This window comes from Taudactylus pleione, unplaced genomic scaffold, assembly GCF_031769625.1.
Source record: "Taudactylus pleione unplaced genomic scaffold, aTauple2 ptg001237l, whole genome shotgun sequence".
Taxonomy (NCBI): Eukaryota; Metazoa; Chordata; class Amphibia; order Anura; family Myobatrachidae; genus Taudactylus; species Taudactylus pleione.
The window spans coordinates 265,981-337,075 of record NW_028285637.1 but is presented as its reverse complement, the minus strand read 5'-3'; positions in this window follow the sequence as shown (position 1 = coordinate 337,075).

Below are 71,095 nucleotides of genomic sequence, written 5' to 3'. Positions count from 1 at the left end.
GTGCGCCTGTGTCATAAGTAAAAGGCCAGCTGGCTTTACCGTTAAAGGGTGCTGTAACCCCCAAAGTACACTCCAAACCAAATAAAACATTTTTTTTCTGTGTTTGTGAATTGTGTGCGCAGTTGCCACACGTGCATCAACAAAGGAGCAGTGCCAAGCATGCGCCTGTGTCCCATAAGTAAAGAGCCGGCTGGCTCATTTCTTAAAGGGTGGTGTAACCCACAAAGTGCACTACTCTCCAGCAAAAATAAAAAATTATTTTCTGTGTTTGTGAGCGCCTTAGCCGCACATATATATCAATATAACATAAATGGAGGACCAAACTTTCTCCGATAAAAATAAAATAGGGAAAGATCAAGAACCACTTCCTCCTAGTGCTGTTGCTGCTGCTGGGAGTTGTTCATCATCCCAGAGAGGAAGTAGGAACACCACTACTTTTACTAAACAATTGACCCTCCAACAGTCCCTAGCGATGAGGTTGAAGTACGACAGCAGTCATCCTGAAGCAAAATGTATAACTGAGGCCTTGACTGCTATGTTGGTGTTAGACGTGCATCCTGTATCCGCCATTAGTGCAGTGGGATTTAGACAATAGATGGAGGTAGTGTTTCCCCGGTTCCAAATCCCGTCTAGATTCCACCTGCATCCTCAAAGCAGCAGCGACAAGCGTGCGTCTGTCTGTTAAAGGGTGGTGTAACCCTCAAAGTGTGCTCCACAAACAATAAAAAAATTCTTATTTTTTTTTCTGTCTTTGTGAAATGTGTGGGCTGTAGTCGCACCTGCATCCTTAAAGCAGCAGCGACAAGCATGCGTCTGTCTGTTAAAGGGTGGTGTAACCCTCAAAGTGCGCACCACAAACAATAAAAATATTCTTATTTTTTTTTCTGTCTTTGTGAAATGTGTGGGCTGTAGCCGCACTTGCATCCTCAAAGCAGCAGCGACAAGCGTGCGTCTGTCTGTTAAAGGGTGGTGTAACCCTCAAAGTGCGCTCCACAAGCAATAAAAATATTCTTATTTTTTTTTCTGTCTTTGTGAATTGTGTGGGCTGTAGCCACACTTGCATCTTCAAAGCAGCAGCGACAAGCGTGCATCTGTCTGTTAAAGGGTGGTGTAACCCCCAAAGTACACTCCAGTCCAAACCAAAAAAATAATAATTTTCTGTGTTTGTGAATTGTGTGCGCAGTAGCCGCACGTGCATCAACAAAGTAGTGCCAAGCGTGCGCCTGTGTCATAAGTAAAGGGCCAGCTGGCTTGAATGTTAAAGGGTGCTGTAACCCCCAAAGTACACTCCAGTCCAAAACAAAAAAAAAATTATTTTCTGTGTTTGTGAATTGTGTGCGCAGTAGCCGCACGTGCATCAACAAAGTAGTGCCAAGCGTGCGCCTGTGTCATAAGTAAAGGGCCGGCTGGCTTGACCGTTAAAGGGCGCTGTAACCCCCAAAGTACACTCCAGTCCAAACCAAAAAAAAAATTATTTTCTGTGCTTGTGAATTGTGTGCGCAGTAGCCGCACGTGCATCAACAAAGTAGTGCCAAGCATGCGCCTGTGTCATAAGTAAAGGGCCGGCTTGCTTGACCATTAAAGGGTGCTGTAACCCCCAAAGTACACTCCAGTCCAAACCAAAAAAAAATAATATTTTCTGTGTTTGTGAATTGTGTGCGCAGTAGCCGCACGTGCATCAACAAAGTAGTGCCAAGCGTGCGCCTGTGTCATAAGTAAAGGGCCGGCTGGCTTGACCGCAAAAGGGTGCTGTAACCCCCAAAGTACTCTAAAGTCCAAACCAAAAAAAAAATATTTTCTGTGCTTGTGAATTGTGTGCGCAGTAGCCGCACGTGCATCAACAAAGTAGTGCCAAGCGTGCGCCTGTGTCATAAGTAAAGGGCCGGCTGGCTTGACCATTAAAGGGTGCTGTAACCCCCAAAGTACACTCCAGTCCAAACCAAAAAAAAATTATTTTCTGTGTTTGTGAATTGTGTGCGCAGTAGCCGCACGTGCACCAACAAAGTAGTGCCAAGCGTGCGCCTGTGTCATAAGTAAAGGGCCGGCTGGCTTGACCGTTAAAGGGTGCTGTAACCCCCAAAGTACACTCCAGTCCAAACCAAAAAAAAAATTATTTTCTGTGTTTGTGAATTGTGTGCGCAGTAGCCGCACGTGCATCAACAAAGTAGTGCCAAGCGTGCGCCTGTGTCATAAGTAAAGTGCCGGCTGGCTTGACCATTAAAGAGTGCTGTAACCCCCAAAGTACACTCCAGTCCAAACCAAAAAAAAAATAATTTTCTATGTTTGTGAATTGTGGGCGCAGTAGCTGCACGTGCATCAACAAAGTAGTGCCAAGCGTGCGCCTGTGTCATAAGTAAAGGGCCGGCTGGCTTGACCGTTAAAGGGTGCTGTAACCCCCAAAGTATACTCCAGTCCAAACCAAAAAAAATAATATTTTCTGTGTTTGTGAATTGTGTGCGCAGTAGCCGCACGTGCGCCTGTGTCATAAGTAAAGGGCCGGCTGGCTTGACCGTTAAAGGGTGCTGTAACCCCCAAAGTACACTCCAGTCCAAACCAAAAAAATTTTTATTTTCTGTGTTTGTGAATTGTGTGTGCAGTAGCCGCACGTGCATCAACAATGTAGTGCCAAGCGTGCGCCTGTGTCATAAGTAAAGGGCCGGCTGGCTTGACCGTTAAAGGGTGCTGTAACTCCCAAAGTACACTCCAGTCCAAACCAAAAAAAAAATAATTTTCTGTGTTTGTGAATTGTGTGCACAGTAGCCGCACGTGCATCAACAAAGTAGTGCCAAGCGTGCGCCTGTGTCAAAAGTAAACGGCCAGCTGGCTTGACCATTAAAGGGTGCTGTAACCCCCAAAGTACACTCCAGTCCAAACCAAAAAAATAATTATTTTCTATGTTTGTGAATTGTGTGCGCAGTAGCCGCACGTGCATCAACAAAGTAGTGCCAAGCGTGCGCCTGTGTCATAAGTAAAGGGCCGGCTGGCATGACCATTAAAGGGTGCTGTAACCCCCAAAGTACACTCCAGTCCAAACCAAAAAAATAATTATTTTCTGTGTTTGTGAATTGTGTGCGCAGTAGCCGCTCGTGCATCAACAAAGTAGTGCCAAGCGTGCGCCTGTGTCATAAGTAAAGGGCCGGCTGGCTTGACCGTTAAAGGGTGCTGTAACCCCCAAAGTACACTCCAGTCCAAACCAAAAAAAAAATATTTTCTGTGTTTGTGCATTGTGTGCGCAGTAGCTGTACGTGCATCAACAAAGTAGTGCCAAGCGTGCGCCTGTGTCATAAGTAAAAGGCCGGCTGGCTTGACCGTTAAAGGGTGCTGTAATCCCCAAAGTACACTCCAGTCCAAACCAAAAAAAAAATTATTTTCTGTGTTTGTGAATTGTGTGCGCAGTAGCCGCACGTGCATCAACAAAGTAGTGCCAAGCGTGCGCCTGTGTCATAAGTAAAGGGCCAGCTGGCTTGACCGTTAAAGGGTGCTGTAACCCCCGAAAGTACACTCCAGTCCAAACCAAAAAAAAAATAATTTTCTGTGTTTGTGAATTGTGTGCGCAGTAGCCGCACGTGCATCAACAAAGTAGTGCCAAGCGTGCGCCTGTGTCATAAGTAAAGGGCCGGCTGGCTTGACCATTAAAGGGTGCTGTAACCCCCAAAGTACACTCCAGTCCAAACCAAAAAAATAATTATTTTCTATGTTTGTGAATTGTGTGCGCAGTAGCCGCACGTGCATCAACAAAGTAGTGCCAAGCGTGCGCCTGTGTCATAAGTAAAAGGCCAGCTGGCTTTACCGTTAAAGGGTGCTGTAACCCCCAAAGTACACTCCAAACCAAATAAAACATTTTTTTTCTGTGTTTGTGAATTGTGTGCGCAGTTGCCACACGTGCATCAACAAAGGAGCAGTGCCAAGCATGCGCCTGTGTCCCATAAGTAAAGAGCCGGCTGGCTCATTTCTTAAAGGGTGGTGTAACCCACAAAGTGCACTACTCTCCAGCAAAAATAAAAAATTATTTTCTGTGTTTGTGAGCGCCTTAGCCGCACATATATATCAATATAACATAAATGGAGGACCAAACTTTCTCCGATAAAAATAAAATAGGGAAAGATCAAGAACCACTTCCTCCTAGTGCTGTTGCTGCTGCTGGGAGTTGTTCATCATCCCAGAGAGGAAGTAGGAACACCACTACTTTTACTAAACAATTGACCCTCCAACAGTCCCTAGCGATGAGGTTGAAGTACGACAGCAGTCATCCTGAAGCAAAATGTATAACTGAGGCCTTGACTGCTATGTTGGTGTTAGACGTGCATCCTGTATCCGCCATTAGTGCAGTGGGATTTAGACAATAGATGGAGGTAGTGTTTCCCCGGTTCCAAATCCCGTCTAGATTCCACCTGCATCCTCAAAGCAGCAGCGACAAGCGTGCGTCTGTCTGTTAAAGGGTGGTGTAACCCTCAAAGTGTGCTCCACAAACAATAAAAAAATTCTTATTTTTTTTTCTGTCTTTGTGAAATGTGTGGGCTGTAGTCGCACCTGCATCCTTAAAGCAGCAGCGACAAGCATGCGTCTGTCTGTTAAAGGGTGGTGTAACCCTCAAAGTGCGCACCACAAACAATAAAAATATTCTTATTTTTTTTTCTGTCTTTGTGAAATGTGTGGGCTGTAGCCGCACTTGCATCCTCAAAGCAGCAGCGACAAGCGTGCGTCTGTCTGTTAAAGGGTGGTGTAACCCTCAAAGTGCGCTCCACAAGCAATAAAAATATTCTTATTTTTTTTTCTGTCTTTGTGAATTGTGTGGGCTGTAGCCACACTTGCATCTTCAAAGCAGCAGCGACAAGCGTGCATCTGTCTGTTAAAGGGTGGTGTAACCCCCAAAGTACACTCCAGTCCAAACCAAAAAAATAATAATTTTCTGTGTTTGTGAATTGTGTGCGCAGTAGCCGCACGTGCATCAACAAAGTAGTGCCAAGCGTGCGCCTGTGTCATAAGTAAAGGGCCGGCTGGCTTGACCGTTAAAGGGCGCTGTAACCCCCAAAGTACACTCCAGTCCAAACCAAAAAAAAAATTATTTTCTGTGCTTGTGAATTGTGTGCGCAGTAGCCGCACGTGCATCAACAAAGTAGTGCCAAGCATGCGCCTGTGTCATAAGTAAAGGGCCGGCTTGCTTGACCATTAAAGGGTGCTGTAACCCCCAAAGTACACTCCAGTCCAAACCAAAAAAAAATAATATTTTCTGTGTTTGTGAATTGTGTGCGCAGTAGCCGCACGTGCATCAACAAAGTAGTGCCAAGCGTGCGCCTGTGTCATAAGTAAAGGGCCGGCTGGCTTGACCGCTAAAGGGTGCTGTAACCCCCAAAGTACTCTAAAGTCCAAACCAAAAAAAAAATATTTTCTGTGCTTGTGAATTGTGTGCGCAGTAGCCGCACGTGCATCAACAAAGTAGTGCCAAGCGTGTGCCTGTGTCATAAGTAAAGGGCCGGCTGGCTTGACCATTAAAGGGTGCTGTAACCCCCAAAGTACACTCCAGTCCAAACCAAAAAAAAATTATTTTCTGTGTTTGTGAATTGTGTGCGCAGTAGCCGCACGTGCACCAACAAAGTAGTGCCAAGCGTGCGCCTGTGTCATAAGTAAAGGGCCGGCTGGCTTGACCGTTAAAGGGTGCTGTAACCCCCAAAGTACACTCCAGTCCAAACCAAAAAAAAAATTATTTTCTGTGTTTGTGAATTGTGTGCGCAGTAGCCGCACGTGCATCAACAAAGTAGTGCCAAGCGTGCGCCTGTGTCATAAGTAAAGTGCCGGCTGGCTTGACCATTAAAGAGTGCTGTAACCCCCAAAGTACACTCCAGTCCAAACCAAAAAAAAAATAATTTTCTATGTTTGTGAATTGTGGGCGCAGTAGCTGCACGTGCATCAACAAAGTAGTGCCAAGCGTGCGCCTGTGTCATAAGTAAAGGGCCGGCTGGCTTGACCATTAAAGGGTGCTGTAACCCCCAAAGTATACTCCAGTCCAAACCAAAAAAAATAATATTTTCTGTGTTTGTGAATTGTGTGCGCAGTAGCCGCACGTGCGCCTGTGTCATAAGTAAAGGGCCGGCTGGCTTGACCGTTAAAGGGTGCTGTAACCCCCAAAGTACACTCCAGTCCAAACCCAAAAAATTTTTATTTTCTGTGTTTGTGAATTGTGTGTGCAGTAGCCGCACGTGCATCAACAATGTAGTGCCAAGCGTGCGCCTGTGTCATAAGTAAAGGGCCGGCTGGCTTGACCGTTAAAGGGTGCTGTAACTCCCAAAGTACACTCCAGTCCAAACCAAAAAAAAAATAATTTTCTGTGTTTGTGAATTGTGTGCACAGTAGCCGCACGTGCATCAACAAAGTAGTGCCAAGCGTGCGCCTGTGTCAAAAGTAAACGGCCAGCTGGCTTGACCGTTAAAGGGTGCTGTAACCCCCAAAGTACACTCCAGTCCAAACCAAAAAAAAAATAATTTTCTGTGTTTGTGAATTGTGTGCGCAGTAGCCGCACGTGCATCAACAAAGTAGTGCCAAGCGTGCGCCTGTGTCATAAGTAAAGGGCCGACTGGCTTGACCGTTAAAGGGTGCTGTAACCCCCAAAGTACACTCCAGTCCAAACCAAAAAAAAAATTATTTTCTGTGTTTGTGAATTGTGTGCGCAGTAGCCGCACGTGCATCAACAAAGTAGTGCCAAGCGTGCGCCTGTGTCATAAGTAAAGGGCCGGCTGGCTTGACCGTTAAAGGGTGCTGTAACCCCAAAAGTACACTCCAGTCCAAACCAAAAAAAAAATATTTTCTGTGTTTGTGAATTGTGTGCGCAGTAGCCGCACGTGCATCAACAAAGTAGTGCCAAGCGTGCGCCTGTGTCATAAGTAAAGGGCCGGCTGGCTTGACCATTAAAGGGTGCTGTAACCCCCAAAGTACACTCCAGTCCAAACCAAAAAAAAAATATTTTCTGTGTTTGTGAATTGTGTGCGCAGTAGCTGCACGTGCATCAACAAAGTAGTGCCAAGCGTGCGCCTGTGTCATAAGTAAAGGGCCGGCTGGCTTGACCGTTAAAGGGTGCTGTAACCCCCAAAGTACACTCCAAACCAAATAAAAAGTTTTTTTCTGTGTTTGTGAATTGTGTGCGCAGTTGCCACACGTGCATCAACAAAGGAGCAGCGCCAAGCGTGCGCCTGTGTCCCATAAGTAAAGAGCCGACTGGCTCATTTCTTAAAGGGTGGTGTAACCCACAAAGTGCACTACTCTCCAGCAAAAATAAAAAAATATTTTCTGTGTTTGTGTGCGCCTTAGCCGCACATATATATCAATATAACATAAATGGAGGACCAAACTTTCTCCGATAAAAATAAAATCGGGAAAGATCAAGAACCACTTCCTCCTAGTGCTGTTGCTGCTGCTGGGAGTTGTTCATCATCCCAGAGAGGAAGTAGGAACACCACTACTTTTACTAAACAATTGACCCTCCAACAGTCCCTAGCGATGAGGATGAAGTACGACAGCAGTCATCCAGAAGCAAAATGTATAACTGAGGCCTTGACTGCTATGTTGGTGTTAGACGTGCATCCGGTATCCACCATTAGTGCAGTGGGATTTAGACAATAGATGGAGGTAGTGTTTCCCCGGTTCCAAATTCCGTCTAGATTCCACCTGCATCCTCAAAGCAGCAGTGACAAGCGTGCGTCTGTCTGTTAAAGGGTGGTGTAACCCTCAAAGTGTGCTCCACAAACAATAAAAAAATTCTTATTTTTTTTTCTGTCTTTGTGAAATGTGTGGGCTGTAGCCGCACCTGCATCCTTAAAGCAGCAGTGACAAGCGTGCGTCTGTCTGTTAAAGGGTGGTGTAACCCTCAAAGTGCGCTCCACAAACAATAAAAATATTCTTATTTTTTTCTGTCTTTGTGAATTGTGTGGGCTGTAGCCGCACTTGCATCCTCAAAGCAGCAGCGACAAGCGTACGTCTGTCTGTTAAAGGGTGGTGTAACCCTCAAAGTGCACTCCACAAACAATAAAAAAATTCTTATTTTTTTTTTCTGTCTTTGTGAATTGTGTGGGCTGTAGCCACACCTGCATCCTCAAAGCAGCAGCGACAAGCGTGCGTCTGTCTGTTAAAGGGTGGTGTAACCCTCAAAGTGTGCTCCACAAACAATAAAAAAATTCTTATTTTTTTTTCTGTCTTTGTGAAATGTGTGGGCTGTAGCCGCACTTGCATCCTCAAAGCAGCAGCGACAAGCGTGCATCTGTCTGTTAAAGGGTGGTGTAACCCCCAAAGTACATTCCAGTCCAAACCAAAAAAAAAATTATTTTCTGTCTTTGTGAATTGTGTGCGCAGTAGCCGCATGTGCATCAACAAAGTAGTGCCAAGCGTGCGCCTGTGTCATAAGTAAAGGGCCGGCTGGCTTGACCGTTAAAGGGTGCAGTAACCCCCAAAGTACACTCCAGTTCAAACCAAAAAAAAAATTATTTTCTGTGTTTGTGAATTTTGTGCGCAGTAGCCACACGTGCATCAACAAAGTAGTGCCAAGCGTGCGCCTGTGTCATAAGTAAAGGGCCGGCTGGCTTGACCATTAAAGGGTGCAGTAACCCCCAAAGTACACTCCAGTCCAAACCAAAAAAAATAATATTTTCTGTGTTTGTGAATTGTGTGCGCAGTAGCCGCACGTGCATCAACAAAGTAGTGCCAAGCGTGCGCCTGTGTCATAAGTAAAGGGCCAGCTGGCTTGACCGCTAAAGGGTGCTGTAACCCCCAAAGTACACTCCAGTCCAAACGAAAAAAAAAATTATTTTCTGTGTTTGTGAATTGTGTGCGCAGTAGCCACACGTGCATCAACAAAGTAGTGCCAAGCGTGCGCCTGTGTCATAAGTAAAGGGCCGGCTGGCTTGACTGTTAAAGGGTGCTGTAACCCCCAAAGTACACTCCTGTCCAAACCAAAAAAAAATTATTTTCTGTGTTTGTGCATTGTGTGCGCAGTAGCCACACGTGCATCAACAAAGTAGTGCCAAGCGTGCGCCTGTGTCATAAGTAAAAGGCCGGCTGGCTTGACAGTTAAAGGGTGCTGTAATCCCCAAAGTACACTCCAGTCCAAACCAAAAAAAAAATTATTTTCTGTGTTTGTGAATTGTGTGCGCAGTAGCCGCACGTGCATCAACAAAGTAGTGCCAAGCGTGCGCCTGTGTCATAAGTAAAAGGGCCGGCTGGCTTGACCATTAAAGGGTGCTGTAACCCCCGAAAGTACACTCCAGTCCAAACCAAAAAAAAAATAATTTTCTGTGTTTGTGAATTGTGTGCGCAGTAGCCACACGTACATCAACGAAGTAGTGCCAAGCGTGCGCCTGTGTCATAAGTAAAGGGCCAGCTGGCTTGACCATTAAAGGGTGCTGTAACCCCCAAAGTACACTCCAGTCCAAACCAAAAAAATAATTATTTTCTATGTTTGTGAATTGTGTGCGCAGTAGCCGCACGTGCATCAACAAAGTAGTGCCAAGCGTGCGCCTGTGTCATAAGTAAAGGGCCGGCTGGCATGACCGTTAAAGGGTGCTGTAACCCCCAAAGTACACTCCAGTGCAAACCAAAAAAATAATTATTTTCTGTGTTTGTGAATTGTGTGCGCAGTAGCCGCTCGTGCATCAACAAAGTAGTGCCAAGCGTGCGCCTGTGTCATAAGTAAAGGGCCGGCTGGCTTGACCGTTAAAGGGTGCTGTAACCCCCAAAGTACACTCCAGTCCAAACCAAAAAAAAAATTATTTTCTGTGTTTGTGAATTGTTTGCGCAGTAGCCGCACGTGCATCAACAAAGTAGTGCCAAGCGTGCGCCTGTGTCATAAGTAAAAGGCCAGCTGGCTTTACCGTTAAAGGGTGCTGTAACCCCCAAAGTACACTCCAAACCAAATAAAACATTTTTTTTCTGTGTTTGTGAATTGTGTGAGCAGTTGCCACACGTGCATCAACAAAGGAGCAGTGCCAAGCATGCGCCTGTGTCCCATAAGTAAAGAGCCGGCTGGCTCATTTCTTAAAGGGTGGTGTAACCCACAAAGTGCACTACTCTCCAGCAAAAATAAAAAATTATTTTCTGTGTTTGTGTGCGCCTTAGCCGCACATATATATAAATATAACATAAATGGAGGACCAAACTTTCTCCGATAAAAATAAAATAGGGAAAGATCAAGAACCACTTCCTCCTAGTGCTGTTGCTGCTGCTGGGAGTTGTTCATCATCCCAGAGAGGAAGTAGGAACACCACTACTTTTACTAAACAATTGACCCTCCAACAGTCCCTAGCGATGAGGTTGAAGTACGACAGCAGTCATCCTGAAGCAAAATGTATAACTGAGGCCTTGACTGCTATGTTGGTGTTAGACGTGCATCCTGTATCCGCCATTAGTGCAGTGGGATTTAGACAATAGATGGAGGTAGTGTTTCCCCGGTTCCAAATCCCGTCTAGATTCCACCTGCATCCTCAAAGCAGCAGCGACAAGCGTGCGTCTGTCTGTTAAAGGGTGGTGTAACCCTCAAAGTGTGCTCCACAAACAATAAAAAAATTCTTATTTTTTTTTCTGTCTTTGTGAAATGTGTGGGCTGTAGTCGCACCTGCATCCTTAAAGCAGCAGCGACAAGCATGCGTCTGTCTGTTAAAGGGTGGTGTAACCCTCAAAGTGCGCACCACAAACAATAAAAATATTCTTATTTTTTTTTCTGTCTTTGTGAAATGTGTGGGCTGTAGCCGCACTTGCATCCTCAAAGCAGCAGCGACAAGCGTGCGTCTGTCTGTTAAAGGGTGGTGTAACCCTCAAAGTGCGCTCCACAAGCAATAAAAATATTCTTATTTTTTTTTCTGTCTTTGTGAATTGTGTGGGCTGTAGCCGCACTTGCATCTTCAAAGCAGCAGCGACAAGCGTGCATCTGTCTGTTAAAGGGTGGTGTAACCCCCAAAGTACACTCCAGTCCAAACCAAAAAAATAATAATTTTCTGTGTTTGTGAATTGTGTGCGCAGTAGCCGCACGTGCATCAACAAAGTAGTGCCAAGCGTGCACCTGTGTCATAAGTAAAGGGCCGGCTGGCTTGAATGTTAAAGGGTGCTGTAACCCCCAAAGTACACTCCAGTCCAAAACAAAAAAAAAATTATTTTCTGTGTTTGTGAATTGTGTGCGCAGTAGCCGCACGTGCATCAACAAAGTAGTGCCAAGCGTGCGCCTGTGTCATAAGTAAAGGGCCGGCTGGCTTGACCGTTAAAGGGCGCTGTAACCCCCAAAGTACACTCCAGTCCAAACCAAAAAAAAAATTATTTTCTGTGCTTGTGAATTGTGTGCGCAGTAGCCGCACGTGCATCAACAAAGTAGTGCCAAGCATGCGCCTGTGTCATAAGTAAAGGGCCGGCTTGCTTGACCATTAAAGGGTGCTGTAACCCCCAAAGTACACTCCAGTCCAAACCAAAAAAAAAAAATATTTTCTGTGTTTGTGAATTGTGTGCGCAGTAGCCGCACGTGCATCAACAAAGTAGTGCCAAGCGTGCGCCTGTGTCATAAGTAAAGGGCCGGCTGGCTTGACCGCTAAAGGGTGCTGTAACCCCCAAAGTACTCTAAAGTCCAAACCAAAAAAAAAATATTTTCTGTGCTTGTGAATTGTGTGCGCAGTAGCCGCACGTGCATCAACAAAGTAGTGCCAAGCGTGCGCCTGTGTCATAAGTAAAGGGCCGGCTGGCTTGACCATTAAAGGGTGCTGTAACCCCCAAAGTACACTCCAGTCCAAACCAAAAAAAAATTATTTTCTGTGTTTGTGAATTGTGTGCGCAGTAGCCGCACGTGCACCAACAAAGTAGTGCCAAGCGTGCGCCTGTGTCATAAGTAAAGGGCCGGCTGGCTTGACCGTTAAAGGGTGCTGTAACCCCCAAAGTACACTCCAGTCCAAACCAAAAAAAAAATTATTTTCTGTGTTTGTGAATTGTGTGCGCAGTAGCCGCACGTGCATCAACAAAGTAGTGCCAAGCGTGCGCCTGTGTCATAAGTAAAGTGCCGGCTGGCTTGACCATTAAAGGGTGCTGTAACCCCCAAAGTACACTCCAGTCCAAACCAAAAAAAAAATAATTTTCTATGTTTGTGAATTGTGGGCGCAGTAGCTGCACGTGCATCAACAAAGTAGTGCCAAGCGTGCGCCTGTGTCATAAGTAAAGGGCCGGCTGGCTTGACCGTTAAAGGGTGCTGTAACCCCCAAAGTACACTCCAGTCCAAACCAAAAAAAATAATATTTTCTGTGTTTGTGAATTGTGTGCGCAGTAGCCGCACGTGCGCCTGTGTCATAAGTAAAGGGCCGGCTGGCTTGACCGTTAAAGGGTGCTGTAACCCCCAAAGTACACTCCAGTCCAAACCAAAAAAATTTTTATTTTCTGTGTTTGTGAATTGTGTGTGCAGTAGCCGCACGTGCATCAACAATGTAGTGCCAAGCGTGCGCCTGTGTCATAAGTAAAGGGCCGGCTGGCTTGACCGTTAAAGGGTGCTGTAACCCCCAAAGTACACTCCAGTCCAAACCAAAAAAAAAATAATTTTCTGTGTTTGTGAATTGTGTGCACAGTAGCCGCACGTGCATCAACAAAGTAGTGCCAAGCGTGCGCCTGTGTCAAAAGTAAAGGGCCAGCTGGCTTGACCGTTAAAGGGTGCTGTAACCCCCAAAGTACACTCCAGTCCAAACCAAAAAAAAAATAATTTTCTGTGTTTGTGAATTGTGTGCGCAGTAGCCGCACGTGCATCAACAAAGTAGTGCCAAGCGTGCGCCTGTGTCATAAGTAAAGGGCCGACTGGCTTGACCGTTAAAGGGTGCTGTAACCCCCAAAGTACACTCCAGTCCAAACCAAAAAAAAAATTATTTTCTGTGTTTGTGAATTGTGTGCGCAGTAGCCGCACGTGCATCAACAAAGTAGTGCCAAGCGTGCGCCTGTGTCATAAGTAAAGGGCCGGCTGGCTTGACCGTTAAAGGGTGCTGTAACCCCCAAAGTACACTCCAGTCCAAACCAAAAAAAAAATATTTTCTGTGTTTGTGAATTGTGTGCGCAGTAGCCGCACGTGCATCAACAAAGTAGTGCCAAGCGTGCGCCTGTGTCATAAGTAAAGGGCTGGCTGGCTTGACCATTAAAGGGTGCTGTAACCCCCAAAGTACACTCCAGTCCAAACCAAAAAAAAATTATTTTCTGTGTTTGTGAATTGTGTGCGCAGTAGCCGCACGTGCATCAACAAAGTAGTGCCAAGCGTGCGCCTGTGTCATAAGTAAAGGGCCGGCTGGCTTGACCGTTAAAGGGTGCTGTAACCCCCAAAGTACACTCCAAACCAAATAAAAAGTTTTTTTCTGTGTTTGTGAATTGTGTGCGCAGTTGCCACACGTGCATCAACAAAGGAGCAGCGCCAAGCGTGCGCCTGTGTCCCATAAGTAAAGAGCCGACTGGCTCATTTCTTAAAGGGTGGTGTAACCCACAAAGTGCACTACTCTCCAGCAAAAATAAAAAAATATTTTCTGTGTTTGTGTGCGCCTTAGCCGCACATATATATCAATATAACATAAATGGAGGACCAAACTTTCTCCGATAAAAATAAAATCGGGAAAGATCAAGAACCACTTCCTCCTAGTGCTGTTGCTGCTGCTGGGAGTTGTTCATCATCCCAGAGAGGAAGTAGGAACACCACTACTTTTACTAAACAATTGACCCTCCAACAGTCCCTAGTGATGAGGATGAAGTACGACAGCAGTCATCCAGAAGCAAAATGTATAACTGAGGCCTTGACTGCTATGTTGGTGTTAGACGTGCATCCGGTATCCACCATTAGTGCAGTGGGATTTAGACAATAGATGGAGGTAGTGTTTCCCCGGTTCCAAATTCCGTCTAGATTCCACCTGCATCCTCAAAGCAGCAGTGACAAGCGTGCGTCTGTCTGTTAAAGGGTGGTGTAACCCTCAAAGTGTGCTCCACAAACAATAAAAAAATTCTTATTTTTTTTTCTGTCTTTGTGAAATGTGTGGGCTGTAGCCGCACCTGCATCCTTAAAGCAGCAGTGACAAGCGTGCGTCTGTCTGTTAAAGGGTGGTGTAACCCTCAAAGTGCGCTCCACAAACAATAAAAATATTCTTATTTTTTTCTGTCTTTGTGAATTGTGTGGGCTGTAGCCGCACTTGCATCCTCAAAGCAGCAGCGACAAGCGTGCGTCTGTCTGTTAAAGGGTGGTGTAACCCTCAAAGTGCACTCCACAAACAATAAAAAAATTCTTATTTTTTTTTTCTGTCTTTGTGAATTGTGTGGGCTGTAGCCACACCTGCATCCTCAAAGCAGCAGCGACAAGCGTGCGTCTGTCTGTTAAAGGGTGGTGTAACCCTCAAAGTGTGCTCCACAAACAATAAAAAAATTCTTATTTTTTTTTCTGTCTTTGTGAAATGTGTGGGTTGTAGCCGCACTTGCATCCTCAAAGCAGCAGCGACAAGCGTGCATCTGTCTGTTAAAGGGTGGTGTAACCCCCAAAGTACATTCCAGTCCAAACCAAAAAAAAAATTATTTTCTGTCTTTGTGAATTGTGTGCGCAGTAGCCGCACGTGCATCAACAAAGTAGTGCCAAGCGTGCGCCTGTGTCATAAGTAAAGGGCCGGCTGGCTTGACCGTTAAAGGGTGCAGTAACCCCCAAAGTACACTCCAGTTCAAACCAAAAAAAAAATTATTTTCTGTGTTTGTGAATTTTGTGCGCAGTAGCCACACGTGCATCAACAAAGTAGTGCCAAGCGTGCGCCTGTGTCATAAGTAAAGGGCCGGCTGGCTTGACCATTAAAGGGTGCAGTAACCCCCAAAGTACACTCCAGTCCAAACCAAAAAAAATAATATTTTCTGTGTTTGTGAATTGTGTGCGCAGTAGCCGCACGTGCATCAACAAAGTAGTGCCAAGCGTGCGCCTGTGTCATAAGTAAAGGGCCAGCTGGCTTGACCGCTAAAGGGTGCTGTAACCCCCAAAGTACACTCCAGTCCAAACGAAAAAAAAAATTATTTTCTGTGTTTGTGAATTGTGTGCGCAGTAGCCACACGTGCATCAACAAAGTAGTGCCAAGCATGCGCCTGTGTCATAAGTAAAGGGCCGGCTGGCTTGACTGTTAAAGGGTGCTGTAACCCCCAAAGTACACTCCTGTCCAAACCAAAAAAAAATTATTTTCTGTGTTTGTGCATTGTGTGCGCAGTAGCCGCACGTGCATCAACAAAGTAGTGCCAAGCGTGCGCCTGTGTCATAAGTAAAAGGCCGGCTGGCTTGACAGTTAAAGGGTGCTGTAATCCCCAAAGTACACTCCAGTCCAAACCAAAAAAAAAATTATTTTCTGTGTTTGTGAATTGTGTGCGCAGTAGCCGCACGTGCATCAACAAAGTAGTGCCAAGCGTGCGCCTGTGTCATAAGTAAAAGGGCCGGCTGGCTTGACCGTTAAAGGGTGCTGTAACCCCCGAAAGTACACTCCAGTCCAAACCAAAAAAAAAATAATTTTCTGTGTTTGTGAATTGTGTGCGCAGTAGCCACACGTGCATCAACGAAGTAGTGCCAAGCGTGCGCCTGTGTCATAAGTAAAGGGCCAGCTGGCTTGACCATTAAAGGGTGCTGTAACCCCCAAAGTACACTCCAGTCCAAACCAAAAAAATAATTATTTTCTATGTTTGTGAATTGTGTGCGCAGTAGCCGCACGTGCATCAACAAAGTAGTGCCAAGCGTGCGCCTGTGTCATAAGTAAAGGGCCGGCTGGCATGACCGTTAAAGGGTGCTGTAACCCCCAAAGTACACTCCAGTGCAAACCAAAAAAATAATTATTTTCTGTGTTTGTGAATTGTGTGCGCAGTAGCCGCTCGTGCATCAACAAAGTAGTGCCAAGCGTGCGCCTGTGTCATAAGTAAAGGGCCGGCTGGCTTGACCGTTAAAGGGTGCTGTAACCCCCAAAGTACACTCCAGTCCAAACCAAAAAAAAAATTATTTTCTGTGTTTGTGAATTGTTTGCGCAGTAGCCGCACGTGCATCAACAAAGTAGTGCCAAGCGTGCGCCTGTGTCATAAGTAAAGGGCCGGCTGGCTTGACTGTTAAAGCGTGCTGTAACCCCCAAAGTACACTCCAGTCCAAACCAAAAAAAAAAATTATTTTCTGTGTTTGTGAATTGTGTGCGCAGTAGCCGCACGTGCATCAACAAAGTAGTGCCAAGCGTGCGCCTGTGTCATAAGTAAAGGGCCGGCTGGCTTGACCGTTAAAGGGTGCTGTAACCCCCGAAAGTACACTCCAGTCCAAACCAAAAAAAAAATAATTTTCTGTGTTTGTGAATTGTGTGCGCAGTAGCCGCACGTGCATCAACAAAGTAGTGCCAAGCGTGCGCCTGTGTCATAAGTAAAGGGCCGGCTGGCTTGACCATTAAAGGGTGCTGTAACCCCCAAAGTACACTCCAGTCCAAACCAAAAAAATAATTATTTTCTATGTTTGTGAATTGTGTGCGCAGTAGCCGCACGTGCATCAACAAAGTAGTGCCAAGCGTGCGCCTGTGTCATAAGTAAAAGGCCAGCTGGCTTTACCGTTAAAGGGTGCTGTAACCCCCAAAGTACACTCCAAACCAAATAAAACATTTTTTTTCTGTGTTTGTGAATTGTGTGCGCAGTTGCCACACGTGCATCAACAAAGGAGCAGTGCCAAGCATGCGCCTGTGTCCCATAAGTAAAGAGCCGGCTGGCTCATTTCTTAAAGGGTGGTGTAACCCACAAAGTGCACTACTCTCCAGCAAAAATAAAAAATTATTTTCTGTGTTTGTGTGCGCCTTAGCCGCACATATATATAAATATAACATAAATGGAGGACCAAACTTTCTCCGATAAAAATAAAATAGGGAAAGATCAAGAACCACTTCCTCCTAGTGCTGTTGCTGCTGCTGGGAGTTGTTCATCATCCCAGAGAGGAAGTAGGAACACCACTACTTTTACTAAACAATTGACCCTCCAACAGTCCCTAGCGATGAGGTTGAAGTACGACAGCAGTCATCCTGAAGCAAAATGTATAACTGAGGCCTTGACTGCTATGTTGGTGTTAGACGTGCATCCTGTATCCGCCATTAGTGCAGTGGGATTTAGACAATAGATGGAGGTAGTGTTTCCCCGGTTCCAAATCCCGTCTAGATTCCACCTGCATCCTCAAAGCAGCAGCGACAAGCGTGCGTCTGTCTGTTAAAGGGTGGTGTAACCCTCAAAGTGTGCTCCACAAACAATAAAAAAATTCTTATTTTTTTTTCTGTCTTTGTGAAATGTGTGGGCTGTAGTCGCACCTGCATCCTTAAAGCAGCAGCGACAAGCATGCGTCTGTCTGTTAAAGGGTGGTGTAACCCTCAAAGTGCGCTCCACAAACAATAAAAATATTCTTATTTTTTTTTCTGTCTTTGTGAAATGTGTGGGCTGTAGCCGCACTTGCATCCTCAAAGCAGCAGCGACAAGCATGCATCTGTCTGTTAAAGGGTGGTGTAACCCTCAAAGTGCGCTCCACAAGCAATAAAAATATTCTTATTTTTTTTTCTGTCTTTGTGAATTGTGTGGGCTGTAGCCGCACTTGCATCTTCAAAGCAGCAGCGACAAGCGTGCATCTGTCTGTTAAAGGGTGGTGTAACCCCCAAAGTACACTCCAGTCCAAACCAAAAAAATAATAATTTTCTGTGTTTGTGAATTGTGTGCGCAGTAGCCGCACGTGCATCAACAAAGTAGTGCCAAGCGTGCGCCTGTGTCATAAGTAAAGGGCCGGCTGGCTTGAATGTTAAAGGGTGCTGTAACCCCCAAAGTACACTCCAGTCCAAAACAAAAAAAAAATTATTTTCTGTGTTTGTGAATTGTGTGCGCAGTAGCCGCACGTGCATCAACAAAGTAGTGCCAAGCGTGCGCCTGTGTCATAAGTAAAGGGCCGGCTGGCTTGACCGTTAAAGGGCGCTGTAACCCCCAAAGTACACTCCAGTCCAAACCAAAAAAAAAATTATTTTCTGTGCTTGTGAATTGTGTGCGCAGTAGCCGCACGTGCATCAACAAAGTAGTGCCAAGCATGCGCCTGTGTCATAAGTAAAGGGCCGGCTTGCTTGACCATTAAAGGGTGCTCTAACCCCCAAAGTACACTCCAGTCCAAACCAAAAAAAAATAATATTTTCTGTGTTTGTGAATTGTGTGCGCAGTAGCCGCACGTGCATCAACAAAGTAGTGCCAAGCGTGCGCCTGTGTCATAAGTAAAGGGCCGGCTGGCTTGACCGCTAAAGGGTGCTGTAACCCCCAAAGTACTCTAAAGTCCAAACCAAAAAAAAAATATTTTCTGTGCTTGTGAATTGTGTGCGCAGTAGCCGCACGTGCATCAACAAAGTAGTGCCAAGCGTGCTCCTGTGTCATAAGTAAAGGGCCGGCTGGCTTGACCATTAAAGGGTGCTGTAATCCCCAAAGTACACTCCAGTCCAAACCAAAAAAAAATTATTTTCTGTGTTTGTGAATTGTGTGCGCAGTAGCCGCACGTGCACCAACAAAGTAGTGCCAAGCGTGCGCCTGTGTCATAAGTAAAGGGCCGGCTGGCTTGACCGTTAAAGGGTGCTGTAAACCCCAAAGTACACTCCAGTCCAAACCAAAAAAAATATTATTTTCTGTGTTTGTGAATTGTGTGCGCAGTAGCCGCACGTGCATCAACAAAGTAGTGCCAAGCGTGCGCCTGTGTCATAAGTAAAGTGCCGGCTGGCTTGACCATTAAAGGGTGCTGTAACCCCCAAAGTACACTCCAGTCCAAACCAAAAAAAAAATAATTTTCTATGTTTGTGAATTGTGGGCGCAGTAGCTGCACGTGCATCAACAAAGTAGTGCCAAGCGTGCGCCTGTGTCATAAGTAAAGGGCCGGCTGGCTTGACCGTTAAAGGGTGCTGTAACCCCCAAAGTACACTCCAGTCCAAACCAAAAAAAATAATATTTTCTGTGTTTGTGAATTGTGTGCGCAGTAGCCGCACGTGCGCCTGTGTCATAAGTAAAGGGCCGGCTGGCTTAACCGTTAAAGGGTGCTGTAACCCCCAAAGTACACTCCAGTCCAAACCAAAAAAATTTTTATTTTCTGTGTTTGTGAATTGTGTGTGCAGTAGCCGCACGTGCATCAACAATGTAGTGCCAAGCGTGCGCCTGTGTCATAAGTAAAGGGCCGGCTGGCTTGACCGTTAAAGGGTGCTGTAACCCCCAAAGTACACTCCAGTCCAAACCAAAAAAAAAATAATTTTCTGTGTTTGTGAATTGTGTGCACAGTAGCCGCACGTGCATCAACAAAGTAGTGCCAAGCGTGCGCCTGTGTCAAAAGTAAAGGGCCAGCTGGCTTGACCGTTAAAGGGTGCTGTAACCCCCAAAGTACACTCCAGTCCAAACCAAAAAAAAAATAATTTTCTGTGTTTGTGAATTGTGTGCGCAGTAGCCGCACGTGCATCAACAAAGTAGTGCCAAGCGTGCGCCTGTGTCATAAGTAAAGGGCCGACTGGCTTGACCGTTAAAGGGTGCTGTAACCCCCAAAGTACACTCCAGTCCAAACCAAAAAAAAAATTATTTTCTGTGTTTGTGAATTGTGTGCGCAGTAGCCGCACGTGCATCAACAAAGTAGTGCCAAGCGTGCGCCTGTGTCATAAGTAAAGGGCCGGCTGGCTTGACCGTTAAAGGGTGCTGTAACCCCCAAAGTACACTCCAGTCCAAACCAAAAAAAAAATATTTTCTGTGTTTGTGAATTGTGTGCGCAGTAGCCGCACGTGCATCAACAAAGTAGTGCCAAGCGTGCGCCTGTGTCATAAGTAAAGGGCCGGCTGGCTTGACCATTAAAGGGTGCTGTAACCCCCAAAGTACACTCCAGTCCAAACCCAAAAAAAAATTATTTTCTGTGTTTGTGAATTGTGTGCGCAGTAGCCGCACGTGCATCAACAAAGTAGTGCCAAGCGTGCGCCTGTGTCATAAGTAAAGGTCCGGCTGGCTTGACCGTTAAAGGGTGCTGTAACCCCCAAAGTACACTCCAAACCAAATAAAAAGTTTTTTTCTGTGTTTGTGAATTGTGTGCGCAGTTGCCACACGTGCATCAACAAAGGAGCAGCGCCAAGCGTGCGCATGTGTCCCATAAGTAAAGAGCCGACTGGCTCATTTCTTAAAGGGTGGTGTAACCCACAAAGTGCACTACTCTCCAGCAAAAATAAAAAAATATTTTCTGTGTTTGTGTGCGCCTTAGCCGCACATATATATCAATATAACATAAATGGAGGACCAAACTTTCTCCGATAAAAATAAAATCGGGAAAGATCAAGAACCACTTCCTCCTAGTGCTGTTGCTGCTGCTGGGAGTTGTTCATCATCCCAGAGAGGAAGTAGGAACACCACTACTTTTACTAAACAATTGACCCTCCAACAGTCCCTAGCGATGAGGATGAAGTACGACAGCAGTCATCCTGAAGCAAAATGTATAACTGAGGCCTTGACTGCTATGTTGGTGTTAGACGTGCATCCGGTATCCACCATTAGTGCAGTGGGATTTAGACAATAGATGGAGGTAGTGTTTCCCCGGTTCCAAATCCCGTCTAGATTCCACCTGCATCCTCAAAGCAGCAGTGACAAGCGTGCGTCTGTCTGTTAAAGGGTGGTGTAACCCTCAAAGTGGGCTCCACAAACAATAAAAATATTCTTATTTTTTTCTGTCTTTGTGAATTGTGTGGGCTGTAGCCACACTTGCATCCTCAAAGCAGCAGCGACAAGCGTGCGTCTGTCTGTTAAAGGGTGGTGTAACCCTCAAAGTGCACTCCACAAACAATAAAAAAATTCTTATTTTTTTTTTCTGTCTTTGTGAATTGTGTGGGCTGTAGCCACACCTGCATCCTCAAAGCAGCAGCGACAAGCGTGCGTCTGTCTGTTAAAGGGTGGTGTAACCCTCAAAGTGTGCTCCACAAACAATAAAAAAATTCTTATTTTTTTTTCTGTCTTTGTGAAATGTGTGGGCTGTAGCCGCACTTGCATCCTCAAAGCAGCAGCGACAAGCGTGCATCTGTCTGTTAAAGGGTGGTGTAACCCCCAAAGTACATTCCAGTCCAAACCAAAAAAAAAATTATTTTCTGTCTTTGTGAATTGTGTGCGCAGTAGCCGCACGTGCATCAACAAAGTAGTGCCAAGCGTGCGCCTGTGTCATAAGTAAAGGGCCGGCTGGCTTGACCGTTAAAGGGTGCTGTAACCCCCAAAGTACACTCCAGTTCAAACCAAAAAAAAAATAATTTTCTGTGTTTGTGAATTTTGTGCGCAGTAGCCACACGTGCATCAACAAAGTAGTGCCAAGCGTGCGCCTGTGTCATAAGTAAAGGGCCGGCTGGCTTGACCATTAAAGGGTGCAGTAACCCCCAAAGTACACTCCAGTCCAAACCAAAAAAAATAATATTTTCTGTGTTTGTGAATTGTGTGCGCAGTAGCCGCACGTGCATCAACAAAGTAGTGCCAAGCGTGCGCCTGTGTCATAAGTAAAGGGCCAGCTGGCTTGACCGTTAAAGGGTGCTGTAACCCCCAAAGTACACTCCAGTTCAAACCAAAAAAAAATTATTTTCTGTGTTTGTGCATTGTGTGCGCAGTAGCCGCACGTGCATCAACAAAGTAGTGCCAAGCGTGCGCCTGTGTCATAAGTAAAAGGCCGGCTGGCTTGACCGTTAAAGGGTGCTGTAATCCCCAAAGTACACTCCAGTCCAAACCAAAAAAAAAATTATTTTCTGTGTTTGTGAATTGTGTGCGCAGTAGCCGCACGTGCATCAACAAAGTAGTGCCAAGCGTGCGCCTGTGTCATAAGTAAAAGGGCCGGCTGGCTTGACCGTTAAAGGGTGCTGTAACCCCCGAAAGTACACTCCAGTCCAAACCAAAAAAAAAAAAATTTTCTGTGTTTGTGAATTGTGTGCGCAGTAGCCACACGTGCATCAACGAAGTAGTGCCAAGCGTGCGCCTGTGTCATAAGTAAAGGGCCAGCTGGCTTGACCATTAAAGGGTGCTGTAACCCCCAAAGTACACTCCAGTCCAAACCAAAAAAATAATTATTTTCTATGTTTGTGAATTGTGTGCGCAGTAGCCGCACGTGCATCAACAAAGTAGTGCCAAGCGTGCGCCTGTGTCATAAGTAAAGGGCCGGCTGGCATGACCGTTAAAGGGTGCTGTAACCCCCAAAGTACACTCCAGTGCAAACCAAAAAAATAATTATTTTCTGTGTTTGTGAATTGTGTGCGCAGTAGCCGCTCGTGCATCAACAAAGTAGTGCCAAGCGTGCGCCTGTGTCATAAGTAAAGGGCCGGCTGGCTTGACCGTTAAAGGATGTTGTAACCCCCAAAGTACACTCCAGTCCAAACCAAAAAAAAAATTATTTTCTGTGTTTGTGAATTGTTTGCGCAGTAGCCGCACGTGCATCAACAAAGTAGTGCCAAGCGTGCGCCTGTGTCATAAGTAAAGGGCCGGCTGGCTTGACTGTTAAAGCGTGCTGTAACCCCCAAAGTACACTCCAGTCCAAACCAAAAAAAAAATTATTTTCTGTGTTTGTGAATTGTGTGCGCAGTAGCCGCACGTGCATCAACAAAGTAGTGCCAAGCGTGCGCCTGTGTCATAAGTAAAGGGCCGGCTGGCTTGACCGTTAAAGGGTGCTGTAACCCCCGAAAGTACACTCCAGTCCAAACCAAAAAAAAAATAATTTTCTGTGTTTGTGAATTGTGTGCGCAGTAGCCGCACGTGCATCAACAAAGTAGTGCCAAGCGTGCGCCTGTGTCATAAGTAAAGGGCCGGCTGGCTTGACCATTAAAGGGTGCTGTAACCCCCAAAATACACTCCAGTCCAAACCAAAAAAATAATTATTTTCTATGTTTGTGAATTGTGTGCGCAGTAGCCGCACGTGCATCAACAAAGTAGTGCCAAGCGTGCGCCTGTGTCATAAGTAAAAGGCCAGCTGGCTTTACCGTTAAAGGGTGCTGTAACCCCCAAAGTACACTCCAAACCAAATAAAACATTTTTTTTCTGTGTTTGTGAATTGTGTGCGCAGTTGCCACACGTGCATCAACAAAGGAGCAGTGCCAAGCATGCGCCTGTGTCCCATAAGTAAAGAGCCGGCTGGCTCATTTCTTAAAGGGTGGTGTAACCCACAAAGTGCACTACTCTCCAGCAAAAATAAAAAATTATTTTCTGTGTTTGTGTGCGCCTTAGCCGCACATATATATCAATATAACATAAATGGAGGACCAAACTTTCTCCGATAAAAATAAAATAGGGAAAGATCAAGAACCACTTCCTCCTAGTGCTGTTGCTGCTGCTGGGAGTTGTTCATCATCCCAGAGAGGAAGTAGGAACACCACTACTTTTACTAAACAATTGACCCTCCAACAGTCCCTAGCGATGAGGTTGAAGTACGACAGCAGTCATCCTGAAGCAAAATGTATAACTGAGGCCTTGACTGCTATGTTGGTGTTAGACGTGCATCCTGTATCCGCCATTAGTGCAGTGGGATTTAGACAATAGATGGAGGTAGTGTTTCCCCGGTTCCAAATCCTGTCTAGATTCCACCTGCATCCTCAAAGCAGCAGCGACAAGCGTGCGTCTGTCTGTTAAAGGGTGGTGTAACCCTCAAAGTGTGCTCCACAAACAATAAAAAAATTCTTCTTTTTTTTTCTGTCTTTGTGAAATGTGTGGGCTGTAGTCGCACCTGCATCCTTAAAGCAGCAGCGACAAGCATGCGTCTGTCTGTTAAAGGGTGGTGTAACCCTCAAAGTGCGCTCCACAAAAAATAAAAATATTCTTATTTTTTTTTCTGTCTTTGTGAAATGTGTGGGCTGTAGCCGCACTTGCATCCTCAAAGCAGCAGCGACTAGCGTGCGTCTGTCTGTTAAAGGGTGGTGTAACACTCAAAGTGCGCTCCACAAGCAATAAAAATATTCTTATTTTTTTTTCTGTCTTTGTGAATTGTGTGGGCTGTAGCCGCACTTGCATCTTCAAAGCAGCAGCGACAAGTGTGCATCTGTCTGTTAAAGGGTGGTGTAACCCCCAAAGTACACTCCAGTCCAAACCAAAAAAATAATAATTTTCTGTGTTTGTAAATTGTGTGCGCAGTAGCCGCACGTTCATCAACAAAGTAGTGCCAAGCGTGCGCCTGTGTCATATGTAAAGGGCCGGCTGGCCTGAATGTTAAAGGGTGCTGTAACCCCCAAAGTACACTCCAGTCCAAACCAAAAAAAATAATATTTTCTGTGTTTGTGAATTGTGTGCGCAGTAGCCGCACGTGCATCAACAAAGTAGTGCCAAGCGTGCGCCTGTGTCATAAGTAAAGGGCCGGCTGGCTTGACCGTTAAAGGGCGCTGTAACCCCCAAAGTACACTCCAGTCCAAACCAAAAAAAAAATTATTTTCTGTGCTTGTGAATTGTGTGCGCAGTAGCCGCACGTGCATCAACAAAGTAGTGCCAAGCATGCGCCTGTGTCATAAGTAAAGGGCCGGCTTGCTTGACCATTATAGGGTGCTGTAACCCCCAAAGTACACTCCAGTCCAAACCAAAAAAAAATAATATTTTCTGTGTTTGTGAATTGTGTGCGCAGTAGCCGCACGTGCATCAACAAAGTAGTGCCAAGCGTGCGCCTGTGTCATAAGTAAAGGGCCGGCTGGCTTGACTGCTAAAGGGTGCTGTAACCCCCAAAGTACTCTAAAGTCCAAACCAAAAAAAAAATATTTTCTGTGCTTGTGAATTGTGTGCGCAGTAGCCGCACGTGCATCAACAAAGTAGTGCCAAACGTGCGCCTGTGTCATAAGTAAAGGGCCAGCTGCCTTGACCATTAAAGGGTGCTGTAACCCCCAAAGTACACTCCAGTTCAAACCAAAAAAAAAAATATTTTCTGTGTTTGTGAATTGTGTGCGCAGTAGCCACACGTGCATCAACAAAGTAGTGCCAAGCGTGCGCCTGTGTCATAACTAAAGGGCCGGCTGGCTTGACCATTAAAGGGTGCTGTAACCCCCAAAGTACACTCCAGTCCAAACCAAAAAAAATAATATTTTCTGTGTTTGTGAATTGTGTGCGCAGTAGCCGCACGTGCATCAACAAAGTAGTGCCAAGCGTGCGCCTGTGTCATAAGTAAAGGGCCGGCTGGCTTGACCGCTAAAGGGTGCTGTAACCCCCAAAGTACACTCCAGTCCAAACCAAAAAAAAAAATATTTTCTGTGTTTGTGAATTGTGTGCGCAGTAGCCGCACGTGCATCAACAAAGTAGTGCCAAGCGTGCGCCTGTGTCATAAGTAAAGGGCCGGCTGGCTTGACCATTAAAGGGTGCTGTAACCCCCAAAGTACACTCCAGTCCAAACCAAAAAAAATAATATTTTCTGTGTTTGTGAATTGTGTGCGCAGTAGCCGCACGTGCATCAACAAAGTAGTGCCAAGCGTGCGCCTGTGTCATAAGTAAAGGGCCGGCTGGCTTGACCGCTAAAGGGTGCTGTAACCCCCAAAGTACACTCCAGTCCAAACCAAAAAAAAAATAATTTTCTGTGTTTGTGAATTGTGTGCGCAGTAGCCGCACGTGCATCAACAAAGTAGTGCCAAGCGTGCGCCTGTGTCATAAGTAAAGGTCCGGTTGGCTTGACCGTTAAAGGGTGCAGTAACCCCCAAAGTACACTCCAGTCCAAACCTAAAAAAATAATATTTTCTGTGTTGGTGAATTGTGTGCGCAGTAGCCGCACGTGCATCAACAAAGTAGTGCCAAGCGTGCGCCTGTGTCATAAGAAAAGGGCCGTCTGGCTTGACCGTTAAAGGGTGCTGTAACCCCCAAAGTACACTCCAGTTCAAACCAAAAAATATATTATTTTCTGTGTTTGTGAATTGTGTGCGCAGTAGCCGCACGTGCATCAACAAAGTGGTGCCAAGCGTGCGCCTGTGTCATAAGTAAAGGGTCGGCTGGCTTGACCATTAAAGGGTGCTGTAACCCCCAAAGTACACTCCAGTCCAAACCAAAAAAAAATAATAATTTCTGTGTTTGTGAATTGTGTGCGCAGTAGCAGCAAGTGCATCAACAAAGTAGTGCCAAGCGTGCGCCTGTGTCATAAGTAAAGGGCCGGCTGGCTTGACCGCTAAAGGGTGCTGTAACCCCCAATGTACACTCCAGTCCAAACCAAAAAAAAAATTATTTTCTGTGTTTCTGAATTGTGTGCGCAGTAGCCACACGTGCATCAAAAAAGTAGTGCCAAGCGTGCGCCTGTGTCATAAGTAAAGGGCCGGCTGGCTTGACCATTAAAGGGTGCTGTAACCCCCAAAGTACACTCCAGTCCAAACCAAAAAAAATAATATTTTCTGTGTTTGTGAATTGTGTGCGCAGTAGCCGCACGTGCATCAACAAAGTAGTGCCAAGCGTGCGCCTGTGTCATAAGTAAAGGGCCGGCTGGCTTGACCGCTAAAGGGTGCTGTAACCCCCAAAGTACACTCCAGTCCAAACCAAAAAAAAATTTATTTTCTGTGTTTGTGAATTGTGTGCGCAGTAGCCGCACGTGCATCAACAAAGTAGTGCCAAGCGTGCGCCTGTGTCATAAGTAAAGGGCCGGCTAGCTTGACCGTTAAAGGGTGCTGTAACCCCCAAAGTACACTCCAGTCCAAACCAAAAAAAAATTATTTTCTGTGTTTGTGAATTGTGTGCGCAGTAGCCGCACGTGCATCAACAAAGTAGTGCCAAGCGTGCGCCTGTGTCATAAGTAAAGGGCCAGCTGGCTTGACCGTTAAAGGGTGCTGTAACCCCCAAAGTACACTCCAGTCCAAACCAAAAAAAAAATTATTTTCTGTGTTTGTGAATTGTGTGCGCAGTAGCTGCACGTGCATCAACAAAGTAGTGCCAAGCGTGCGCCTGTGTCATAAGTAAAGGGCCGGCTGACTTGACCGTTAAAGGGTGCTGTAACCCCCAAAGTACACTCCAGTTCAAACCAAAAAAAAAATTATTTTCTGTGTTTGTGAATTGTGTGCGCAGTAGCCGCACGTGCATCAACAAAGTAGTGCCAAGCGTGCGCCTGTGTCATAAGTAAAGGGCCGGCTGGCTTGACCATTAAAGGGTGCTGTAACCCCCAAAGTACACTCCAGTCCAAACCCAAAAAAATAATATTTTCTGTGTTTGTGAATTGTGTGCGCAGTAGCCGCACGTGCATCAACAAAGTAGTGCCAAGCGTGCGCCTGTGTCATAAGTAAAGGGCCAGCTGGCTTGACAGCTAAAGGGTGCTGTAACCCCCAAAGTACACTCCAGTCCAAACAAAAAAAAAATTATTTTCTGTGTTTGTGAATTGTGTGCGCAGTAGCCACACGTGCATCAACAAAGTAGTGCCAAGCGTGCGCCTGTGTCATAAGTAAAGGGACGGCTGGCTTGACCATTAAAGGGTGCTGTATCCCCCAAAGTACTCTCCAGTCCAAACCAAAAAAAATAATATTTTCTGTGTTTGTGAATTGTGTGCGCAGTAGCTGCACGTGCATCAACAAAGTAGTGCCAAGCGTGCGTCTGTGTCATAAGTATAGGGCCGGCTGGCTTGACCGCTAAAGGGTGCTGTAACCCCCAAAGTACACTCCAGTCCAAACCAAAAAGAAAATTATTTTCTGTGTTTGTGAATTGTGTGCGCAGTAGCCGCACGTGCATCAACAAAGCAGTGCCAAGCGTGCGCCTGTGTCATAAGTAAAGGGCCGGCTAGCTTGACCATTAAAGGGTGCTCTAACCCCCAAAGTACACTCCAGTCCAAACCCAAAAAAAAATTTTTTCTGTGTTTGTGAATTGTGTGCGCAGTAGCTGCAAGTGCATCAACAAAGAAGTGCCAAGCGTGCGCCTGTGTCATAAGTAAAGGGCCGGCTGGCTTGACCATTAAAGGGTGCTGTATCCCCCAAAGTACTCTCCAGTCCAAACCAAAAAAAATAATATTTTCTGTGTTTGTGAATTGTGTGCGCAGTAGCCGCACGTGCATCAACAAAGTAGTGCCAAGCGTGCGTCTGTGTCATAAGTATAGGGCCGGCTGGCTTGACCGCTAAAGGGTGCTGTAACCCCCAAAGTACACTCCAGTCCAAACCAAAAAGAAAATTATTTTCAGTGTTTGTGAATTGTGTGCGCAGTAGCCGCACGTGCATCAACAAAGCAGTGCCAAGCGTGCGCCTGTGTCATAAGTAAAGGGCCGGCTGGCTTGACCATTAAAGGGTGCTGTAACCCCCAAAGTACACTCCAGTCCAAACCAAAAAAAAAATTATTTTCTGTGTTTGTGAATTGTGTGCGCAGTAGCTGCAAGTGCATCAACAAAGAAGTGCCAAGCGTGCGCCTGTGTCATAAGTAAAGGGCCGGCTGGCTTGACCGTTAAAGGGTGCTGTAACCCCCAAAGTACACTCCAGTCCAAACAAAAAAAAATAATATTTTCTGTGTTTGTGAATTGTGTGCGCAGTAGCCGCACGTGCATCAACAAAGTAGTGCCAAGCATGCGCCTGTGTCATAAGTAAAGGGCCGGCTGGCTTGACCATTAAAGGGTGCTGTAACCCCCAAAGTACACTCCAGTCCAAACCAAAAAAAAAATAATTTTCTGTGTTTGTGAATTGTGTGCGCAGTAGCAGCACGTGCATCAACAAAGTAGTGCCAAGCGTGCGCCTGTGTCATAAGTAAAGGGCCGGCCGGCTGGCTTGACCGTTAAAGGGTGCTGTAACCCCCAAAGTACACTCCAGTCCAAACCAAAAAAAAATTATTTTCTGTGTTTGTGAATTGTGTGCGCAGTAGCCGCACGTGCATCAACAAAGTAGTGCCAAGCGTGCGCCTGTGTCATAAGTAAAAGGCCAGCTGGCTTGACCATTAAATGGTGCTGTAACCCCCAAAGTACACTCCAGTCCAAACCAAAAAAAAAATTATTTTCTGTGTTTGTGAATTGTGTGCGCAGTAGCTGCACGTGCATAAACAAAGTAGTGCCAAGCGTCGCCTGTGTCATAAGTAAAGGGCCGGCTGGCTTGACCATTAAAGGGTGCTGTAACCCCCAAAGTACACTCCAGTCCAAACCAAAAAAAAAATTATTTTCTGTGTTTGTGAATTGTGTGCGCATTAGCTGCAAGTGCATCAACAAAGAAGTGCCAAGCGTGCGCCTGTGTCATAAGTAAAGGGCCGGCTGGCTTGACCGTTAAAGGGTGCTGTAACCCCCAAAGTACACTCCAGTCCAAACAAAAAAAAATAATATTTTCTGTGTTTGTGAATTGTGTGCGCAGTAGCCGCACGTGCATCAACAAAGTAGTGCCAAGCATGCGCCTGTGTCATAAGTAAAGGGCCGGCTGGCTTGACCATTAAAGGGTGCTGTAACCCCAAAGTACACTCCAGTCCAAACCAAAAAAAAAATAATTTTCTGTGTTTGTGAATTGTGTGCGCAGTAGCAGCACGTGCATCAACAAAGTAGTGCCAAGCGTGCGCCTGTGTCATAAGTAAAGGGGCCGGCCGGCTGGCTTGACCGTTAAAGGGTGCTGTAACCCCAAAGTACACTCCAGTCCAAACCAAAAAAAAATGATTTTCTGTGTTTGTGAATTGTGTGCGCAGTAGCCGCACGTGCATCAACAAAGTAGTGCCAAGCGTGCGCCTGTGTCATAAGTAAAAGGCCAGCTGGCTTGACCATTAAATGGTGCTGTAACCCCCAAAGTACACTCCAGTCCAAACCAAAAAAAAAATAATTTTCTGTGTTTGTGAATTGTGTGCGCAGTAGCTGCACGTGCATAAACAAAGTAGTGCCAAGCGTCGCCTGTGTCATAAGTAAAGGGCCGGCTGGCTTGACCGTTAAAGGGTGCTGTAACCCCCAAAGTACACTCCAGTCCAAACCAAAAAAAAATAATTTTCTGTGTTTTTGAATTGTGTGCGCAGTAGCCGCACGTGCATCAACAAAGTAGTGCCAAGCGTGCGCCTGTGTCTTAAGTAAAGGGCCGGCTGGCTTGACTGTTAAAGGGTGCTGTAACCCCCAAATTACACTCCAGTCCAAACCAAAAAAAAAATTATTTTCTGTGTTTGTGAATTGTGTGCGCAGTAGCCGCACGTGCATCAACAAAGCAGTGCCAAGCGTGCGCCTGTGTCATAAGTAAAGGGCCAGCTGGTTTGACCGTTAAAGGGTGCTGTAACCCCCAAAGTACACTCCGAACCAAATAAAAAAATTTTTTTCTGTGTTTGTGAATTGTGTGCGCAGTTGCCACACGTGCATCAACAAAGGAGCAGCGCCAAGCGTGCGCCTGTGTCCCATAAGTAAAGAGCCGGCTGGCTCATTTCTTAAAGGGTGGTGTAACCCACAAAGTGCACTACTCTCCAGCAAAAATAAAAATATATTTTCTGGTTTGTGTGCCCTTAGCCACACATATATATCAATATAACATAAATGGAGGACCAAACTTTCTCCGATAAAAATAAATAGGGAAAGATCAAGAACCACTTCCTCCTAGTGCTGAAGCTGCTGCTGGGAGTTGTTCATCATCCCAGAGAGGAAGTAGGAACACCACTACTTTTACTAAACAATTGACCCTCCAACAGTCCCTAGCGATGAGGATGAAGTACGACAGCAGTCATCCTGAAGCAAAATGTATAACTGAGGCCTTGACTGCTATGTTGGTGTTAGACGTGCATCCGGTATCCGCCATTAGTGCAGTGGGATTTAGACAATTGATGGAGGTAGTGTTTCCCCGGTTCCAAATCCCATCTAGATTCCACCTGCATGCTCAAAGCAGCAGCGACAAGCGTGCGTCTGTCTGTTAAAGGGTGGTGTAACCCCCAAAGTACACTACAGTCCAAACCAAAAAAATAATAATTTTCTGTGTTTGTGAATTGTGTGCGCAGTAGCCGCACGTGCATCAACAAAGTAGTGCCAAGCGTGCGCCTGTGTCATAAGTAAAGGGCCAGCTGGCTTGACCGTTAAAGGGTGCTGTAACCCCCAAAGTACACTCCAGTCCAAACCAAAAAAAAAATAATTTTCTGTGTTTGTGAATTGGTGTGCGCAGTAGCCGCACGTGCATCAACAAAGTAGTGCCCAGCGTGCGCCTGTGTCATAAGTAAAGGGCCTGCTGGCTTGACCGTTAAAGGGTGCTGTAACCCCCAAAGTACACTCAGGTCCAAACCAAAAAAAATAATAATTTCTGTGTTTGTGAATTGTGTGCGCAGTAGCCGCACGTGCATCAACAAAGTAGTGCCAAGCGTGCGCCTGTGTCATAAGTAAAGGGCCGGCTGGCTTGACTGTTAAAGGGTGCTGTATCCCCCAAAGTACACTCCAGTCCAAACCAAAAAAAAAAATATTTTCTGTGTTTGTGAATTGTGTGCGCAGTAGCCGCACGTGCATCAACAAAGTAGTGCCAAGCGTGCGCCTGTGTCATAAGTAAAGGGCCGGCTGGCTTGACCATTAAAGGGTGCTGTAACCCCCAAAGTACACTCCAGTCCAAACCAACAAAAAAATAATTTTCTGTGTTTGTGAATTGTGTGCGCAGTAGCCGCATGTGCATTAACAAAGTAGTGCCAAGCGTGCGCCTGTGTCATAAGTAAAGGGCCAGCTGGCTTGACCGTTAAAGGGTGCTGTAACCCCCAAAGTACACTCCAGTCCAAACCAAAATAAAATTATTTTCTGTGTTTGTGAATTGTGTGCGCAGTAGCCGCATGTGCATCAACAAAGTAGTGCCAAGCGTGCGCCTGTGTCATAAGTAAAGGGCCGGCTGGCTTGACCGTTAAAGGGTGCTGTAACCCTCAAAGTACACTCCAGTCCAAATCAAAAAAATAATTATTTTCTGTGTTTGTGAATTGTGTGCGCAGTAGCCGCTCGTGCATCAACAAAGTAGTGCCAAGCGTGCGCCTGTGTCATAAGTAAAGGGCCGGCTGGCTTGACCGTTAAAGGGTGCTGTAACCCCCAAAGTACACTCCAGTCCAAACCAAAAAAATAATTATATTCTGTGTTTGTGAACGGTGTGCGCAGTAGCCGCACGTGCATCAACAAAGTAGTGCCAAGCGTGCGCCTGTGTCATAAGTAAAGGGCCGGCTGGCTTGACCGTTAAAGGCTGCTGTAACCCCCAAAGTACACTCCTGTCCAAACCAAAAAAAAAATAATTTTCTGTGTTTGTGAATTGTGTGCGCAGTAGCCGCACGTGCATCAACAAAGTAGTGCCAAGCGTGCGCCTGTGTCATAAGTAAAGGGCCGACTGGCTTGACCGCTAAAGGGTGCTGTAACCCCCAAAGTACACTCCTGTCTAAACCAAAAAAAAAATTATTTTCTGTGTTTGTGAATTGTGTGCGCAGTAGCCGCACGTGCATCAACAAAGTAGTGCCAAGCGTGCGCCTGTGTCATAAGTAAAGGGCCGGCTAGCTTGACCGTTAAAGGGTGCTGTAACCCCCAAAGTACACTCCAGTCCAAACCAAAAAAAAATTATTTTCTGTGTTTGTGAATTGTGTGCGCAGTAGCCGCATGTGAATCAACAAAGTAGTGCCAAGCGTGCGCCTGTGTCATAAGTAAAGGGCCGGCTGGCTTGACCGTTAAAGGGTGCTGTAATCCCCAAAGTACACTCCAGTCCAAACCAAAAAAATAATAATTTTCTGTGTTTGTGAATTGTGTGCGCAGTAAGCCGCACGTGCATCAACAAAGTAGTGCCAAGCGTGCGCCTGTGTCATAAGTAAAGGGCCGGCTGGCTTGACCGTTAAAGGGTGCTGTAATCCCCAAATACACTCCAGTCCAAACCAAAAAAAAAAATTTTTTCTGTGTTTGTGAATTGTGTGCGCAGTAGCCGCACGTGCATCAACAAAGTAGTGCCAAGCGTGCGCCTGTGTCATAAGTAAAGGGCCGGCTGGCTTGACTGTTAAAGGGTGCTGTAACCCCCAAAGTACACTCCAGTTCAAACCAAAAAAAAAAATTATTTTCTGTGTTTGTGAATTGTGTGCGCAGTAGCCGCATGTGCATCAACAAAGTAGTGCCAAGCGTGCGCCTGTGTCATAAGTAAAGGGCCGGCTGGCTTGACAGCTAAAGGGTGCTGTAACCCCCAAAGTACACTCCAGTCCAAACAAAAAAAAAATTATTTTCTGTGTTTGTGAATTGTGTGCGCAGTAGCCACACGTGCATCAACAAAGTAGTGCCAAGCGTGCGCCTGTGTCATAAGTAAAGGGCCGGCTGGCTTGACCATTAAAGGGTGCTGTAACCCCCAAAGTACTCTCCAGTCCAAACCAAAAAAAATAATTTTTTCTGTGTTTGTGAATTGTGTGCGCAGTAGCCGCACGTGCATCAACAAAGTAGTGCCAAGCATGCGCCTGTGTCATAAGTATAGGGCCGGCTGGCTTGACCGCTAAAGGGTGCTGTAACCCCCAAAGTACACTCCAGTCCAAACCAAAAAGAAAATTATTTTCTGTGTTTGTGAATTGTAGTGCGCAGTAGCCGCACGTGCATCAACAAAGTAGTGCCAAGCGTGCGCCTGTGTCATAAGTAAAGGGCCGGCTAGCTTGACCGTTAAAGGTTGCTGTAACCACCAAAGTACACTCCAGTCCAAACCAAAAAAAAATTATTTTCTGTGTTTGTGAATTGTGTGCGCAGTAGCCGCATGTGCATCAACAAAGTAGTGCCAAGCGTGCGCCTGTGTCATATTTAATGGGCCGGCTGGCTTGACCGTTAAAGGGTGCTGTAACCCCTAAAGTACACTCCAGTCCAAACCAAAAAAATAATTATTTTCTGTGTTTGTGAATTGTGTGCGCAGTAGCCGCACGTGCATCAACAAAGTAGTGCCAAGCGTGCGCCTGTGTCATAAGTAAAGGGCCGGCTGGCTTGACCATTAAAGGGTGCTGTAACCCCCAAAGTACACTCCAGTCCAAACCAAAAAAAAATAATTTTCTGTGTTGGTGAATTGTGTGCGCAGTAGCCGCACGTGCATCTACAAAGTAGTGCCAAGCGTGCGCCTGTGTCATAAGTAAAGGGCCGGCTGGCTTGACCATTAAAGGGTGCTGTAACCCCCAAAGTACACTCCAGTCCAAACCAAAAAAAAAATAATTTTCTGTGTTTGTGAATTGTGTGCGCAGTAGCAGCACGTGCATCAACAAAGTAGTGCCAAGCGTGCGCCTGTGTCATAAGTAAAGGGCCGGCTGGCTTGACCGTTAAAGGGTGCTGTAACCCCCAAAGTACACTCCAGTCCAAACCAAAAAAAAATTATTGTCTGTGTTTGTGAATTGTGTGCGCAGTAGCCGCACGTGCATCAACAAAGTAGTGCCTAGCGTGCGCCTGTGTCATAAGTAAAAGGCCAGCTGGCTTGACCGTTAAATGGTGCTGTAACCCCCAAAGTACACTCCAGTCCAAACCAAAAAAAAAATTATTTTCTGTGTTTGTGAATTGTGTGCGCAGTAGCCGCACGTGCATCAACAAAGTAGTGCCAAGCGTGCGCCTGTGTCATAAGTAAAGGGCCGGCTAGCTTGACCGTTAAAGGTTGCTGTAACCCCCAAAGTACACTCCAGTCCAAACCAAAAAAAAAATAATTTTCTGTGTTTTTGAATTGTGTGTGCAGTAGCCGCACGTGCATCAACAAAGTAGTGCCAAGCGTGCGCCTGTGTCTTAAGTAAAGGGCCGGCTGGCTTGACTGTTAAAGGGTGCTGTAACCCCCAAAGTACACTCCAGTCCAAACCAAAAAAAAAATTATTTTCTGTGTTTGTGAATTGTGTGCGCAGTAGCCGCACGTGCATCAACAAAGCAGTGCCAAGCGTGCACCTGTGTCATAAGTAAAGGGCCAGCTGGCTTGACCGTTAAAGGGTGCTGTAACCCCCAAAGTACACTCCAAACCAAATAAAAAATTTTTTTTCTGTGTTTGTGAATTGTGTGCGCAGTTGCCACACGTGCATCAACAAAGGAGCAGCGCCAAGCGTGCGCCTGTGTCCCATAAGTAAAGAGCCGGCTGGCTCATTTCTTAAAGGGTGGTGTAACCCACAAAGTGCACTACTCTCCAGCAAAAATAAAAAAATATTTTCTGGTTTGTGTGCGCCTTAGCCGCACATGTATATCAATATAACATAAATGGAGGACCAAACTTTCTCTGATAAAAATAAAATAGGGAAAGATCAAGAACCACTTCCTCCTAGTGCTGAAGCTGCTGCTGGGAGTTGTTCATCATCCCAGAGAGGAAGTAGGAACACCACTACTTTTACTAAACAATTGACCCTCCAACAGTCCCTAGCGATGAGGATGAAGTACAACAGCAGTCATCCTGAAGCAAAATGTATAACTGAGGCCTTGGCTGCTATGTTGGTGTTAGACGTGCATCCGGTATCCGCCATTAGTGCAGTGGGATTTAGACAATTGATGGAGGTAGTGTTTCCCCGGTTCCAAATCCCATCTAGATTCCACCTGCATCCTCAAAGCAGCAGCGACAAGCGTGCATCTGTCTGTTAAAGGGTGGTGTAACCCTCAAAGTGTGCTCCACAAACAATAAAAAAATTCTTATTTTTTTTTCTGTCTTTGTGAAATGTGTGGGCTGTAGCCGCACCTTCATCCTTAAAGCAGCAGCGACAAGCGTGCGTCTGTCTGTTAAAGGGTGGTGTAACCCTCAAAGTTCGCTCCACAAACAATAAAAATATTCTTATTTTTTTTTCTGTCTTTGTGAATTGTGTGGGCTGTAGCCGCACTTGCATCCTCAAAGCAGCAGCGACAAGCGTGCGTCTGTCTGTTAAAGGGTGGTGTAACCCTCAAAGTGCGCTCCACAAACAATAAAAAAATTCTTATTTTTTTTTCTGTCTTTGTGAAATGTGTGGGCTGTAGCCACACCTGCATCCTTAAAGCAGCAGCGACAAGCGTGCGTCTGTCTGTTAAAGGGTGGTGTAACCCTCAAAGTGCGCTCCACAAACAATAAAAAAATTCTTTTTTTTTTTTCTGTCTTTGTGAATTGTGTGGGCTGTAGCCGCACTTGCATCCTCAAAGCAGCAGCGACAAGCGTGCATCTGTCTGTTAAAGGGTGGTGTAACCCCCAAAGTACACTACAGTCCAAACCAAAAAAAAAATAATTTTCTGTGTTTGTGAATTGTGTGCGCAGTAGCCGCACGTGCATCAACAAAGTAGTGCCAAGCGTGAGCCTGTGTCATAAGTAAAGGGCCGGCTGGCTTGACCGTTAAAGGGTGCTTTAACCCCCAAAGTACACTCCAGTCCAAACCAAAAAAAAAATAATTTTCTGTGTTTGTGAATTGTGTGTGCAGTAGCCGCACTTGCATCAACAAAGTAGTGCCAAGCGTGCGCCTGTGTCATAAGTAAAGGGCCGGCAGGCTTGACCATTAAAGGGTGCTGTAACCCCCAAAGTACACTCCAGTCCAAACCAAAAAAAAAAATTATTTTCTGTGTTTGTGAATTGTGTGCGCAGTAGCTGCACGTGCATCAACAAAGTAGTGCCAAGCGTGCGCCTGTGTCATAAGTAAAGGGCCGGCTTGCTTGACCGTTAAAGGGTGCTGTAACCCCCAAAGTACACTCCAGTCCAAACCAAAAAAAATAATATTTTCTGTGTTTGTGAATTGTGTGCGCAGTAGCCGCACGTGCATCAACAAAGTAGTGCCAAGCGTGCGCCTGTGTCATAAGTAAAGGGCCGGCTGGCTTGACCGTTAAAGGGTGCTGTAACCCCCAAAGTACACTCCAGTCCAAACCAAAAAAAAAATTATTTTCTGTGTTTGTGAATTGTGTGCGCAGTAGCCGCACGTGCATCAACAAAGTAGTGCCAAGCGTGCGCCTGTGTCTTAAGTAAAGGGCCGGCTGGCTTGACCATTAAAGGCTGCTGTAACCCCCAAAGTACACTCCAGTCCAAACCAAAAAAAAAATTATTTTCTGTGTTTGTGAATTGTGTGCACAGTAGCCGCATGTGCATCAACAAAGTAGTGCCAAGCGTGCGCCTGTGTCATAAGTAAAGGGCCGGCTGGCTTAACCGTTAAAGGGTGCATTAACCCCCAAAGTACACTCCAGTCCAAACCAAAAAAAATAATATTTTCTGTGTTGGTGAATTGTGTGCGCAGTAGCCGCACGTGCATCAACAAAGTAGTGCCAAGCGTGCGCCTGTGTCATAAGTAAAGGGCCGGCTGGCTTGACCGTTAAAGGGTGCTAAAACCCCCAAAGTAGACTCCAGTCCAAACCAAAAAAAAAATTATTTTCTGTGTTTGTGAATTGTGTGCGCAGTAGCCGCACGTGCATCAACAAAGTAGTGCCAAGCGTGCGCCTGTGTCATAAGTAAAGGGCCGGCTGGCTTGACCGTTAAAGGGTGCTGTAACCACCAAAGTACACTCCAGTCCAAACCAAAAAAAATTATTGTCTGTGTTTGTGAATTGTGTGCCCAGTAGCCGCACGTGCATCAACAAAGTAGTGCCTAGCGTGCACCTGTGTCATAAGTAAAAGGCCAGCTGGCTTGACCGTTAAAGGGTGCTGTAACCCCCAAAGTACACTCCAGTCCAAACCAAAAAAAAAATAATTTTCTGTGTTTGTGAATTGTGTGCGCAGTAGCCGCACGTGCATCAACAAAGTAGTGCCAAGCGTGCGCCTGTATCATAAGTAAAGGGCCGGCTGGCTTGACCGTTAAAGGTTGCTGTAACCCCCAAAGTACACTCCAGTCCAAACCAAAAAAAAAATAATTTTCTGTGTTTTTGAATTGTGTGTGCAGTAGTCGCACGTGCATCAACAAAGTAGTGCCAAGCGTGCGCCTGTGTCTTAAGTAAAGGGCCGGCTGGCTTGACTGTTAAAGGGTGCTGTAACCCCCAAAGTACACTCCAGTCCAAACCAAAAAAAAAATTATTTTCTGTGTTTGTGAATTGTGTGCGCAGTAGCCGCACGTGCATCAACAAAGCAGTGCCAAGCGTGCGCCTGTTTCATAAGTAAAGGGCCAGCTGGCTTGACCGTTAAAGGGTGCTGTAACCCCCAAAGTACACTCCAAACCAAATAAAAAAATTTTTTTCTGTGTTTGTGAATTGTGTGCGCAGTTGCCACACGTGCATCAACAAAGGAGCAGCGCCAAGCGTGCGCCTGTGTCCCATAAGTAAAGAGCCAGCTGGCTCATTTCTTAAAGGGTGGTGTAACCCACAAAGTGCACTACTCTCCAGCAAAAATAAAAAAATATTTTCTGGTTTGTGTGCGCCTTAGCCGCACATATATATCAATATAACATAAATGGAGGACCAAACTTTCTCTGATAAAAATAAAATAGGGAAAGATCAAGAACCACTTCCTCCTAGTGCTGAAGCTGCTGCGCTCCACAAACAATAAAAATATTCTTTTTTTTTTTTCTGTCTTTGTGAATTGTGTGGGCTGTAGCCGCACTTGCATCCTCAAAGCAGCAGCGACAAGCGTGCATCTGTCTGTTAAAGGGTGGTGTAACCCCCAAAGTACACTACAGTCCAAACCAAAAAAAAAATAATTTTCTGTGTTTGTGAATTGTGTGCGCAGTAGCCGCACGTGCATCAACAAAGTAGTGCCAAGCGTGCGCCTGTGTCATAAGTAAAGGGCCGGCTGGCTTGACCGTTAAAGGGTGCTTTAACCCCCAAAGTACACTCCAGTCCAAACCAAAAAAAAAATAATTTTCTGTGTTTGTGAATTGTGTGTGCAGTAGCGCGCACTTGCATCAACAAAGTAGTGCCAAGCGTGCGCCTGTGTCATAAGTAAAGGGCCGGCTGGCTTGACCGTTAAAGGGTGCTGTAACCCCCAAAGTACACTCCAGTCCAAACCAAAAAAAAAATAATTTTCTGTGTTTGTGAATTGTGTGCGCAGTAGCCGCACGTGCATCAACAAAGTAGTGCCAAGCGTGCGCCTGTGTCATAAGTAAAGGGCCGGCTTGCTTGACTGTTAAAGGGTGCTGTAACCCCCAAAGTACACTCATGTCCAAACCAAAAAAAATAATAATTTCTGTGTTTGTGAATTGTGTGCGCAGTAGCCGCACGTGCATCAACAAAGTAGTGCCAAGCATGCGCCTGTGTCATAAGTAAAGGGCCGGCTGGCTTGACTGTTAAAGGGTGCTGTAACCCCCAAAGTACACTCCAGTCCAAACCAAAAAAAAAATTATTTTCTGTGTTTGTGAATTGTGTGCGCAGTAGCCGCACGTGCATCAACAAAGTAGTGCCAAGCGTGCGCCTGTGTCATAAGTAAAGGGCCGGCTGGCTTGACCATTAAAGGGTGCTGTAACCCCCAAAGTACACTCCAGTCCAAACCAACAAAAAAATAATTTTCTGTGTTTGTGAATTGTGTGCGCAGTAGCCGCATGTGCATTAACAAAGTCGTGCCAAGCGTGCGCCTGTGTCATAAGTAAAGGGCCAGCTGGCTTGACCGTTAAAGGGTGCTGTAACCCCCAAAGTACACTCCAGTCCAAACCAAAAAAAATTATTTTCTGTGTTTGTGAATTGTGTGCGCAGTAGCCACATGAGCATCAACAAAGTAGTGCCAAGCGTGCGCCTGTGTCATAAGTAAAGGGCCAGCTGGCTTGACCATTAAAGGGTGCTGTAACCCTCAAAGTACACTCCAGTCCAAACCAAAAAAATAATTATTTTCTGTGTTTGTGAATTGTGTGCGCAGTAGCCGCTCGTGCATCAACAAAGTAGTGCCAAGCGTGCGCCTGTGTCATAAGTAAAGGGCCGGCTGCCTTGACCGTTAAAGGGTGCTGTAACCCCCAAAGTACACTCCAGTCCAAACCAAAAAAATAATTATTTTCTGTGTTTGTGAACGGTGTGCGCAGTAGCCGCACGTGCATCAACAAAGTAGTGCCAAGCATGCGCCTGTGTCTTAAGTAAAGGGCCGGCTGGCTTGACTGTTAAAGGGTGCTGTAACCCCCAAAGTACACTCCAGTCCAAACCAAAAAAAAAAATATTTTCTGTGTTTGTGAATTGTGTGCGCAGTAGCCGCACGTGCATCAACAAAGCAGTGCCAAGCGTGCGCCTGTGTCATAAGTAAAGGGCCAGCTGGCTTGACCGTTAAAGGTTGCTGTAACCCCCAAAGTACACTCCAGTCCAAACCAAAAAAAAAATAATTTTCTGTGTTTTTGAATTGTGTGTGCAGTAGCCGCACGTGCATCAACAAAGTAGTGCCAAGCGTGCGCCTGTGTCTTAAGTAAAGGGCCGGCTGGCTTGACTGTTAAAGGGTGCTGTAACCCCCAAAGTACACTCCAGTCCAAACCAAAAAAAAAATTATTTTCTATGTTTGTGAATTGTGTGCGCAGTAGCCGCACGTGCATCAACAAAGCAGTGCCAAGCGTGCGCCTGTGTCATAAGTAAAGGGCCAGCTGGCTTGACCGTTAAAGGGTGCTGTAACCCCCAAAGTACACTCCAAACCAAATAAAAAAATTTTTTTCTGTGTTTGTGAATTGTGTGCGCAGTTGCCACACGTGCATCAACAAAGGAGCAGCGCCAAGCGTGCGCCTGTGTCCCATAAGTAAAGAGCCGGCTGGCTCATTTCTTAAAGGGTGGTGTAACCCACAAAGTGCACTACTCTCCAGCAAAAATAAAAAAATATTTTCTGGTTTGTGTGCGCCTTAGCCGCACATATATATCAATATAACATAAATGGAGGACCAAACTTTCTCTGATAAAAATAAAATAGGGAAAGATCAAGAACCACTTCCTCCTAGTGCTGAAGCTGCTGCGCTCCACAAACAATAAAAATATTCTTTTTTTTTTTTCTGTCTTTGTGAATTGTGTGGGCTGTAGCCGCACTTGCATCCTCAAAGCAGCAGCGACAAGCGTGCATCTGTCTGTTAAAGGGTGGTGTAACCCCCAAAGTACACTACAGTCCAAACCAAAAAAAAAATAATTTTCTGTGTTTGTGAATTGTGTGCGCAGTAGCCGCACGTGCATCAACAAAGTAGTGCCAAGCGTGCGCCTGTGTCATAAGTAAAGGGCCGGCTGGCTTGACCGTTAAAGGGTGCTTTAACCCCCAAAGTACACTCCAGTCCAAACCAAAAAAAAAATAATTTTCTGTGTTTGTGAATTGTGTGCGCAGTAGCCGCACTTGCATCAACAAAGTAGTGCCAAGCGTGCGCCTGTGTCATAAGTAAAGGGCCGGCTGGCTTGACCGTTAAAGGGTGCTGTAACCCCCAAAGTACACTCCAGTCCAAACCAAAAAAAAAATAATTTTCTGTGTTTGTGAATTGTGTGCGCAGTAGCCGCACGTGCATCAACAAAGTAGTGCCAAGCGTGCGCCTGTGTCATAAGTAAAGGGCCGGCTTGCTTGACTGTTAAAGGGTGCTGTAACCCCCAAAGTACACTCATGTCCAAACCAAAAAAAATAATAATTTCTGTGTTTGTGAATTGTGTGCGCAGTAGCCGCACGTGCATCAACAAAGTAGTGCCAAGCGTGCGCCTGTGTCATAAGTAAAGGGCCGGCTGGCTTGACTGTTAAAGGGTGCTGTAACCCCCAAAGTACACTCCAGTCCAAACCAAAAAAAAATTATTTTCTGTGTTTGTGAATTGTGTGCGCAGTAGCCGCACGTGCATCAACAAATTAGTGCCAAGCGTGCGCCTGTGTCATAAGTAAAGGGCCGGCTGGCTTGACCATTAAAGGGTGCTGTAACCCCCAAAGTACACTCCAGTCCAAACCAACAAAAAAATAATTTTCTGTGTTTGTGAATTGTGTGCGCAGTAGCCGCATGTGCATTAACAAAGTAGTGCCAAGCGTGCGCCTGTGTCATAAGTAAAGGGCCAGCTGGCTTGACCGTTAAAGGGTGCTGTAACCCCCAAAGTACACTCCAGTCCAAACCAAAAAAAAATTATTTTCTGTGTTTGTGAATTGTGTGCGCAGTAGCCACATGAGCATCAACAAAGTAGTGCCAAGCGTGCGCCTGTGTCATAAGTAAAGGGCCAGCTGGCTTGACCATTAAAGGGTGCTGTAACCCTCAAAGTACACTCCAGTCCAAACCAAAAAAATAATTATTTTCTGTGTTTGTGAATTGTGTGCGCAGTAGCCGCTCGTGCATCAACAAAGTAGTGCCAAGCGTGCGCCTGTGTCATAAGTAAAGGGCCGGCTGGCTTGACCGTTAAAGGGTGCTGTAACCCCCAAAGTACACTCCAATCCAAACCAAAAAAATAATTATTTTCTGTGTTTGTGAACGGTGTGCGCAGTAGCCGCACGTGCATCAACAAAGTAGTGCCAAGCATGCGCCTGTGTCTTAAGTAAAGGGCCGGCTGGCTTGACTGTTAAAGGGTGCTGTAACCCCCAAAGTACACTCCAGTCCAAACCAAAAAAAAAAATATTTTCTGTGTTTGTGAATTGTGTGCGCAGTAGCCGCACGTGCATCAACAAAGCAGTGCCAAGCGTGCGCCTGTGTCATAAGTAAAGGGCCAGCTGGCTTGACCGTTAAAGGGTGCTGTAACCCCCAAAGTACACTCCAAACCAAATAAAAAAAATTTTTTCTGTGTTTGTGAATTGTGTGCGCAGTTGCCACACGTGCATCAACAAAGGAGCAGCGCCAAGCGTGCGCCTGTGTCCCATAAGTAAAGAGCCGGCTGGCTCATTTCTTAAAGGGTGGTGTAACCCACAAAGTGCACTACTCTCCAGCAAAAATAAAAAAATATTTTCTGGTTTGTGTGCGCCTTAGCCGCACATATATATCAATATAACATAAATGGAGGACCAAACTTTCTCTGATAAAAATAAAATAGGGAAAGATCAAGAACCACTTCCTCCTAGTGCTGAAGCTGCTGCGCTCCACAAACAATAAAAATATTCTTTTTTTTTTTTCTGTCTTTGTGAATTGTGTGGGCTGTAGCCGCACTTGCATCCTCAAAGCAGCAGCGACAAGCGTGCATCTGTCTGTTAAAGGGTGGTGTAACCCCCAAAGTACACTACAGTCCAAACCAAAAAAAAAATAATTTTCTGTGTTTGTGAATTGTGTGCGCAGTAGCCGCACGTGCATCAACAAAGTAGTGCCAAGCGTGCGCCTGTGTCATAAGTAAAGGGCTGGCTGGCTTGACCGTTAAAGGGTGCTTTAACCCCCAAAGTACACTCCAGTCCAAACCAAAAAAAAAATAATTTTCTGTGTTTGTGAATTGTGTGCGCAGTAGCCGCACTTGCATCAACAAAGTAGTGCCAAGCGTGCGCCTGTGTCATAAGTAAAGGGCCGGCTGGCTTGACCGTTAAAGGGTGCTGTAACCCCCAAAGTACACTCCAGTCCAAACCAAAAAAAAAATAATTTTCTGTGTTTGTGAATTGTGTGCGCAGTAGCCGCACGTGCATCAACAAAGTAGTGCCAAGCGTGCGCCTGTGTCATAAGTAAAGGGCCGGCTTGCTTGACTGTTAAAGGGTGCTGTAACCCCCAAAGTACACTCATGTCCAAACCAAAAAAAATAATAATTTCTGTGTTTGTGAATTGTGTGCGCAGTAGCCGCACGTGCATCAACAAAGTAGTGCCAAGCGTGCGCCTGTGTCATAAGTAAAGGGCCGGCTGGCTTGACTGTTAAAGGGTGCTGTAACCCCCAAAGTACACTCCAGTCCAAACCAAAAAAAAATTATTTTCTGTGTTTGTGAATTGTGTGCGCAGTAGCCGCACGTGCATCAACAAATTAGTGCCAAGCGTGCGCCTGTGTCATAAGTAAAGGGCCGGCTGGCTTGACCATTAAAGGGTGCTGTAACCCCCAAAGTACACTCCAGTCCAAACCAACAAAAAAATAATTTTCTGTGTTTGTGAATTGTGTGCGCAGTAGCCGCATGTGCATTAACAAAGTAGTGCCAAGCGTGCGCCTGTGTCATAAGTAAAGGGCCAGCTGGCTTGACCGTTAAAGGGTGCTGTAACCCCCAAAGTACACTCCAGTCCAAACCAAAAAAAAATTATTTTCTGTGTTTGTGAATTGTGTGCGCAGTAGCTGCATGTGCATCAACAAAGTAGTGCCAAGCGTGCGCCTGTGTCATAAGTAAAGGGCCAGCTGGCTTGACCGTTAAAGGGTGCTGTAACCCTCAAAGTACACTCCAGTCCAAACCAAAAAAATAATTATTTTCTGTGTTTGTGAATTGTGTGCGCAGTAGCCGCTCGTGCATCAACAAAGTAGTGCCAAGCGTGCGCCTGTGTCATAAGTAAAGGGCCGGCTGGCTTGACCGTTAAAGGGTGCTGTAACCCCCAAAGTACACTCCAGTCCAAACCAAAAAAATAATTATTTTCTGTGTTTGTGAACGGTGTGCGCAGTAGCCGCACGTGCATCAACAAAGTAGTGCCAAGCGTGCGCCTGTGTCATAAGTAAAGGGCCGGCTGGCTTGACCGTTAAAGGCTGCTGTAACCCCCAAAGTACACTCCAGTCCAAACCAAAAAAAAAATAATTTTCTGTGTTTGTGAATTGTGTGCGCAGTAGCCGCACGTGCATCAACAAAGTAGTGCCAAGCGTGCGCCTGTGTCATAAGTAAAGGGCCGGCTGGCTTGGCCGTTAAAGGGTGCTGTAACCCCCAAAGTACACTCCAGTCCAAACCAAAAAAATTATTATTTTCTGTGTTTGTGAATTGTGTGCGCAGTAGCCGCACGTGCATCAACAAAGCAGTGCCAAGCTTGCGCCTGTGTCATAAGTAAAGGGCCGGCTGGCTTGACCGTTAAAGGGTGCTGTAACCCCCAAAGAACACTCCTGTCAAAACCAAAAAAAAATTATTTTCTGTGTTTGTGAATTGTGTGCGTAGTAGCCGCTTGTGCATCAACAAAGTAGTGCCTAGCGTGCACTGTGTCATAAGTAATGGGCCGGCTGGCTTGACCGTTAAAGGGTGCTGTAACCCCCAAAGTACACTCCAGTCCAAACCAAAAAAATAATTATTTTCTGTGTTTGTGAATTGTGTGCGCAGTAGCCGCACGTGCATCAACAAAGTAGTGCCAAGCGTGCGCCTGTGTCATAAGTAAAGGGCCGGCTGGCTTGACCGTTAAAGGCTGCTGTAACCCCCAAAGTACACTCCAGTCCAAACCAAAAAAAAAATTATTTTCTGTTTGTGAATTGTGTGCGCAGTAGCCGCACGTGCATCAACAAAGTAGTGCCAAGCGTGCGCCTGTGTCATAAGTAAAGGGCCGGCTGGCTTGACCGTTAAAGGCTGCTGTAACCCCCAAAGTACACTCCAGTCCAAACAAAAAAAAAAATTATTTTCTGTGTTTGTGAATTGTGTGCGCAGTAGCCGCACGTGCATCAACAAAGTAGTGCCAAGCATGCGCCTGTGTCATAAGTAAAGGGCCGGCTGGCTTGACCGTTAAAGGGTGCTGTAACCCCCAAAGTACACTCCAAACAAAATAAAAAAAATGTTTCTGTGTTTGTGAATTGCATGCGCAGTAGCCACACGTGCATCATCAAAGGAGCAGCGCCAAGTATGCGCCTGTGTCCCATAAGTAAAGAGCCGGCTGGCTCATTTCTTAAAGGGTGGTGTAACCCACAAAGTGCACTACTCTCCAGCAAAAATAAAAAAATATTTTCTGTGTTTGTGTGCGCCTTAGCCGCACATATATATCAATATAACATAAATGGAGGACCAATCTTGCTCCGATAAAAATAAAATAGGGAAAGATCAAGAACCACTTCCTCCTAGTGCTGTTGCTGCTGCTGGGAGTTGTTCATCATCCCAGAGAGGAAGTAGGAACACCACTACTTTTACTAAACAATTGACCCTCCAACAGTCCCTAGCGATGAGGATGAAGTACAACAGCAGTCATCCTGAAGCAAAATGTATAACTGAGGCCTTGACTGCTATGTTGGTGTTAGACGTGCATCCGGTATCCACCATTAGTGCAGTGGGATTTAGACAATAGATGGAGGTAGTGTTTCCCCGGTTCCAAATCCCGTCTAGATTCCACCTGCATCCTCAAAGCAGCAGTGACAAGCGTGCGTCTGTCTGTTAAAGGGTGGTGTAACCCTCAAAGTGCGCTCCACAAACAATAAAAAAATTCTTATTTTTTTTTCTGTCTTTGTGAAATGTGTGGGCTGTAGCCGCACCTGCATCCTTAAAGCAGCAGCGACAAGCGTGCGTCTGTCTGTTAAAGGGTGGTGTAACCCTAAAAGTGCGCTCCACAAACAATAAAAATATTCTTATTTTTTTTTCTGTCTTTGTGAATTGTGTGGGCTGTAGCCGCACTTGCATCCTCAAAGCAGCAGCGACAAGCGTGCGTCTGTCTGTTAAAGGATTACATCGGTGACAGCATCCAAGTAGGCATGTCAGACAGTCCGTACCTGTACTGGCAGGAAAAAGAAGCAATTTGGAGGTCCCTGTACAAACTGGCTCTATTTTACCTGAGTTGCCCCCCCTCCAGTGTGTACTCCGAATGAGTGTTTAGTGCAGCCGGGAACCTTGTCAGCGAAAGGCGTAGGAGGTTGCTTCCACAAAATGTGGAGAAGATGATGTTCATAAAATTAATTATCAACTCTTCCAGGGAGACCAGCCTCCAGAACGTACAGAGGGACCTGTGGTTGTGGATTCCAGCGGGGACGAATTAATACTCTGTGAGGATGAGGATGTACACAACACTGAAGAGGGTGAGGAATCGGTGGATGAGGAGGATGAGGACGACATCTTGCCTCCGTAGAGCCAGTTTGTGCAAGGACAGATTAATTGCCAGCTTGTTTTGTAGGGGCCCAAACGAACCAATCATTTCAGCCACAGTCATGTGGCAGACCCTGGCGCTGAAATGTTTGGTTTGTTAAAGTGTGCATGTCCTGTTTATACAACATAAGGGTGGGTGGGAGGGCCCAAGGACAATTCCATCTTGCACCTCTTTTTTTTCTTTGAATTATGTATAGTTTGGGGCCTAGTTTTTCAAACTGCCATCCTGTCTGCCACTGCAGTGCCACTCCTAGATGGACCACGTGTTTGTGCCGCCCACTCGTATCTCTTAGCATAGTCATCCAGCTACCTCGGTGCAACCTTTTGGACATAAAAACACTATTGTGAGGTGTGAGGTGTTCAGAATAGACTGGAAATGAGTGGAAATTAAGGTTATTGAGGTTAATAATAGCATAGGAGCAGAAATACCTACACATTCTGTGATTTTAGCTGTTTTTATGCTTTTTTTCAAAAAAATACTGATCCAAAACACAAAACCCAGAACCCAAAACACGGAAGGGTGGTTTTGGCAAAACCAATCCAGATCCAAAACACGAAGAAAGATCCAGATCCAAAACCAAAACACAAAACATGAAAAGTGGCCGGTGCACACCCCTAGTGTGCTGTGAGTGTGTGCGCTGTGTGTGTATCTGTGTGTGTATCTCTGTGTGCGTGCTGTGTGTATCTGTGTGTGTATCTGTGTGTGTGTGCGTATCTGTGTGTGTATCTGTGTGTGTGTGTGCTGTGTGCGCGCTGTGTGTGTTTCTGTGTGTGTTGTGTGTGCTGTGTGTGTATCTGTGTGTGTGTGCTGTGTGTGTGCTGTGTGTGTATCTGTGTGCGCTGTATATCTGTGTGCGCTGTGTGTGTATCTGTGTGTGTGCTGTGTGTGTATCTGTGTGTGCGCTGTGTGTGTATCTGTGTGTGTCTTAGTATCTGTGTGTGCTGTGTGTGTGCGCTGTGTGTGTATCTGTGTGTGTGCTGTGTGTGTATCTGTGTGTGCACTGTGTGTGTATCTGTGTGTGTGCTGTGAGTGTGTGTGTGCACTGTGTGTGTATCTGTGTGTGCTGTGTATCTGTGTGCGCTGTGTGTGTATCTGTGTGTGTCTTAGTATCTGTGTGCGCTGTGTTTATCTGTGTGTGTCTTAGTATCTGTGTGTGCTGTGTGTGTATATGTGTGTGTGTGCTGTGTATCTGTGTGTGTGCTATGTGTGCTCTGTGTGTGTACCTGTGTGTGTGAATTGGGCTGGAGGCCTCTGGCCCGCTGTGTACAGTATATGTGTAATACGGCATGTACACGCCTGGCGTCACAGCGTGCTGTGCCCGGGCTGTAAATGAGGCCCATGGTGTTCCCAGCACGCGTTGCCCCAGCATGACAATGACATGTGGCAGCTTCCTGTGGTGACCCGGAGGGTAATTATATGCTGACAGATCTGATCCCCATCGCTCCCAGCACATCAATACCACACTTGTTAGTAACATCGGATGATGACAAAGGGGCTCAGTGTCAGGAGCTGAGGGACCAGCGTCACACCAGGGACACTATTACATGGTGCAAGAGATGGGGCTTATTGCATTGAGCTTGGTGCTACAGATAGAGCTTGATGATGTCGGCAATCATCCAATCATCCACTACATGATACAATTAGTAGGTGACTATCTCCCATCAGACCAGGAACTGCAACAAGAGAAAACAGCTCATTTCTCGGTGCGTAACTAAGTCAATATATATATATATATATTAGGGGTGAGCGGGTTCGGTTTATATATATATATATATATATATATATATATACACTGTAAATACTGTATATGTGTATATATATATATATATATATATATAATTGCGCACACATATGGCCGATTATTGCTTTTTGTGCATACGTATGCATCGCAGTGCGTGTGCGCGAAGGTCTCACTGCGATCACATTGTGATCGCAGACACTATGCAGACCCATCACAGAGTGATTGACAGGAAGTGAGCGTTTGGGGGTGGTGACGGTGGGGGTGGTCGGAGAAAGGTCAGACCAGTAGAATTGTGCGTGAGGCTGCGATGTTTTTCGTTGGTACCGATGTTTTTGCAGACTTGCTAAGTACTACGTATGTGAGAAGGGGGAAGTGGGCGATGGCATTGCGATTGTAAACATTAGCATATTTTCGCAGCGGGTCTGCATGCGTAATCGCAGCTGCGATCACAATAGCGATCCGAAATGAATAGCCCATTGTTAAGTATCAGTTAGTATTGTTGGTAGTGTCAGTGTATGGGGACTAGAACCTATTAGTGTTGGTAGTGTCAGTGTATGGGTGCCACAGCCTATTAGTGTTGGTAATGTCAGTGTATGGGGGCCGGAACCTATTAGTGTTGGTAGTGTCAGTGTATGGGGACCAGAACCTATTAGTGTTGGTAGTGTCAGTGTATGGGGACCAGAACCTATTAGTGTTGGTAGTGTCAGTGTATGGGGGCCAGAGCCTATTAGTGTTGGTAGTGTCAGTGAATGGGGACCAGAACCTATTAGTGTTGGTAGTGTCAGTGTATTGGGGCCGGAACCTATTAGTGTTGGTAGTGTCATTGTATGGGGGCCGGAGCCTATTAGTGTTGGTAATGTCAGTGTATGGGGACCAGAACCTATTAGTGTTGGTAGTGTCAGTGTATGGGGACCAGAACCTATTAGTGTTGGTAATGTCAGTGTATGGGGACCAGAACCTATTAGTGTTGGTAGTGTCAGTGTATGGGGGCCAGAACCTATTAGTGTTGGTAGTGTCAGTGTAGGGGGGCCGGAGCCTATTAGTGTTGGTAGTGTCAGTGTATGGGGGCCGGAGCCTATTAGTGTTGGTAGTGTCAGTGTATGGGGACCGGAGCCTAGTAGTATTGGTAGGGTCAGTGTATGGGGGCCGGAGCTATTAGTGTTGGTAGGGTCAGTGTATGGGGGCCGGAGCCTATTAATGTTGGTAGTGTCAGTGTATGGGGACGGGAGCCTGTTACTGTTGCTAGTGTCAGTGTATGGGGGCCGGAGCCTATTAGTGTTGGTAGTGTCAGTGTATGGGGGCCGGAGCCTATTAGTGTTGGTAGCGTCAGTGTATGGGGGCCGGAGCCTATTAGTGTTGGTAGCGTCAGTGTATGGGGGCCGGAGCCTATTAGTGTTGGTAGCGTCAGTGTATGGGGGCCGGAGCCTATTAGTGTTGGTAGTGTCAGTGAATGGGGACCAGAGCCTGTTACTGTTGCTAGTGTCAGTGTATGGGGGCTGGAGCCTTTTAGTGTTGGTAGTATCAGTGTATGGGGACCAGAACCTATTAGTGTTGGTAGTGTCAGTGTATTGGGGCCGGAGCCTATTAGTGGTGGTAGTGTCAGTGTATGGGGACCTGCACCTATTGCTGTTGGCAGTGTCAGTGTATGGGGGCGGGAGCCTATTAGTGTTGGTAGTGTCAGTGTATGGGAACCAGAACCTATTAGTGTTGGTAGTGTCAGTGTATGGGGGCGGGAGCCTATTAGTGTTGGTAGTGTCAGTGTATGGGGGCCGGAACCTATTAGTGTTGGTAGTGTCAGTGTATTGGGGCGGGAGCCTATTAGTGGTAGTAGTGTCAGTGTATGGGGACCAGAACCTATTGGTGTTGGTAGTGTCAGTGTATGGGGACCAAAACCTATTAGTGTTGGTAGTGTCAGTGTATGAGGGCCTGCACCTATTAGTGTTGGTAGTGTCAGTGTATGGGGGCCGGAGCCTATTAGTGTTGGTAGTGTCAGTATATGGGGGCCGGAGCCTATTAGTATTGGTAGTGTCAGTGTATGGGGACCAGAACCTATTAGTGTTGGTAGTGTCAGTGTATTGGGGCCGGAATCTATTAGTGTTGGTAGGGTCAGTATATGGGGGCCGGAGCCTATTAGTATTGGTAGTGTCAGTGTATTGGGGCCGGAACCTATTAGTGTTGGTAGTATCAGTGTATTGGGGCCGGAACCAATTAATGTTGGTAGTGTCAGTATATGGGGGCCGGAGCCTATTAGTTTTGGTAGTGTCAGTGTATGGGGACCAGAACCTATTAGTGTTGGTAGCGTCATTGTATTGGGGCCGGAACCTATTAGTGTTGGTAGGGTCAGTGTATGGGGACCAGAGCCTATTAGTGTTGGTAGGAGCAGTGTACGGGGACCAGAGCCTATTATTGTTGGTAGTGTCAGTGTATGGGGGCCAGAACCTATTAGTGTTGGTAGTGTCAGTGTATTGGGGCCGGAACCTATTAGTGTTGGTAGTGTCAGTGTATGGGGACCAGAACCTATTAGTGTTGGTAGTGTCAGTGTATGGGGACCAGAACCTATTAGTGTTGGTAGTGTCAGTGTATGGGGGCCAGAGCTAATTAGTGTTGGTAGTTTCAGTGTATGGGAACCAGAACCTATTAGTGTTGGTAGTGTCAGTGTATGGGGGCCGGAGCCTATTAGTGTTGGTAATGTCAGTGTATGGGGACCAGAGCCTATTAGTGTCGGTAGTGTCAGTGTATGGGGACCAGAACCTATTAGTGTTGGTAGTGTCAGTATATGGGGGCCGGAGCCTATTAGTATTGGTAGTGTCAGTGTATGGGGACCAGAACCTATTAGTGTTGGTAGTGTCAGTGTATTGGGGCCGGAACCTATTAGTGTTGGTAGGGTCAGTGTATGGGGACCAGAGCCTATTATTGTTGGTAGTGTCAGTGTATGGGGACCAGAACCTATTAGTGTTGGTAGTGTCAGTGTATGGGGACCAGAACCTATTAGTGTTGGTAGTGTCAGTGTATTGGGGCCAGAGCCTATTAGTGTTGGTAGTGTCAGTGTATGGGGACCAGAACCTATTAGTGTTGGTAGTGTCAGTGTATTGGGGCCGGAACCTATTAGTGTTGGTAGTGTCAGTGTATGGGGGCTGGAGCCTATTAGTGTTGGTAGTGTCAGTGTATGGGGGCCGGAACATATTAGTGTTGGTAGTTTCAGTGTATGGGGACCAGAACCTATTATTATTATTATTATTATTATTAGCATTTATTTATATGGCACCACAAGTGTTCCGCAGCGCCTTACAAAGTACAAAAACAAATTGTATACAAGTGACTTACAGAACAATACAATACAGGCCATGGATAATATATATTGCTACATTAGTGACCATATCACCCAGATAAGCAACAGAGCACAAGCAACCAAGTGTTAGGTGCCCTAGTGGTGAGTAAGAAGTAAATGACACTATAGTAAGGAGAAGCACAAGAGGGTAGATGGCCCTGCTCGTGAGAGCTTACATTCTAAAAAGGTGGGGGAAGACAAACTGGGTTGACACAGATGGGGTAGATGGGGATGAATGAGCATGTAGCAAGGAGTTAGAATGATAGCTGGAAGGCTTTGATGAAGTAGTGGGTCTTGAGAGCCCATTTGAAGGATTGCAAACAGGTGGAGAGTCTGATGCGGAGTGGGAGAGAGTTCCAGAGGTGGGGAGCAGTGCGGGCAAAATCTTGGAGGCGGGAGTGGGAGGAAGTAATCAGCTGGCATGAAAGGCGGCGTGCATTAGTTGAGCAAAGAGGGCGGAGAGGAGCATGAAGGGAGATGAGATCAGAGATGTATATGGGAGAAGATTGGGTGAGGGCTTTGTGAGCGAGCGTGAGAACCTTAAATTGGACTCTGAAAGGGAAGGGGAGCCAGTGTAGGGCTTTTAGGAGAGGGGAGGCAGATGCAGAATGTTTGGAGAGGAAGATAAGCCGTGCAGCAGCATTGAGGACAGACTGGAGAGGAGAGAGATGGGATTTGGGGAGGCCAGATAGGAGGAGGTTACAATAGTCCAATCTGGAGATGACCAGTGAGTGTATGAGGGTTTTAGTAGCATCCGGGGTGAGATAGGGTCTGATCTTAGAAATATTTTTGAGATGGAAACGACAGGACTGTGAAAGGTTCTGGATATGTGGTTTGAAGGAGAGGGATGATTCCAGGATAACTCCAAGACAGCGCACCTTGGGACTAGATGAGATAGTTATTCCATCAATTGATAAAGAAATAGTGGGAAGTGAGGTGATGTGGGAGGGTGGGAAGATGATTAGCTCTGTCTTAGACATATTAAGTTTAAGAAATCGCTGGGACATCCAGGAAGAGACAGCAGAGAGACAGTTGGAGATACGAGTCAGAAGAGAGGGGGAGAGATCAGGGGAGGAAAGGTAGATTTGAGTATCATCAGCATAGAGATGATAATGGAGGTCAAAAGAGCTGATGAGTTCACCTAGAGAGGAAGTATAGAGGGAGAATAGGAGAGGACCAAGAACAGAACCTTGGGGAACACCTACTGTAAGAGGCTGTGGAGGGGAAGAGGAGTCGTGAGAGGAAACTGAAAAAGATCGGTCAGAGAGGTAGGATGACAGCCAGGAGAGGGCAGTTTCACATAGACCAAGGGAGTGAAGGATATTCAGCAGGAGAGGGTGGTCCACAGTGTCAAAAGCAGCAGAGAGATCAAGGAGAATGAGAAGAGAGTAGTGGCCTTGGGATTTGGCAGCAAGGAGGTCATTGCTGACTTTTGTGAGGGTAGTTTCAGTGGAGTGGAGAGAACGGAAGCCAGACTGAAAAGGGTCAAGGAGGGAGTGGGAGGAAAGAAAAGTGGTAAGGCGGTTGTAGACAATCCACTCAAGGAGTTTGGAGGCAAAGGGGAGGAGAGAGATGGGATGGTAGTTAGAAAGAAGGTTAGGATCAAGGGTAGGTTTTTTAAGAATGGGGGAGACAAGGGCATGTTTGAATGCAGAAGGAACAGTGCCTGATGAGAGGGAGAGGTTAATGAGGTGGGCAAGATGGGAGCAGGCTGAGAGAGAGAGGAAGCGGAGGAGGCGGGAGGGGATGGGATCAAGGGGGGAGGTGGAAGGGGGGGAGGACCGGATGAGGGCCATGACTTCCTCTCCAGATACAGGGGAGAAGGATGTTAGAGTTGGTAAAGTTGATGGGGAGGGGTGACTAGGGAAAGGAGGAGGTGGAGAGCTATTAGTGTTGGTAGTGTCAGTGTATGAGGACCAGAACCTATTAGTGTTGGTAGTGTCAGTGTATGGGGCTGGAGCCTATTAGTGTTGGTAGCGTCAGTGTATGGGGGCCAGAGCCTATTAGTGTTGGTAGCGTCAGTGTATGGGGACCAGAACCTATTGGTGTTGGTAGTGTCAGTGTATGGGGACCAGAACCTATTAGTGTTGGTAGTGTCAGTGTATGGGGGCCGGAGCCTATTAGTGTTGGTAGTGTCAGTAAATGGGGACCGGAGCCTATAACTGTTGGTAGTGTCAGTGTATTGGGGCCGGAACCTATTGGTGTTGGTAGTGTCAGTGTATGGGGACTGGAGCCTATTTGTGTTGGTAGTGTCAGTGTATGGGGCCCGGAGCCTATTAGTGTTGGTAGTGTCAGTGTAGGGGGACTGGAGCCTATTAGTGTTGGTAGTGTCAGTGTATGGGGACCGGAGCCTATTAGTGTTGGTAGTGTCATTGTATGGGGGCCGGAGCCTATTAGTTTTGGTAGGGTCAGTATATGGGGTCCGGAGCCTATTAGTTTTGGTAGTGTCAGTGTATGGGGACCGGCACCTATTAGTGTTGGTAGTGTCAGTGTATGGGGACCGGAGCCTATTAGTGTCGGTAGTGTCAGTGTATGGGGGCCGGAGCCTATTAGTGACGGTAGTTTCAGTGTATGGGGGCCGGAGCCTATTAGTGTTGGTAGTGTCAGTGTATGGGGACCAGAGCCTATTAGTGTCGTTAGTGTCAGTGTATGGGGGCCGGAGCCTATTATTGTCAGTAGTTTCAGTGTATGGGGGCCGGAGCCTATTAGTGTCGGTAGTGTCAGTGTATGGGGACCGGAGCCTATTAGTGTTGGTTGTGTCAGTGTATGGGGACCAGAGCCTATTAGTGTTGGTAGTGTCAGTGCATTGGGGACGGAACCTATTGGTGTTGGTAGTGTCAGTGTATGGGGACCGGAGCCTATTAGTGTTGGTAGTGTCAGTGTATTGGGGCCGGAACCTATTGGTGTTGGTAGTGTCAGTGTATGGGGACCGGAGCCTATTAGTGTTGGTAGTGTCAGTGTATTGGGGCCGGAACCTATTGGTGTTGGTAGTGTCAGTGTATGGGGACCGGAGCCTATTAGTGTTGGTTGTGTCAGTGTATGGGGACCGGAACCTATTACTTGAGGCTGCTGGTCTCATAGCCTATTAGAGAGTAGCGGCAGCGCAGATGTGCAGCGAATGACACTGGGAGGAATTACGGTTATGTAAATTGTCAGACATGATAACAGTCACTACACTAGTTGGATAGAGTGTGTAAGGTGATACATGGGCTGCGCAGTATGTTGGTGCTGGTGGCGTTGAGTCCACACATAATGCTGCTTTACCAGATCTTATTGCAGGTTTATTGCACCAGGTAGAACAGCGAGTGGAATAAGACACAGGGATATTACAGGTGTACAAATAGTAGTACTGATGCAGCCTGGAGCATTAGGGTATCGCTGGGTGATGTAGTGCACCAAGCTTCAGAGTGGTGAAAACACTAGGTCCCACTAATGTAGTGCTGGTGATATAGGGGTCTATTTACTAAGCTGTGTTAGGAGATAGTACCAGCCAATCAGCTCCTAACTGCCATGTCACAGGCTGTGTTTGAAAAATGGCAGTTAGGATCTGATTCACTTTATCTGCTAACACAGCTTAGTAAATAGAACCCATAGTGTCATACTTGCCTAGCCTCTTGAAAATCGGGTGCTGCTCCCTGCCCCCCAGAAAGACGGACAAGCCTCCCGACCCCCCCCCCCCCATGATCATATGACATTCCCTCGCAGCGGGGGGGGGGAAATGACACGGTCACGTGGCCATGCCCCAGCTCTGCCCACAAACCCTGGCCACTCTCCCCGATTTTGCCAATCTGGCTGCCCCCTCCCGGAAGAGGCAGCCAGAATGGCAGCAGTGCATATCGGAGGTCAGGCAAGTCCTAGAGACGGTCGGCTCAGTTACCTGGTTGCTCTGAGGATGGAGGCAGCCAGAGGAGTAGCGAGGAACGATGGCGCCTGGATAATGTGCATGTCATAGCGCCCCCTCCCTGTACTGACCTGTGCCAGTGGGGTATGGCCAGCCTGCGAGGGAAGAAAAAAACAGCAAACAGTGTCAGCATCACGCTGGGCATTGAGGTCCCATTGGGGGAATAGAATGTTTCGGTGATGCACTATCTGACAGTAAGGGGTAGCTGCTTTGGCACTGCTTTATTTATGTATAGCACCTAGGATCTGACTTTTATCTCCTTTGAATCATTATCAGTCAATAGAGGAGAGTGTATTATATATTCAGATCATGTAACTTTGGTAGGATCTAACATTGATCCTGAGAGTAGATTCCTCATACTGGTTGGAGCATTTAATGACTCCCACCTCAGGGGAGTCTTGTGGCTTGGGTGTGGACAGAATGCATGTGCTAGAGTGATATTACACAGGGTGCACATCTTATTACTGCAATTACAGCCCCAAACAGCTTTCACTGGAGGGGGAACACTTATGGGAAGCTCCCTTCTTAGCTATGCTCCTACATCGCAAATATACATTGCACCTATACTAATGTGAGTACTACTAACCTTGTTCTGTCTACCACCATTATTATTATTTCAGGTCTTTTAATATTTTTTAAAAGACCTTTCAAATAACACTTTCTGGTCATGCCTGGGAACATCTCCATTACTTTATATAGTAAACCGGTGACTTTTTTAAAACTCAGACCTAATAATTGAAGTTTAGGATTTTACCTCAGATGAGTCACTTTTAAGTCCATTGAAGCACAATGAGGAGAGAAGGAGGGAGGGTATCAAAGAGGAGAGGAGAGAGGAAAGTGCCGATCAGAGAGAGGTAGTGACAGAGGCCAATAAGAAAGAAGAGGAGAGGGGCAAAGAGTCGATCAGAGAGGGGTGGTGACAAAAACCAATAAGAAAGGAGAGGGGAGGGGCAAAGAGTCGATCAAAGAGGGGTGATGACAGAAACCAATAAGAAAGGAGAGGACAGGGACAAAGAGCCAATCACAGGGTAGAGAGGGGATGGAATTAAAGAGGCGAGAAGTGAATGTAATCAATGTGACAGGAAAGGGGAGGTGACAGAAGATGGTCACAGAGGAGGGAGGGCCGGAGGGGAGGTGACAGAAGATGGTCACAGAGGAGGGAGGGCCGGAGGGGAGGTGACAGAAGATGATCACAGAGGAGGGAGGGCCGGAGGGGAGGTGACAGAAGATGATCACAGAGGAGGGAGGGCCGGAGGGGAGGTGACAGAAGATGATCACAGAGTAGGGAGGGCCGGAATGGAAGTGACAGAAGATTGGCACAGAGGAGGGAGGGCCGGAGTGGAGGTGACAGAAGATGATCACAGAGGAGGGAGGGCCGGAGGGGAGGTGACAGAAGATGATCACAGAGGAGGGAGGGCCAGAGGGGAGGTGACAGAAGATGGTCACAGAGGAGGGAGGGCCGGAGGGGAGGTGACAGAAGATGATCACAGAGGAGGGAGGGCCGGAGGGGAGACAGTCTGGGCAGCTTGACAGAGCATGAAATGTAGAAATGGATCTCAGGTCCGTAACTTATTTAGGATATAGGCCCTGATTCAGAGCCGGACGCTCTGACCTGAGCGCTCGCTCTGAATCAGGGCCCACCTCCATAAATATGGAGCGTCCTCCTGGACGCTCGTATAGCTGTGGGTCACCACCCATAGCATATACGAGCGTGCAGAATGATGGTCGCAATGGTCTTGACCATCGTGACCATCGCCACTGCGAGCAGAAGCCTGCGGTTGAGATTTTCAACCGCAAGGCCAGGAGTGATTTTGGCTCTTTCAGAGCCAAAATCACTCCCACTGACATCACTAGTGATGTCAGTGGGGCCGGCTTCTGACGGTAGGCGTTCCCTTGGGAACGCCTCCGTCTGGCAGCCACGCCCCCGGCACGCCCACCAAAGGGGGCGTGCTGTCAATCAACATCGACAGCACGCCCCCTTTGATCAGACACTATGAGCGAAGGAAAGTCCTTCGCTCGTCACGTCTCGCGCATGCGCACGATGGAGCTCCCTCCGTCATGCACATGCGCAGTGCTGACCATCGACCCACTTGCGAGCAGACAGCCGCTCGCGAGTGGGTCTGAATCAGGGCCATAGAGCAAACAAACTGAGATAAAACTAACAGGTGGCCGTCACACTGTGCAGCGCCCCATGAATTCCGGAACCCTGGATGGCGCCCTCTGTCCATTTTGGCACCCGGAGCTCCTGCTAAACTGGAACCACCCTCGCTACTCCCCTGGAGGCAGCACAGGAGAGCTCATCATCCAACTCTCCCTCTCGCTCAGGACGGCCTCTCATCACATGACACGTGAGCATTACACAATCTGACATCTCATCTGTAATAAGAAACAAGGAGGGCAGGGGCAGAACTACCGGAGGTGCAGAGGTGCTCTGCACTGGGGCCGCTGGGAACTAAGGGGCCCACTGCTGCCCAGACCACCAATCAGATTGCCTATGGCCCAACCATTTTGAGCAATGTTGGTTTGGCCCAGTGCAGGGATCAGGATGGGGCCCACTGTCTGAAGGTCCTGTCCCTTACCTTAGGGAGGCAAGGCTGACACTACAGTACCGGAGGCCACCATCTAAGTCTGACTGTTAGGGGTTTTCTGTCACCTATCTGCGCTGATGAATACGGCCGCTTACTGCCTCTAATTCACGGGCACATGTTGTGAATTCTTTCTGATTCAAAGCTGACTGATTTAGAGCCAGTAAGCGGCTGGTGTAACTGGTGCAGACTGAACCTGCAGAGTACAGACTGAGGCCCTGATTCAGAGCCGCTCGTAAGCGGCCGCTCGTTCGCTCCGAGCGATGTTCGCACATCTACGCATGTGTACGGGTTGTAAAACGCATGCGTCCAACCAGTCAATGCGGTCGGAAATTGTGCGCTCGCAAAACAGCGAATGCCTGCTAATTTGAGTGACAGGATGAGGCGTTTGTGGGTGGTAACAGGGGAAGGTGCTTGAAAACGGGGAGTGGAGATCAGAACGCAGGCGCGCCTAACGGTCAAAACGGGCGTTTTAAGGGTGTGCATAATTAACAAAGCAGCGTCATCGACCACGTCACTTGGTTGTCTCTTAGCCTGAACTGCTCGCATGATTGCGGTAGGAAAATGCTACCACAAGAATAGCGAGCAGTTCATACGCCTTTCGATGTACTCGATTAATCTAATAAATAGCAGAGATGACGTATGATGTGAGCGGCCAAGGGGCATCTTTACAAAATAGCGAGCGCATGTTTCGTTCGCTCGCTCAGACATAGAGATGTCAACAGACCGCAAAGAGCAAGCACTCAATTTAAATAGCCAGCCCCTTTTTCTGAACAAGCATCCGCAAATAGCGTCCGGCTCTGAATCAGGCCCAGAGTGCTGAACTGAGGAAAGCACAGGGGGCAGGGTCCATCGCAGGGCCGTCTCTACCTATAGGCTAAATGGACAGTTGCCCAAGGGCCCCAGGATTCCAAGGGCCCTTGGCCGATAACAACCCTCCCCCCACCGCATAGCTGCCACCACTGATAGTCCTGCATGGGGAGGAGGCGGAGGTGGGTGTCAGCTTAGGGCAGTGCAGCCGGTGTCCCCTGGGCCCCAAGTGTAGGGCAGACCGCGGTTTACAAACACACAGCCGCCAGCAGCGGCTGTGTGTTTGTTATAGCAGCCAATGAGAGTCAGACAGACTCTCATTGGCTGCTGTGTCATCCACAGAAGGAGCCGGCTGGAGATCACTCATGAGCTCCGCCTTCCGGCTCCCCCCCGCAGCGGGTGATGGGACAGACGTCATGATGTCTCTCCCATCCCATAGTGCAGAGCGAGAGCAGGCCCGGAGGAGTGGACCGCGGCAGTCGTCGGCAGGAGCATGGATCAGGTAAATTACTTTTTGTTTTGTGTATAAGGGGGGCATGGGGACTCGCAGAGCATAGCGGGGGCACTACTGGGGGCACTGTATGGGGAGGGTGGCTGCTACTATGGGCACTGAATGGGGGGAATACTAGTACTACTACTGGGGGCAATGCATAGGGGGGATTTCTACTGGGGGCAAAGCATAGGGGTGATTACTATGGGGGCACTGTATAGGGGGGATTACTACTGGGGCACTGTAAAGGGGGTACTACTACTGGGGGCACTGTAAAGGGGGGATTACTACTGAGGGCACTGAATTGGGGGATTACTACTGGGGCAATGCATAGGGGGGACTACTACTGGGGCAATGCATAGGGGGGACTACTACTGGGGCAATGCATAGGGGGGGACTACTACTGGGGCAATGCATAGGGGGACTACTACTGGGGGCAATGCATAGGGGGACTACTACTGGGGGCAATGCATAGGGGGATTACTACTGGGGGCACTGCATAGGGGGGATTACTACTGGGGACACTGCATAGGGGGGATTACTACTGGGGGCACTGCATAGGGGGGATTACTACTGGGGGCACTGCATAGGAAATTTGTTGCACTGTACATGTTCAGACTGTGACTTGTGTATTTTTCCTGTAAATAACTTCTGTTTTTCTGCTGATAGCCAACACCCTCCCCCGGCGCAACCTCCACCGATAGCTTCCCATCCCCGGCAGAGGATTGTTTAAGAAGGGCCCCAATGCATTGCTTTGCCGAGGGGCCTGCACTGCTATTAAGACAGCCCTGGCCCCTCGCACATATACATCCCCCTGTTTTCCTCATCTGGCATCATGCAGTCAGCTCTGACATTCCCTGGTCTATATACACTGCCCTCCTGACTCCAAATTCCACTACATGTTCTTCTTCTTACCTGTTTGTTAGCTCCTCTCTGCCCTTATATGTCTCAGCTCCCCCCTGTCCATAGGTGTCTGCACCCCTCCCCATGGTGTCTGCCCCCCTGCACCTAAGTTGTCTGTACCCCTCCCCATGGTGTCTGCCCCCCTGCCCATGGTGTCTGCCCCCCTGACCATAGGTGTCTGCACCCCACCCCATAGTGTCTGCCCCCCTGCACATAGGTGTCTGCACCCCTCCCCATGGTGTCTGCCCCCCTGCCCATAGGTATCTGTCTAGTAGTTCTGCTTCCCATTGGAGTCTGCCCATTCCTCTGCCCATAGGTGCCTGCTCCCCACCCTGCCAATAGGTGCCTGCTCCCCTCCCTGCCCATAGGTGCCTGCTCCCCTCCCTGCCCATAGATGCCTGCTCCCCTCCCTGCCCATAGGTGCCTGCTCCCCTCCCTGCCCATAGGTGCCTGCTCCCCTCCCTGCCCATAGGTGCCTGCTCCCCTCCCTGCCCATAGGTGCCTGCTCCCCTCCCTGCCCATAGGTGCCTGCTCCCCTCCCTGCCCATAGGTGCCTGCTCCCCTCCCTGCCCATAAGTGGTGACTCCCACCCAGTCCATAGATGTTTACCCTCTCCCATGCCTATACAGATGTATCCTTTTCCATCAATGCTGCCGATGTGGCAAACGTGCGCATGCATCGTAATGTGATTTGCCGCACACGGCACAGTAAGCCATACCACGGGAGCATTTGCACTTTGTGATCCTATGGATTGGCAAGGAAACAAGAGGATACATCTGCAACTGTCTGCTCCTCTCCCTGCCCACATGTGTCTGCTCCTCTCCCTGCCCACAGGTGTCTGCTCCTCTCCCTGCCCACATGAGTCTACTCCTCTCCCTGCCCACAGGTGTCTGCTCCTCTCCCTGCCCACAGGTGTCTGTTCCTCTCCCTGCCCACAGGTGTCTGCTCCTCTCCCTGCCCACAGGTGTCTGCTCCTCTCCCTGCCTACAGGTGTCTGCTCCTCTCCCTACCCACAGGTGTCTCTCCTCATCTCCCTGCCCACAGGTGTCTGCTCCTCTCCCTACCCACAGGTGTCTCTCCTCATCTCCCTGCCCACAGATGTCTGCTCCTCTCCCTGCCCACAGGTGTCTGCTCCTCTCCCTGCCCACAGGTGTCTCTCCTCATCTCCCTGCCCACAGGTGTCTGCTCCTCTCCCTGCCCACAGGTGTCTGCTCCTCTCCCTACCCACAGGTGTCTGCTCCTCTCCCTGCCCACAGGTGTCTCTCCTCATCTCCCTGCCCACAGGTGTCTGCTCCTCTCCCTGCCCACAGGTGTCTGCTCCTCTCCCTGCCCACAGGTGTCTCTGCTCCTCTCCCTGCCCACAGGTGTCTCTCCTCATCTCCCTGCCCACAGGTGTCTGATCCTCTCCCTGCCCACAGGTGTCTGTTCCTCTCCCTGCCCACAGGTGTCTCTCCTCCTCTCCCTGCCCACAGGTGTCTGCTCCTCTCCCTGCCCACAGGTGTCTCTCCACATCTCCCTGCCCACAGGTGTCTCTCCTCATCTCCCTGCCCACAGGTGTCTGCTCCTCTCCCTGCCCACAGGCGTCTGCTCCTCTCCCTGCCCACAGGTGTCTGCTCCTCTCCCTGTCCACAGGTGTCTCTCCTCATCTCCCTGCCCACAGGTGTATGCTCCTCTCCCTGCCCACAGCTGTATGCTCCTCTCCCTGCCCACAGCTGTCTGCTCCTCTCCCTGCCCACAGGTGTCTCTCCTCATCTCCCTGCCCACAGGTGTCTGCTCCTCACCCTGCCCACAGGTGTATGCTCCTCTCCCTGCCCACAGGTGTCTGCTCCTCTCCCTGCCCACAGATGTCTCTCCTCATCTCCCTGCCCACAGGTGTCTGCTCCTCTCCCTGCCCACAGATGTCTGCTCCTCTCCCTGCCCACAGGTGTCTGCTCCTCTCCCTGCCCACAGGTGTCTGCTCCCCCGCTTTCCCTAGGTGTCTGCCAACCTCCTGCCCATAGATGTCTCTGCCCCCCCCTGCCCATGTGTCTGCTGTCCCATGCCTAACTCTGGACCTGATTCAGACCCGCTCGCTGGGATGTGTCCGCTCGCACCCAGCATATGCAAATCCGAAAAACCCACAGCAAGGCAAGGCATAAGCACGCCCACTATGTCCTGGCGTGTGATCACTTTGTGTATGCAGACGCCCACCAGCCTGTCTAAAGATGCCCACTTGCGTACGTCATCTCCAGGAAGTAAACCCCTGTCATTGTGTATGGTGTTAAGTTGGACATTCACAGCTTACTGGCACTATTATCTCGCCCTGACTACCTCTTGGATGTGGGTGCCGATGACCAGAGAGTCCCCGCGGGTATACAGGAATATAAAAGGTGGACACAGGTGTACATACATGGTGGTGCAGTGTACTTCTATAGGAATTTGGGGGTCAGACCATCTGTATAAAAAATATATATATTGAATTCTTCTATCTCCAGCCCCAGCTTGTTTGCAAATTGTTAGCTGTAGTTGTAATCAGAGCCATAAATAGGGGGGTGCCACAGGCGCCATGGCACAGGGTGGAGGGCCCTCGGGGTGGCACTGTTGCAGATCCTGTATCTGGCTTAGAATGGCACCCTGCAGCCAGAATCGCAGATACAGTGATGCCCAGAGTCCGCTTTGGACGCTCCTGACAAGCACCGAGCAGTCTGGACAGCTGATCAGAGTGTCCAATCAGTGCTGCGCTTACCACTGCTGACAGCCCCGCCCTCTCTGTGAGATGTCATGACATGACATGCTGAGGGGCGGGGCCAGCTCAGTGGAGCCCTGTTACGGCACTGGTTGTAATCACAGTTCCACGCCAGTTACAGACTAGTATACATTTTGTATCACCAGATTCCTCTGGGTACAGTGGTTCCACACATCCACTAGCATTCTCCTGTCAGCCTCCCCTGCTCCTCATCTGCTGGCACATCTTGTGTTTCATCATCTATTCAGATCTATTAAACATCGATTAACAATCAACCTTTAGTAAATTTACCCTTGGGCTGATAAAGCAGTTGCAAGGTGGGGGCTGCAGCCCTTACCACAGTGGACAGTGGGAACAATGGCAGTTTGAGCTAACTATGTTTTTTTTATGTCCCTCTACAGGTTTGGAAATGCCAGTTTATAGAAGATTTGCAAAGCATTATTTAAGTCATTTGTTTATTTATTTTTGGAAAGCACGCTTCCTGGTCCCCTTGTGAGCTGTGAGGTGGTCAAAATTTACTGGAAATGAGTGGAAATAAATATTATTGAGGTTATTAATACTGTAGGAACAAAAAAAGGCCCATTTTATGTGATTTTAGCTGTTTTTATGATTTCTTAAGAAAAAATCCAGATCCATAACCAAAACACGAAAACAAAACACGGAGGTGAGGTCTTGGCAAAACCAATCCAGATCCAAAACCAGGGGAGATCCAGATCCAAAACCAAAACACGGGGGTCGGCGCACATCTCTACTTAAAATGTCCCCATCAGCTGCTCACATTGAAGGTGGATGTGATCTGAACCAATAGTCATATGAGTGCATCTGCTTGTAGGAACTGGTGATGTTACTGAGGTTTGAGCCACTGTGCGCCATGTGCCTTAGCTATATCACTAGGTCCTTGTAAAATGATAAGTCGGATTTCTGTATCTGCAGCTGGTCTCTGGAACTCTCTCCCTCAGTGCACTGCCACCTTCTTACCATCTAAAATATCCATCCTAGACCTTAGACATTGGAGGTTTCTAAACCATGTGCTTTTTGTTCATAGCAAGTGTATTTTTGGATCTGGTACTGTAGGTGCCTGTGTGCACGTTTCTTGCATTGGGCCTCCTCCATCTTGAAAATATGGTTTATCCCCTTATCTCCCCTGACGAGAGTGGTGTCAATATGGCGCCAATGTGGAGCATGAAAAATAATTAAATAAAATATAAACTAAGCATTTTGGCGCCGTATCCGGTCCAGGGATTCCGGTGTGGTGTGCTGGCCCTCTTGGTCGACGTCGCTTACACAGAATGCGCTCTAGTGGCTCGGGCCGGCAGAATTGGGGGACTTCCAATCTTGCTGGGTCTTAGTACTGGCACCATTCGTGATAACAGCGGCGCTCCAGGGGTGAGGGCGGCACATATCCCAGGTGTTTGCTTTTACCTTAGCTATTGGGTCAAGTTCATCGTCTCTGACAGGGGTGGCTGCTGGCTGTAGCTCTTCCCTCGGCTCACGATCTGTTCCATTGCTAGTATGCTTGTGTAATACCCCACTGGGTAGAATACTGATGGTGGTGCAGGTGCAATTGGTGGCAATCCCTAACTCAGGGTCTCATTCAGATCCGCTCGTGAGCGCAGGACGCTCGCAAGTGGGTCAATGGTACCCAAATGTGCATGCGCACGATGGAGGCTGCTCCATCGTGCGCATGCGTGAGACCCGGCGAACGACGGGGAAGCCGTCGCTCGGGGTCTCGCACCAAAGGGGGCGTGCTGTCGGTGGTGAGTGAACGCCTGCCGTCTGGGTCCGGCCCCACTGACATCACTAGTGATGTCAGTGGGAGTGATTTTGGCTCTGATAGAGCCAAAATCACTCCAGGGCTTGCGGCAGCGAGACCCTACCGCAGGGTCTCGTTGCAAGCCCGATGGTCGTGATGGTCTTGACCATCGCGACCATCATAATGGACGCTCGCATATCCTGTGGGTGGTAACCCACAGCTATGCGAGCATCCAAGAGGCCGCTCCAATATTAGGTAGGAGGGCCCTGATTCAGAGCGAGTGCTCTGGTCAGAGCGTCAGGCCCTGAATCAGGCCCTCAGTCTACACCCACAGAGAGACAAGGGTTCCCCAATCAGACACAGACACTAGGAGACAAAATTCATGCAAAAGCAATCTGTGTTTATTTTTAGTAACCCACAATTACTGAAATGGGTCACTGTTATAGAATAATAGGTTTAGTACAATAAACACAATAAATCACATAAATTACAATAACAAACTATTACTGCTTTTCTAATTGACTATTCCTATATGAAATTAGCAATGTTCTTTCAAATTAATAGAATATCCCAATAACCTAACATACATTAGATGACATGTCCTTTATAACCCAGGTTACAGGTAACTCCTTGTGCACACGTTGGGGCCCTTAAAGCGTATTTACAACTGAATGGCAAGCAGCAATGTTGCAGTGTTGATATATATATATATTACATTATATTATACAGTATGTATATATAATATATAAATATATAAAATAGGAGCAGTGGGCCTGATTCAGACCCGGTTGCAAGCGCTGTGCGCTCGCAACCCGGTCGATGGTGGGCCAGTGCGCATGCGCACGACAGAGCCGACTCCGTCTTGTGCATGCGCGAGACCGGGATAGCGACAGGCACTCCGTTGCTCCGGGTCTCGGAACAAAGGGGGCAAGCTGTCAATGTTGAGTGACAGCTCGCCCTCTTTGGTGGGTGGGCCGGGAGAGTGGCTGCCCAAATGGAGGTGTTGCCATGTGAACGCCTCCGTTTGGGGGCAGCCCCACTAACATCACGAGTGATGTCAGTGGGAGAGATTTTGGCTCTGTTAGAGCTGAAATCTCTCTAGGGCTTGCGGCCACGAGACCCTACCACAAGGGTCTCATCGCAAGCCCGATGGTCGCGATGGTCTTGACCATCATGACCATCTTCCTGGCCACTCGGTATAGCTGTGCGTGGTCACCCACAGCTGTGCGAGCGGCCAGGAGGCCGTTCTAAAAAACAAGAAGGCTGGCCCGGATTCAGAGTAAGTGCTCTGTCAGAGCGTCCAGCTCTGAATCAGGGTCAGTGTCTCTACATCACACATAGAAGTTGTGTGTAATAATAGTTTCCTCTCACCAAATCTGAGGACCAAAATTAGGATGTGACTTTCTCTCCAAAAGGTAGCCACAGTGAACAATTGGATAGGACTCTCAGCTTGGCTTACTATGTGGCACTATAAGTTGCAGCCACTCTTCTATTTTTTTCTCTGTCTCTGTTACTTCAGCTGTTTATCACTCTGCAGTGGTGTCCCCTCCGCTTTCCTCTCACCACATCTCCAACTGTCACCCCTCAGCTCTCCTCTCTCCACAGCTCCAACTGTCACCCCTCAGCTCTCCTCTCTCCACAGCTCCAACTGTCACCCCTCAGCTCTCCTCTCTCCACAGCTCCAATTGTCACCTCTCAGCTCTCCTCTCTCCACAGCTCCAACTGTCACCCCTCAGCTCTCCTCTCTCCACAGCTCCAATTGTCACCTCTCAGCTCTCCTCTCTCCACAGCTCCAACTGTCACCCCTCAGCTCTCCTCTCTCCACAGCTCCAACTGTCACCCCTCAGCTCTCCTCTCTCCACAGTTCAAAGTGTCACCCCTCAGCTCTTCTCTCTCCACAGCTCAAACTGTCACCCCACTGCTCTCCTCTCTCCACATCTCCAACTGTCACTGCACTGCTCTCCTCTCTCCACATCTCCAACTGTCACCCCTCTGCTCTCCTCTCTCCACAGCTCCAACTGTCACTGCACTGCTCTCCTCTCCCCACATCTCCAACTGTCACCCCTCCGCTCTCCTCTCCACATCTCCAACTGTCACCCCTCCACTCTCCTCTCTCCACAGCTCCAAGTGTCACCGCTCAGCTCTCCTCTCTCCACAGTTCAAAGTGTCACCCCTCAGCTCTTCTCTCTCCACAGCTCAAACTGTCACCCCTCAGCTCTCCTCTCACCACATCTCCAACTGTCACCCCTCCGCTCTCCTCTCTCCACAGCTCCAACTGTCACCCCTCCGCTCTCCTCTCTCCACATCTCCAACTGTCACCCCTCAGCTCTCCTCTCACCTACATCTCCAACTGTCACCCCTCTGCTCTCCTCTCTCCACAGCTCCAACTGTCACCCCACTGCTCTCCTCTCTCCAAATCTCCAACTGTCACTGCACTGCTCTCCTCTCTCCACATCTCCAACTGTCACCCCTCCGCTCTCCTCTCTCCACATCTCCAACTGTCACCCCTCCGATCTCCTCTCTCCACAGCTCCAAGTGTCCCTGGACTGACACTGGTCATGTAACCCGCTGCTCCTGACCTATTCAGCAGCTGCAGAGACTGCAGGGATTTGTCTGCCTATGTAATGCTAGTCAGATGTAATAACTCACATAGTGGGGTATTACACTTGTATAGAAAATGAAGACACCAGCGCTATATTAGTGTTACTATGTATTCTGTTAGGTCATACAATGTATCACAATGTTGTGTGATAAATCCCGGTTTAGCTCAGAGTGGGGTTCCTATTCCTTCTTAGGTCTCTTTCTTTTCTTACAATTAAACTGACACTTACATTAGTGTTCTGGCTGGGGTACACATAAAGGTATCTTTTTTTCTTTATGTCACCCAGAACGAAAGCGGTCAGTCACACATTATTCTTAAATGGAAAGACAACTTAAATTGAAATCCTGTCTCACATTCACCTCACGGTATCTTTATATCCACTCAGAGAAATAGGAGGGCTCCACGGGTAAGTTTTCTTTCTTATAAGATTTGTATTCATAGAAAAACATCACAGTTGATCAAGGATAAAACTCCATACGTTACAGAAACAAATACAAGTCTGTAAATAAAACTTCCAAAGTTTGCAGAGGGTATAGGTATCCTTCTTTTTTTTCTGGTTAGTTGGTGTCTTACATGTTTAATATTCCATCCAGTGGACAGGTTGGAGGGGCATAAAGTTGGGGTCTCTCCCTTTTAGTTTCTGATGCGGCTCAAAAGTTGGCACTCCTGAATTTTTTTCATGCACTTGGGGGTGGAATGACCTGGGTACCAGGTCTTCATTGGACCTTTGGTTTGACATGGTTTATGACAGAGAAACCATTGTGTTTTGGGAGTCCTGGTGTTCTTGTGTCTGGTTGGCTATAATTCAGAGGAGGTATGGGCGTGGTGATCTTAGTGTGGTTAGCATGGATAATGCGAGACGGAATATTAAATCCCTGGTGGCTACACAGGTTTTGGAGTTGGGCGTTTTGGTTGTTCATTATCCTTTGATCAGGTTTTGGGATGGTCATTTGTGTCGTCTGGACAGTGTTCTGCTTATGGATGGGGGTATTTGCTTGTTTTTGGAGAGTGTTTTTAGGGTTGTAGGGAGTTTAGGTTAGATCTACGGTGGAGATATCATCTTCTTTGGTAAGGTAGTGATGCGTGGCAGGAAAGAATGACAGTACAGTGGCTATTTCACTGCAATTACATCTGGGTGTGCTCTGCGTCAATAAACTGGATAGGCTGATTTTAACCTACAGGGGTCAGCAGCATCGACTTACTGGCCAGGCACTATATGGTGTATCGATATGGAAGGTGGAGACCCTATGACTTACCGTTGACAAGGGTCATTGGCCCAGCAAGTGTGGTCATTGATGTCTGCTGGCTACAGATGTTTTAGTCACTGATCACTGTCCATTCTTTCTGCCACCATTAGATAATTAAACCCCACATTTAAGTCCCACATTAATAAGAGTATACAGGGTTATACCCAGCAATGTCAGCATTTTGTATATAGGAGAAACTAAATACAGTATTAGATAGGAAATATGGATGGAGGGTCATGGCAATATATTCTGAGAAGATATTCAGGTTAGAGATAAGGAAATAAGGGATTGGAAATTTGAAAAAAAAAATGGTTGACCAATTTTATACCCCACATTGTTGTCTGAGTCATTATTTCAGCTAAGTATTTTAGTGGTTAAGTTGTTTACTGCAATTGTGGGTTTCCAATCTGACATCTGCCGATAAGGCTTTTATTAGTGTGGGGCTGGTAGTGTTAACGAGGCATATGCTGCCTTATTGCACACTCCACTCCATTGATGCCCAATCCATGCCGGGTCTGGTTCTCACTATAACAGTTTGACGCTTCCAGTCTGCCTAGAAAGGGTCCGCTTTAGTAAGAGGGTACCCTGTATTAGTGGGAACCAGGGGTGCAGGAAAGAAAGAGAAGTCTGTCTGATGATGCATTACTTGAGAATTCAGTAATTAAGTTAAAAAGTTAAATTTTCTAACTGAATTCTGAAGTAATGCATCACCAGATAATCTTATCTTTCTCTCCTGCACTCTTGGTTCCCATTAAAACAGGAGATTGTATAAAATTGTCCAAACCACGAAAGATGGAACCAAAAAAATGGAGCTACAAACCAGAATGGGACTTCAGGATGATGATGTCATACTGATGGCATCTAGGAAGCAATCAACGCATTTTGTTGTTGCCAGATTCCTCGAGGCTATCCCTGTGGAAGCTGACAACCTGGTTTGGGTGATCTTATGTGATATGCACATTTATATTTTATTCATTATTTTCCCATTATTCTTATATTAAATCTGAAATACTACACTATGGTATTTCCTGGTGTTTTTGGTGCTGGGGTCTGATTTCAGATATTTCAAATTCATATAAGGTGCATTAATCGCTTGGCCAGGGGCATTTTGAGAGAGGAGGGGGCCCGTGTGCACTCCTTGTGCGGGGCCCCCCCCTCTCTCCCTGGTGGCTGGCAGCCGACTGATGCGGCTGGCCAGCCACCGGAGCATTCGTAGTCTCCGGGCACTAGAGTGTGCGCAGAATTCCTGGAAAATGGCCATGGCGGACATGTTTCCGGTGTTCTGAGCAGCAGTGACACCCAACACGGGACATCGGACAGGTAAGTTTAAAAAAATATGGGTGCAGTGTGTGCGGTGCACCCATTATAGATACGCCACTGCGCTTGGCTCATCTTCTGAGTGACAGTGAAGGAAAACTTTTAAAGACAACAAATAAGCTTTATTTATTCATTTCAAAGTACACACAGGCTATGAATGGTTCTTCTAATTATTACACTATGAGCTAGGGATGAGCGGTTTCAGATTTCTGAAATCCGAACCCCCCCCCCGAGCCCCCCCTGAACTGAGCCAGGAACCGAGTCCGGCTTGGGTTTTTGCACTTGACTTGGAACTGGAATCAAGGCAAAATGTCACCATCCCGCCTTCCGGATCTCATGGATTTTGGATTCTATAAAAGGTCCCCACGTCGGCGCCATTTCTCACTCCGGCAGTGGACAGTGAAGAGAGAGGGTGGGAGTTAGGGCTGGCTGGGATGTGTTGTGCTGTGTTGCTGTTGTCCATAGGGGCTGGCTGGACTGTGTTGTGCTGCTGTTGTCCATAGGGGCTGGCTGGGCTGTGTTGTGCAGTCATTTGTCCATAGGGGCTGTGTCCACTCCAAAAGTCTATAGGGGCTGGCAGGGCTGTGATGTGCAGTGTCCCATAAAGGCTGTAGTCCTAAAGGGGAGCTGTAGTGTTGTCCAGGGGGTGATCTGTCCATCAGGGGTGCTCCCCCAAAGTGCAAAAAAAAATATTTCTGTGTTTGTGAACTGTGTGCACTGTAGCCGCACGTGCATCAACAAAGGAGCAATGCCAAGCATGTACCTGTGTCATAAGTAAAGGGCCAGCTGGCTCATCTCTTAAAGGGTGTTGTAACCCCCAAAGTGCACTTAATTTTTTTTTTTTAAATCTTCTTTTCTGTGTTGTGAATTGTGTGCGCTGTAGCCGCACGTCCATCAACAAAGGAGAAGCACCAAGTGTGTGCCTGTGTCATAAGTCTGTTAAAGGGTGGTGTAACTCCCAAAGTGCACTCCAAAAAAATAAAAAAAATCTTCTTTTCTGTGTTGTGAATTGTGTGCACTGTAGCCGCACGTCCATCAACAAAGGAGAAGCACCAAGCATGCGCCTGTGTCATAAGTCTGTTAAAGGGTGGTGTAACCCCCAAAGTGCACTCCAAATTTTTTTTTAAAGTCTTCTTTTCTGTGTTGTGAATTGTGTGCGCTGTAGCCGCACATCCATCAACAAAGGAGCAGCGCCAAGCGTGCTCCTGT